This window comes from Pseudophryne corroboree, chromosome 2, assembly GCF_028390025.1.
Source record: "Pseudophryne corroboree isolate aPseCor3 chromosome 2, aPseCor3.hap2, whole genome shotgun sequence".
Classification (NCBI taxonomy): Eukaryota; Metazoa; Chordata; class Amphibia; order Anura; family Myobatrachidae; genus Pseudophryne; species Pseudophryne corroboree.
Genome location: NC_086445.1, coordinates 563,467,547 through 563,539,635, shown reverse-complemented (window position 1 = coordinate 563,539,635; position 72,089 = coordinate 563,467,547).

Genomic DNA, 72,089 nt, shown 5'->3' with positions numbered 1-72,089 from the left:
AATCATTTCAGCGACAGGGTTTGCCACACGACTGTGGCTGAAATGACTGGTTTGTTTGGGCCCCACCAAAAAGGAAGCAATCAATCTCTCCTTGCACAATCTGACTCTACAGATGCAAGATGTTGACCCCATCCTCCAATTCCTCACCCCTTTCAGTGTGTACATCCTTACAGAGTATTAATTCGTCCCCACTGGAATCCACCATCACAGGTCCCTGTTTACTTTCTGGAGGCAATTGCTGGTAAAGGTCTTTCTGGAGGAATTTATAATTAATTTTTATAAACATCATCTTCTCCACATTTTGTGGAAGTAACCTCCTACGCCGATCATTTACAAGGTTACCGGCTGCACTAAACACTCTTTCGGAGTACACACTGGAGGGGGGGCAACTTAGGAAAAATAAAGCAAGTTTTGCAAGGACATCCAAATTGCCTCTTTTTCCTGCCAGTATACATACGGACTGTCTGACATGCCTACTTGGATGCTGTCACTCATATAATCGTCCACCATTCTTTCAATGGTGACAGAATCATATGCAGTGACAGTAGACATGTCAGTAATCATTGGCAGGTCCTTCAGGCCAGACCAGATGTCAGCACTTGCTCCTGACTGCCCTGCATCACCGCCAGGGGGTGGGCTAGGAAATCTTATCCTTTTCCTCACAGTCCCAGTCGCGGGAGAAAATGAAGGAGGAGCTGTTGACGGGTCACGTTCCGCTTGAGTTGACAATTTTCTCACCAGCAGGTCTTTGAACCTATGCAATCTTTTGTCTGCCAGAAAGAGAGATACAATGTTTGCTTTAAACCTAGGATCGAGCACAGTGGCCAAAATGTAGTGCTCTAATTTCAACATATTGACCACCCTTGAATCCTGAGAAACAAATTAAGGGCTCCATCCACAAGTCCAACATACTTTGCGGAATCGCTCCATCTTAGCTCCTCCTTCAATTTATCCAGCTGCTTCTGCAAAAGCTTGATGAGGGGAAAGACCTGACTCAAGCTGGCAGTGTCTGAACTAACTTCACGTGTGGCAAGTTAGAAGGGTAGAAGAACCTTGCACAAGACGGAAATCATTCTGTACTGCGCCTGATTTAGGTGCATTCCCCCTCCTTTGCCTCTATCGTAGGTGGATGTATAGGCTTTAATAGCCTTTTGCTGCTCCTCCATCCTCTGAAGCATATAGAGTGTTGAATTCCACACCGTTACCACTTCATGCTTCAGGTGATGGCGGGGCAGGTTCAGGAGTGTTTGCTGGCACTACAGTCTTCGGCACGTGGTGGCTAAATGTCGAAGTGGCCCCAAATTTTTTTACGGGCCACCGACAGCATTTCCTGTACACCCCTGTCATTTTTTAAGAAATTCTTCACCACCAAATTAATTGTATGTGCAAAACATGGGACATGCTGGAATTTGCCCAGATGTAATGCACACACAATATTGGTGGTGTTGTCCGATATCACAAATCCCCAGGAGAGTCTAAGTGGAGTAAACCATTGTGCGATGATGTCCCTCAGTTTCCGTAAGAGGTTGTCAGTGGTGTGCCTCTTATGGAAAGCGGTGATATATAGCGTAACCTACCTAGGAACGAGTTGGCATTTGCGAGATGCTGCTACTGTTGCCACTGCTGTTGTTGCTGTAGGAGGTAATAGATCTACCCAGTGGGCTGTCACAGTCATATTGTCCTTAGTGTGCCCTGTTCCACTTGTCCACATCTCCGAAGTTAAGTGGACAGTGGGTACAACTGCATTTTTTAGGACACTGAGGACACTTTTCCTGATGTCTCTGTATATTCTCGGTATCGCCTGCTTATTGAAGTGGAATCTAGATGGGATTTGGTACCAGGGACACACTTCCTCCATCAATTCTCTAAGTCCATCTGAACTAATGGCGGATACCAGATGCACGTCTAATACCAACGTAGCTGTCAGGGCCTCAGTAATCCTCTTTGCAACAGAATGATTGCTGCCATACTGTATTTCATCTTCCTCACAGAGGACTGTTGGACTGTCAATTGCTTACTTGAAGCAGTACATGTGATTTTCCGACTTCCCCTCTGGGATGACTATCGACTCCCAGCAGCAACAATAGCAGCGGCAGCAGAAGCTGTAGGCGTACCACTCAAGGATCCTCCAGAGGAATCCCGGTTAGGAGAGGACTCCTCAGTCTTACCAGTGGCATGTCCAGCAGGACTACTGACGTTCCTGACTGAGGAGGAAGTTGACATTGAGGGAGTTGGTGGTGTGGCTTGCAGGAGCTTGGGTACAAGAGGAAGAAGGGATTAAGGTGTCAGTGGACTGCTTACGCTCTTACCCAAAGTTTCACAACTTTACACTGACTTCTGATGAATGCGCAGCAGGTTTATGTATAAGGGAAGATGTTCCTAGGTGGTTAACATCCTTACCCCTACTTATTACAGATTGACAGATGGCTTGACACCTGATGTCCGGATTTGTGGAGAAATAATTCCACACCAAAGAGGTGGCTTTTTTGGTATTTTGTCCAGGCATCACAATGGGCTTATTCATCCCATGGACAACAGGTGTCTCCCCCGGTGCCTGATTTAAACAAACTACATCACCATCAGAATCCTCATTGTCAACTTTCTCCTCAGCACCAGCAACAACCTTATCCTCATCCTGGTGGACTTCAACAGTGACATCTTCAATTTGAATATCAGAAATTGGACTGCAGGTGCTACTTCCAGCACTTGCAGGGGGGCATGCAAATGGTGGAAGGAGCCACCTCTTCCCATCCAGTGTTGGGAAGGTCAGGCATCGCAACCTCCGACACAGTTGGACTCTCCTTGGGGATTTGTGATACCATCTTCGAACGCACAGTTCTTTTCTGTGCTTTTTCCAGCTTAACTCTTTTAATTTTTCTAGTGGGAGAATGAGGGCTTCCGTCGTCATGTGAAGCTGAAACACTAGTCATGAACATAGGCTAGGGCCTTAGCCGTTCCTTGCTACTCCATGTCGTAAATGGCATATAGGCAAATTTACATTTCTCCTCAGGTCATTTAAATTTCTTTTTTTGGATGTTTTTACTGAACTTTGGCTTTTTGGATTTTACATGCCCTCTGTTATCACATTGGGCATCGGCCTTGGCAGACGACGTTGATGGCATTTTATCATCTATGTCATGATCTTGATCTTTCCCTATTTATCCTCCAAATTTTTGTTCTCCACTATTTTTCTGGAGTTATATAACACAATATGACGCATAGGACAGCGTATACCTACACCACACAGGACAAGCCCTGTAAAAATTATTATTATATATATATATATATATATATATATATTATACAGCACAGGGAAGTATCACTGGACTTATATTGCAGTACCACTGGAATTATACGGTAGTATCACTGGAATTATATGCCAGTACCACTGGAATTATATGGCAGTACCACTGGATTTATAAGGCAGTACCACTGTACTGGATTGATACAGCAGTATCACTGGAATTATATGGCAGTATCACTAGAATTATATGGCAGTACCACTGGATTTATACAGCAGTACCACTGGAATTATATGGCAGTATCACTGGATTTATATGGCAGTACCACTGGATTTATACGGCAGTACAAACTGGACTGGATTTATATGGCAGTATCACTGGATTTATATTAAAATACAATGGTACAGGGAAACTCCTCCAGAAGCGCTCTTAACTTTAACCGCAGCTGTGTCTTTTACTGGAATAAACTGATCAGCCAATCAGCCAAAATGAAACAGAGTTAAAACAAGTGTCCGTCAAAGACTCTCAGCGCTGAAAGCTTAACCAAAATCGCTTCAATTTGACACATCAAATGTAACTTCCAACGTGTAAAAAACAAAATCCATTTATTTATAAAAAGTCTCTACCAAACCTTTTACAAGCTCTGGTTCACAGCGTTATCACGGTTTAAACACGGATAGCAGCAATGATGAAAAGAAGTTATCTCACCGGATTCTCTGGATTTAGCTCTATTAAGCGGCTCTGCTTACTCGCCTCAGGTCGTTGTACATGGTGCTGCCGGCTATGCACCTGACCTCCCGGCTGTAATAGCAGACTATTACCTTCTCCCTCCACTTAGCCTGTGTTTATCTGGTGTTCATGCGGGGATCTCTCCGCTGGCCGTCTCTCGTGATTATCTTTTCACTGCTTCTAACGTTATCATTTGACGCTGCTCCTGCTGTTATACCAGCAGCGTGTTGTTCCCCAAATTCCAATAGTGACCACGTCCACCATCAGCCGCCTACGCGTTTCTACCCTCACAGGGTCTTAGTCATGGCATGAGTGGATGTGGTCTGGTCACCTAATTTATATCCCCTGAATCCGGTGTGTTAACTCCTTCTCCTTATACATAATACACATTGACCTTCCGTTACACATATTACTGGGTTCTTTAAAGAGACATAGAACCTCATAAAAAACATTTTCTTTTCTTCTTCTATTCAATATGCAATATCAGAATCAAAAAACAAAATCTTTAATTAAAACATGATTAAAATACTTCACAAATACCTAGAGAAACCATTTGGTTTCAAATTCTCCATTCAAACCACCTGGCTGCAGTGTCTTTAATTCATACATCCAGCGCATTTCTGCCCTAGCTAAGGACGCTACCACATCATCCCTCCTCCAGTTATCTTTCACTTGTTCTATCGCCTTAAAGTTAATTATACTATTTATTGAACATTTATGAGCCTCTTTACAGTGAGCAGAGAGACAATGTGTTTCAAGTCCCTTTCTTATATTGTTCATATGCTCTCTCATTCTCACCTTAAAGGGCCTGCTTGTTCTTCCCACATATTGCCTTTTACAGGCACACTGCACCATGTAAACTACATTCTTGCTTTCACATGTTATAAATTGATTTATTCTATATTGTTTCTTAGTTACATTTGAGGTAAATGTTTCCATTTTGCTTCCTTCATTCCCATTTATGGACCCCTTATCTGCGGGTTTGATGGTGATGGACATGTTTTCCTGTTTTCGCGAACATATTCATGAGCTTGTGGGAGGAGCATCATTTGTGGGGTGAGCTGGGGGCGGGTCTCGCGCTTTATTTTAGGTTCATAGATGATATTATTTTTGTGTGGAGGGGGGGGGGGAGGAATCCCTCAGAGTGTTTCAGGAGAGTTTGAGCAGCAATGATTTCGGGGTGAAACTTACCTTTGCCCAGAGTATACAGGAGGTGAATTTTTTGGATTTGACAATTTATGTTAAAAATTCAATGTTGTGTACAAGGAATTTCACAAAACCTACGGACAGTAACTCCTACATTGGGAAGGAGAGTAATCACCACCCCAACTGGTTCCGGGGGGTTCCGGGTAGTCAATTTCGGCATATAAAGCGAAATTGTAGGAGACAATATATAAGAGACAAGTGCAATCTGTCAAAAATCAATTTATCTTGAAGGGTTATGATGGAGATTCCTTGCATAAAGATTTGGAAAAAATAGATGCAATGGAAAGGGAAACTTTATTACAACACAGAGATAGGGAAGAGGCGGGAGAGCTGCCGATCTCATTTGTGACAACTTATAATCAGAAGTATAAGAACATTGAAGGTATCCTTAAGAAACACTGGGGAATTTTGAAAAGTGATAATATTTTAGAGAAAATGATCCCAGAAAAACCAAGGGTGATGTATAAAAGAGCACCAAACCTGAAGAATCTATTGGTTAAAAGTGCGGTGGCTCCTGTACCGAATATGACCACCAGAATAAAAACCAAAGGATTTTTCAGGTGCGGGGTGTGTATGGCATGTAGGTCCATAAAAGGGAATGAAGAAAGCAAAATGGAAACATTTACCTCAAATGTAACTAAGAAACAATATAGAATAAATCAATTTATAACATGTGAAAGCAAGAATGTAGTTTACATGGTGCAGTGGGCCTGTAAAAGGCAATATGTGGGAAGAACAAGCAGGCCCTTTAAGGTGAGAATGAGAGAGCATATGAACAATATAAGAAAGGGACTTGAAACACATTGGGGTATATGCAATTGCGGTCGAATTCCCGAAAATGTCGAAAAACGGGACATTTTCGCCCAAAAAAAAATTTCGACAATGCAATTCAGTACTTTTCGTCAAAAAAACGGACTTTCCAAATTCGACTTTTTGAAATTCGACATTTGTCAAATTTGACATTTCTGCAATGGTACAAATGCGGCAATTTGACAAAAGTATATTCAATTGAAGTTTGGAAATTCGACAACAGTGCTTTTAGACAGTAAATTCGTCATTTTCAATCCGCCACACTTTGGTGGCGGAATCTAATAAAAAAAAATTAAAACATGTTTTTTTTGGTGTTTTTTTATTGGTAATAGCATATCTATTTATATTAGAAGGAATTAGGTACTTGGTTTGTCTATTTTGGAGGCACAAGTATTATTTATATATTTTTTTAAATATTATTATTTTTTTAATTTTTTTTTTTAAATGGAATGGTAAAAATCAGAAAAAAAATTGCGTGGGGTCCCCCCTCCTAAGAATAACCAGCCTCGGGCTCTTCGAGCCGGTCCTGGTTCTAAAAATCTGGGGAAAAAACTGACAGGGGATCCCCGTATTTTTAAAACCAGCACCGGGCTCTGCGCCTGGTGCTGGTGCAAAAAATACGGGGGACAAAAAGCTTAGGGGTCCCCCGTATTTTTAACACCAGCATCGGGCTCCACTAGCTGGACAGATAATGCCACAGCCGGGGGTCACTTTTATACAGCGCCCTGCGGCCGTGGCATTAAATATCCAACTAGTCACCCCTGGTCGGCATACCCTGGGGGAGTGGGGACCCCTTCAATCAAGTGGGCCCCCCCCAGCCACCCAAGGGCCAGGGGTGAAGCCCGAGGCTGTCCCCCCCATCCAAGGGCTGCGGATGGGGGGCTGATAGCCGTGAGAAAATTGAAAGAATATTGTTTTTTCCAGTAGTACTACAAGTCCCAGCAAGCCTCCCCCGCAAGCTGGTACTTGGAGAACCACAAGTACCAGCATGCGGGAGAAAAACGGGCCCGCTGGTACCTGTAGTTCTACTGGGGAAAAAAATACCCAAATAAAAACAGGACATGCACACCGTGAGAGTAAAACTTTATTTCACACGTCTACACATACATACTTACCTATGTTCACACGCCGACCTCTGTCCTCTTGTCCATGTAGAATCCACGGTGTACCTGTGAAAAAAATTATACTCACCTGATTCAGTGTCCAGATTCTAATCCACGTACTTGGCAAAAAAAAAAAAAAAATGAACACCCGGACCAGGCGGACTGAAAGGCGTCCCATGTTTACACATAGGACCCCTTTCCCCGAATGCAGAGACCCCCCCGTGACTCACAGAAAGGTCTCCTCAGCCAATCAGGAAGCGCCACTTCGTGGCACTCTCCTGATTGGCTGTATGCGTGTCTGAGCTCAGACAGCGCATCGCACTGCTCCGTCCATTAGTTTCAATGGTGGGATCTTTGCGGTCAGCGGTGGGGTTACCCGCGGTCAGCGGCTGACCGCGGGTGACTCCACCGCTGACCGCAAAGTTCCCACCATTGAAAGTAATGGAGGGAGCTGTGCGATGCGCTGTCTGAGCTCAGACGCGCAGAGCCAATCAGGTGAGTGCCACGAAGTTGCGCTTCCTGATTGGCTGAAGAGACCTTTCTGTGACAGCTGTCACGGGGGGGTCTCTGCATTGTGTAAACATGGGACCCCTTTCAGTTCGCTTGGTCCGGGTGTTCGTTTTTTTTTTTGCCAAGTACGTGGATTATAATCTGGACACTGGATCAGGTGAGTATAATTTTTTTCACAGGTACCCCGGATTCTTCAGTGACAAGGGGGGCGTGGCAGTCGGCGGGTCAACATTGGTAAGTATGTGTGTGTCGGCAGGTGTGAAATAAAGTTTTACTTTCACGGTGTGTGTCTCCTGTTTTTATTTGGGTATTTTTTTACCAGTAGAACTACAGGTACCAGCGGGCCTGTTTTTCTCCCGCATGCTGGTACTTGTGGTTCTCCAAGTACCAGCTTGCGGGGGAGGCTTGCTGGGACTTGTAGTACTACTGGAAAAAACAATATTCTTTCAATTTTCTCAAAACTATCAGCCCCCCATCCGAAGCCCTTGGATGGGGGGACAGCCTTGGGCTTCACCCCAGGATACCCCGGCAAGGGGTGACTAGTTGGATATTTAATGCCACGGCCGCAGGGCGCTGTGTAAAAGTGACCCCCGGCTGTGGCATTATCTGTCCAGCTAGTGGAGCCCGTTGCTGGTGTCAAAAATATGGGGGACCCCTACTCTTTTTGTCCCCCGTATTTTTTGCACCAGCACCAGGCGCAGAGCCCGGTGCTGGTTTTAAAAATACGGGGATCCCCTGTCAGTTTTTTCCCCAGATTTTTTGAACCAGGACCGGCTCAAAGAGCCCGAGGCTGGTTATGCTTTGGAGGGGGGATCCCACACAATTTTTTTAGGGTTTTTTACCGTTTTTTCCCGTTGTTTAAAAATCGGATCAAAATCCGTCAAATCGGCCGTTTTTCGAAAGCGGGACTGTCGAATCCGTTTTTTATTGAATATGTTGAATTCCGGCACCCACTTGCCGGAATTTGACGGTCGAATTGTGTTGAATTAAAAAACGGGCGAAAAATTGCCACGAATCGCCGGCAATTGCATATACCCCATTGTCTCTCTGCTCACTGTAAAGAGGCTCATAAATGTTCAATAAATAGTATAATTAACTTTAAGGTGATAGAACAAGTGAAAGATAACTGGAGGAGGAATGATGTGGTAGCGTCCTTAGCTAGGGCAGAAATGCGCTGGATGTATGAATTAAAGACACTGCAGCCAGGTGGTTTGAATGGAGAATTTTAAACCAAATGGTTTCTCTAGGTATTTGTGAAGTATTTTAATCATGTTTTAATTAAAGGTTTTGTTTTTTGATTCTGATATTGCATATTGAATAGAAGAAGAAAAGAAAATGTTTTTATGAGGTTCTATGTCTCTTTAAAGAACCCAGTAATATGTGTAACGGAAGGTCAATGTGTATTATGTATAAGGAGAAGGAGTTAACACACCGGATTCAGGGGATATAAATTAGGTGACCAGACCACATCCACTCATGCCATGACTAAGACCCTGTGAGGGTAGAAACGCGTAGGCGGCTGATGGTGGACGTGGTCACTGTTGGAATTTGGGGAACAACACGCGGCTGGTATAACAGCAGGAGCAGCGTCAAAGGATAATGTTAGAAGCAGTGAAAAGATAATCACCGAGAGACGGCCAGCGGAGATATCCCCGCACGAACACCTGATAAACACAGGCTAAGTGGAGGGAGAAGGTAATAGTCTGCCATTACAGCCGGGAGGTCAGGTGCATAGCCGACAGCACCAAGTACAACGACCTGAGGCGAGTAAGCAGAGCCGCTTAATAGAGCTAAATCCAGAGAATCCGGTGAGATAACTTCTTTTCATCATTGCTGCTATCCGTGTTTGACCGTGATAACGCTGTGAACCAGAGCTTGTAAAAAGTTTGGGAGAGACTTTTTATAAATAAATGGATTTTGGTTTTTACACGTTGGAAGTTACATTTGATGTGTCAAATTGAAGCGATTTTGGTTAAGCTTTCTGCGCTGAGAGTCTTTGACGGACACTTGTTTTAACTGGATTTATATGCCAGTACCACTGTAATTATATGGCAGTACCACTAGACTTATACGGCAGTACCACTGGATTGGATTTATACGGCATTATCACTGGAAATATACAGCAGTATCACTGGAATTATACGGCAGTGCTACTGGACATATATGGCAGTATCACTGGTCTTATATGGCAGTAACACTGGACTAGATTTATAGAGCAGTATCACTGGAATTATATGGCAGTACCACTAAACTGGATTTATATGGCAGTATCACTGGATTTACTGTATATGCCAGAACCACTGGAATTATACAGCAGTATCACTGGAATTAAACGTCAATATCACTGGAATTATATGGCAGTACCACTTGATTTATACGGCAGCACCAGTGGAATTATGCTTCAGTATCACTTGAATTATACGGAAGTACCACTGGACTAATAAGGCAGTAACACTGGACTGGATTTATATGGCAGTATCACCAGTGGCGTAACTTCGCCCCAGTCGCGCAGAGGCATGATAAATGTTTGTGCCCTCCCTACATACTGTATATACACACACACCCTTCATATGTAGCTATCTGGCACTCATGTTGAACAGTAGTAGCGTGCTCAGGTGCCTTTCCAAATAGTAATATAGATACACATACAAAGTGGACGGCACTCCAAGTCAGTCATCACAATAAAATAGACACCAGCATACCTTTATAGCACACCTACAGTGCTCCCTCACCCACCAGCGTGTCACAATGTAGATGCTTTGGCGCAGTGGTGTGCCGATATACAGTATATATATATATATATATATATATATATATATATAAAAAAACACACAAACACCACTTTCACTTAAACACACACACAAATGCCACTTTCACTTAAACACACACACAAACGCCAGTTTCACTTAAACACACACACGCCTCTCACTTACACTCACGCCTCTTACTTACACACGCCTCCTTAGCTTAAAAACACACATGCCTCCTTCGCTTAAACACACACAATCCTCACACACACGCCTCTCACTTACACACACCTCTCACTTACACAAATGCCTCTCACTTCCACATGCTTCCTTCACTTAAACTCACACACGCCTCTTTCATTTAAACTCACACACACACGCTTCCTTCACTTAAACACACAAACATGCCTCTTTCACTTACACACACACATATGCCTCTCTCACACATACACACACACATCTTCCTTACACACACACACACACACACACACACACCTCTTTCACTTAAAAACACACACACACAAACAAAAACAAACACATGCTTCCTTCACACACACACACACACACACACACACACACACTAACACACCTCACTTAAACATGCACACATAACACAGTGCTGCCAACATTTATTAAAGACCCCCCAGCACCCCTCCCCTTTCCAACTACACCCCCCCCCCCCACAGTGCAACTGGAGGCATGTGCTGCCAGTCCCTACCTGCTGCTATCAGCCCAACGGAAGAACAGAGAGCTTCACTTGGCCAGCTCATCTGGAAGGGCCTGGCAGGAGCTGCGTTCTGGAGCTCCCCCTAGCTGTAGCCAAAGCCGGCTCTCTGTATATACTAGGAGGCAGCTTCCGTGTCAATGACACGAAAGCTCCTCGCAGCGAACGATCTTCAGGGTCAGGCACAGGCAGTGTGGAGGAGATGTGCCCCCTTGAGGTCAGGAGCCCGGCGGCAGCTGACTCCACTGCCTCCCAGAGTTCTGCCCCTGAGTATCACTGGAATTATATGGCAGCATCACTGTAATTATACAGCAGTACCACTGGAATTGTACGGCAGTATCATTGAATTTATACTGCAGTACCACTGGACTGCATTTATATGGCAATATCACTGGAATTATTCGGCAGTATCACTGGATTATCACCACTGGAGTTATATGCCAGTACCACTGGATTTATACGGCAGTACCACTGGACATATATGGCAGTATCAATGGAATCATATGGCAGTACCACTGGACATAAATGGCAGTATTACTGGATTTATATTGCAGTACCATTGGACATATACGGCAGTATCAATGGAATTATATAGCAATACCACTGGACATATACAGCAGTATCATTGGACTGAATTTATACTGCAGTATCACTGCACATACATGGCAGTACCACTGGACATATATGGCAGTATCACTAAACTGGATTTATACACCAGTACCACTGGATTTATATGGCAGTACCGGTGGACAGATACGGCAGTATCACTGGAATTATATGGCAATACCACTCGACATATACACCAGTATCACTGGAATTATACGACAGTACCACTGGATTTATAATGCAGTACCACTGAAATTATACGGCAGTATCACTGGAATTATTTGGAAGAACCACTGGACTTATACGGCAGTACCACTGGACTTGATTTATACGGCAATATCACTGGATTATATGGCAGTACCACTGGATTTATATGGCAGTACCACTGGACTGCAGTATCACTGCCATTATGCGGCAGTATCACTGGAATTATACGCCAGTACCACTGGATTTATACGTCAGTACCGCTTGACAAATACGGCAGTATCACTGGAATTATATGGCAGTACCACTGGACACATACGGCAGTATCACTGGATTTATATGGCAGTACCACTGGACATATACATCAGTATCACTGGACTTATACGGCAGTATCAATGGACTGGATTTATACGCCAGTACCACTGGACATATATGGCAGAACTACTGGACATATATGGCAGTATCACTGGATTTATATGGTAGTACCACTGGACAAATATGGCAGTATTACTAGAATTTTATGGCAGTACCACTGGACATATATATACGGCAGTATCATTGAACTGGATTTAAACACCAGTACCACTGTATTTATACAGCATTACCACTGGACATATACGGCAATATCACTGGAATTAAATGGCAGTATCACTCGACATATACAGCAGTATCACTAGAATTATACGGCAGTACCACTTGATTTATATCGCAGTACTACTGGAATTATACGGCAGTATCACTGGAATAATTCAGCAGAACAACTGGACTTATATGGCAGTACCACTGGACTGGATTTATACGGCAGTATTAATGGAATTATATGGCAGTACCACTGGAATTATTTAGCAGAACAACTGGATTTATACGGCAGTAGCACTGGACTAAATCTATACGGCAGAATCACATGAATTATACGGCAGTATCGCTGAAATTATTCAGCAGAACAACTGGACATATACGGCAGTACCACTGGACTGGATTTGTACGGCAGTATCACTGGAATTATAAGGCAGTATCACTGGAATTAAATGGCAGCACCACTGTATTTATACAGCAGTACCACTGGACTGGATTTATACGGCAGTATCATTTGAATTATACTTCAGTATGACTGGAACTTTATGACAGTACCACTGGATTTATACACCAGTACCACTGGAATTATATGGCAGTATCACTGGACTTGTACGCCAGTACCACTGCACTGGATTTATACGGCAGTATCACTGGAATTATACGGCAGTACCAATGGATTTATATGCCGGTACCATTGGATTTATATGGCAGTACCACTGGACAAATACGACAGTATCACTGGAATGATATGGCAGTACCACCGGACTTATACATAAGTACCACTGGACTGGATTTATACGGCAGTTCCATTGGAATTATACGGCAGTATCACTGGAATTATACTTCAGTATCACTGGAATTATACGGCAGTTCAACTGGAGTTATACGGCAGTACCACTGGTCTGGATTTATTCGGCATTATCCTTGGAATTATACTGCAGTATCACTGGAATTATACGGCAATACCACTGGATTTATACTCCACTACCACTGGAATTATATGACAGTATCACTGGAATTATATGGCAGTACCATTGGACATATATGGCAATATCACTGGATTTATACGGCAGTACCATTGGACATATACAGCAGTATCACTGGACTTATACGGCAGTATCACTGGACTGGCTTTATACGGCAGTACGACTGCACATACATGGCAGTACTATTGGACATATATGTCAGTGTCACTGGACATATACGGCAGTATCACTAAACTGGATTTATACACCAGTACCACTGGATTTTTATGGCAGTACCACTGGACATATACAGCAGTATCACTGGAATAATATGGCAGTACCACTCGACAAATACACCAGTTTCCCTGGAATTATATGGCAGTACCACTGGATTTATATGGCAATACCACTGGAATTATATGGCAGTACCACTGGACTGGGTCTATACAACAGTAACATGGGAAGTATACGGCAGTATCACTGGAATTATACAGCAGTACCTCTGTACTTATACGCCAGTACTACTGGAATAATACGGCAGTATCACTTGAATTATATGCCAGTACCACTGGATTTATACGACAGTACCATTGGACTTGATTTATATGGCAGTATCACTGGAATTATACAGCAGTATTACTGAAATTATATGACAGTACCACTGGACTGGAATTATACTGCGGTACCAAGGGAATTATACGGCAGTATCACTGGAATTATACTGCTGTACCACTGTAATAATAATACGGCAGTATCACTTTAATTATACGGCAGTACCACTGAACTTATACGGCAGTACCACTGGACTGGATTTATACGGCAGTATCACTGGAATTGTATGGCAGTATCACTGGAATTATATGGCAGTACCACTGGAATTGTAAGTCACTATCACTGGATTTATACGGCAGTACCACCGGACATATACGGCAGTACCACTGGGCATATACGGCAGTATCACTGGAATTATACGGCAGTACCACTGGACATATACGGCAGTATCACTGGATTTATATGGCAGTACCACTGGACATATACGGCAGTATCATTGGACTTATACGGCAATATCACTGGACTGGATTTATACAGAAGTACCACTGGACATATACAGCAGTACCACTGGACATATATGGCAGTATCACTGGACTGGATTTATACGGCAGTACCACTGGACATATACGGCAGTATCACTGGACATATACGGCAGCACTGCAATGGACTGGACTTATACAGCAGCACTGGACATATGACAGCAGAGGACACCATCATTTTGACTGGACTGATGCAGCACAATACACCCCCACTGGACTGATGCAGCACATCACAGCACCAATGGACTGGACTTATGCAGCAGCACTTGACATATGGCAGCAGAGGACACCACCACTGCGACTGGACTGATGCAGCACAAGACACTACTACTGTACTGATGCAGGACAACACAGAACTACTGCACTGGACTTATACAGCTACACTGGACATATGGCAGCAGAGGACACCACCACTGTGACTGGACTAATGCAGCATAAGACACTACATTGGACTGAGCAGCACAAGACAGCACTGGAATTGCAACCCCACTATCCCTCCCACACAGACACTGAGGATGGAGACACGTCCTCTCGTTACACTCTCAGGGACTAGAGTGAAAATGGCAGCGACGCGCGGCTCCTTATATGGAATTCAAATCCCATGAGAATCCGACAGCGGGATGATGACATTTTGCCTCGTTCTGGATTCTGAGTCAGGCGGAAAAATCCGAGCCGGGCTCGGATCCAGGCTCGGGTAGTGAAATTCGGGGGAGTTCGGTTCTCAGGGAACCGAACCGGCTCATCTCTAATTTTCTGTGAGCCTCACATTGTCAAAGTCATTCAGATCCCATACCATAGACTGCTATCTATTGACATTGTTACATAGCAGGCACAAACTCTGGAAAGATACACTTAGCTTGCTGCATGCGGGCTCATCTACAATATATCTTCGGCATACCTTTTTAATACATATTGGTTCCATATGTATTGTGGTAAACAGGACTGGCTCCAGGTTTACTAGCACACTGTGCAAGACATTTTGCAGTGCCCTCTCCACCCCTTCATACACCTATATCAATAATTAATAATGTTGTTGTTGTAAAAGTAAACATAGTAAAAAGCACACACATTGGCCATGGGTGTGGTATAATAGATAGACAGTGTTTAGTTAGACTGTCAATAGATAGACACCACATGTTAGACAGTCAAAAGGTTGACAGGGTCAAAAGGTCGACCACGTGCCAGAAGGTCATCCATGCTCCACATGTTCGGCCATACACCACAAGGTTTATAACCAACTCTTTGCCGACATGGATGGAGAAGGTATGAAATACTCTAAAAACATGTAAAAAAAATGTAAAATCTGTCTACATTTTTGATGTTGACCATTTTCATGTCGACCTTTTGACCCTGTCTTGTCGACCTTTTGACCCTTTTGACCTACTGTCTGTCTAACATATGGTGTCTATCTATTGACTGTCTAACTAGACACTGTCTATCATCTGGATACCATTGGCCACCACAGGAAAAAAACACACATTCAGTACAGTGGATCCCAGAGGAAACAAATACACATTCATTGGCCCAGATAGTAAAAAAAAACACACACAGCGGCCCTCACAGAAAAAGAAAACGTACTTTGGCCACCACACTCACTGGAGCCCTTAGAAAAACAATACACACACTGGCTCCACAGTGATAAATACACACATTGGCCCCCACCTGGAAAAAACACACTCATTGACCTCTACAGGAAAAAAAACACACATACATTGGCCCTGATAGGAAAAAAAACACACATATTGTCTTCCACAAGTAAAAGACACACATTTTGGCTTCCACAGGAAAAAGACACACGCATTGGTCCTAACAGGAAACCACACACACACATTGTCTCCCACAGGGGAAAAAAAACTCATATTGGCCTAATAGGAAAACACACACACACACACACACACACACACACACACACACACACACACACACACACACACCCACTGCCCACCACAGGAAATAAAAATACCACCTTGGGCCCCACACAACAAATAAAACACAATTTAATTGACCCAATCCCCCACATAAGACTGAGAAAAGAGATCTACATGAGCAGACCAGTGCTTGGTGTACAGGGTTGGGGAGTAGGTGTAGGCTGCCGCAGAAGGTTTAGGGTTAGGCCGTGGGGGGAGGAGGGTATTGGTTTAGGCTGCAGAAAGGGTGAGTTAGGTTTCGGTACCACTATGGAGGGTTAGGGATAGGCTGCGGGGGGAGTACATGTAGGTTTAGGCTGTAGGAAGTGAAGGTTAGGGTATACTTACCTTGCCCCTTTCTGGACTCTCACCATTGGGATGCTGCTGACATTACTCTGACCACCAGCATCCCGATTGCCAGCATATCAGACCCAACTCCTTTTTCCCCTATACCTAAAAAGAGAGGAAGCTCAGGGCACTCCACCCAGTAAGCTGGAATCCTCTACTGCCCCTCAACAAGCAGAGAAGCTGGGAGTGGGACTCTGAGTCTAGATGCTCCCATCCTCCTGCCTCCCCAGCAAGGTCACAGTGACAGCTGTCAGTTTACCTTGCACGTTGCAGTCAGCAGTGGCGCCGAGAGAGGGGGGAGAGGGTACAGATTACCTGGGCCTAGGCATGCCAGGGGGCCCTGACCAGAGCACACCAGCAGCCATTTTTTTTCTTTATTAAAAATCAGCAGGCGGACAAGCGGCGGATTGGGCCCCTCATGTGCATATGTGTGTCACCTGGCTGCTACTTCCAGCATGCTAAGGTCTTTCTGTGTGTGTAAGATTCCATAAATCAATCTATCTATCTATCTATCTACCTATCTATCGCTATATATAGAGAGATTTATACTGAGTGATAGATATATATATACATATATATATATACACACACACACACACACACACACACACACACACACAAATATCTATATGCATACATCTCTCTCTCTCTCTATATATATATATATATATAAGAAACCACTGAGAAAAACCACACACATTTCAGATCTCTTTTCCATTAGGGTGCTGTAATTTCATATAAATAAAATATCATGGTATACTCCAAGCACAGGAATTCCTTCCCAGCCAGAAGAGAGAAATCAGCACACCACCAGTAGCAGATTTATGAAAGGCTATAATTCAGCATGGCAACAGTCACATGTATGACCATATTATATTCCAGTCAGGATTAGCATGATACTTTACATGTCCTTCCGGATAACAGACCAGAGAATCCAAGTCTCCTTTTGCCCAACAGCCGTTTCGGTGTTACCACCTTTCTCAAGGGAATTCAAACTAATACTGTGCCAGACAATATTTAAACCCAAACCAGGATGCCTGTCATCAGCCCAACACGCCTCCTCCCCCGTTAAAAATGAATGTTACTCACCTGTGCATGGGCACGTCCGCATTACTCGTGGCATATAGTTCCACTCGTGGAACGCACTCGACTCGCGGTGGAACGCACTTCCGGTTCCAGCATGCACCATGGGCGTACATCACTTCCGCATGATGCAGCCGGACCTCATTCACCAACCAATCAAGTGACAGTGCGCAGCTTTACCAAGGCAATTTAAGAACGCTCGGTCTCCCTCTGTGTATATAATCCGCATATGATACAGCAATTGCTGTACACTTATCATATTAACAGCCATGAGAAGGAGTTAAGTGTGCCTGACAGGCGTCCCGTTTTGGTACAATCACAAAACAAATCTCAACCTGACCTAAGTAGAACACCAAAACAAAAATTACATGACAACACATACATTACATTTAACATATATACCAGTGCATTAAATCTAAGCAGCCACCGGAGCCTAATAATCTAAATCCAGTATGGACTAAAAAGGCAAGCGAGAACATTCAACATACTAAACTGATCACAGGAAGCAACTGAGTGTTAACTCTTCATTTAACCCATATGGCGCCATAGTGTTAAAATTATATATCATTTCACACTCTCTTTGCAGTAGTCTCTTGTGTCGATCCCCACCTCTTTTCCATGGTTTAATCTGGTCCAACGGCATACATTTAAAGTCACGCATACTATGGCCCATGGCAGCAAAATGTCTCGCTACTGGTGGTGTGTTTTGTTCCATTTTAGAAATCGCTTTTTTAATGGCAGAACAATGCATTGATAAAGCCTAATATTTATCTTATTTAAAACACTCTAAAAGGTTAAAGAACACAGTACGCAATTGGCGCACGAGGTACCGTAAGGGTACGCTCTTAGCGTAGCGGACGCTGTATCGGGAGCGAGCCGCTCGAGCGACACAAACGCTCGCAAGAATACGCTGTTGGTATCGGGCACACTATAGGTGAGCGACTACCGTAATGCTACGCTATCAGCGTAGCGGACGCTCGAGACCACGAGGAGATCACGAGCGGCGCAGACGCTCACAAGATAACAATCAGTAGACCTTGAATGTAACACACAGAAAGGATATTCTTATACTGTAGACCTTGTACTGAAACACTGTAGCGATATAACGCTGCTTAACCTTGTTTACACTAAAGCTGTTTGAGCGATAGAGACGCTCCTATTACCCTCTGTAATATAATGAACACTCAAATACCGGTCTAAGGGTCTAACGCCTTTTAAGGAAATGAATGAACGTTCAATCGCAAAAGAATAATACAGTACAAGTTATACACTACCAAAATAACATAGAATATCTAACCAAGTAACTACACATAAAATACAATAAAGATACAATTACTTTTAAAGGGGGAAGGAGAGAGAGAGAGAGAAAGTGAGAGAGAACGAGAGAGAATGGCTTATAACAATAAAGACAATATAATTGCAGAGAAACGTACGCACAAAGGGAAACAATCGCATGCGCCTTCTGGATATCTAGCTCCCGATTATCAGTGATGAGAACCGTTGAAGAGAATAGAGAGCTGGCCCAGATCGGCTTGTCTTTATATACACTTACACACAGTACAGTACAATGGTCCCTACATTCTTATTGTTCATTGGACACAGGAATTCGTCTCTGCATTATAACAAAAGGTCATAGGTTGGTTCATACAGGTGGGCTGTGACTATTTCAAACTGCTCAGGTGGGAGGGAAACTGGGTTTCCCGCCGCATGGGTAATAAAGTGCAAATACAGTAAATGTTCATAAACTTCTTATGTCCATAACTATTCGCACGAGCGATTAATCCGCTTCAAACCAACACCGGAATATTGCTAATTAAATACTCTTCCGATGGATACTAAACACCACTGTATAACCCCTGTCTGACCCTTCGTATCAAATAAAGAGGGATCTCTTTGTCTATGAACATGCTACATTAACTAAACTTTCAGATTCTATCAACGGGACCATAATCTACAAAATACATTATATGGTTAAAATATGTTACGATTGAGTCGCACGCTAGACGTATACAAACTCTACCGTAAATGCGCATACCGTGTGCCCGCGGGTGCACGCAACAGCGAGTATGCGCACGCACGGGAGAGCTCATGCACGCGCAGCGGGGACACGCATGAGGTGCAAATATGGCAATGTGTAGCGTGATATTTTTCTGACTTTGACAGTCCACCCTTTGGCAGTCACCAATAACTGCCACTTTCTAAAACATTTCAAAAAGAGAAAAATATATGTCATGTGTAAATTCATTTCTATGGTTGGGTAGGGGAGGAGAGGAGAAGGTAGGAAAAGGGTATGACCTAGTGAGATAGCAGAAGCATGTGTGTATGAATCCATGTTTGGGGGGTCATGTATCATCGTGCCGTACGTGTTTTAAAATCAAGCTTCGAGGTATTGCGAAGTATACATTTGAATTCCTTCTTATCCCGTATTAAGGGTCTGTGGATGGGCTGTCAAACTTTACCGAGCTCTTTTCGGCTTTTGGTTGCAACAAAATGGGGGAGCACATTTTAGTTGATGATACATGAATGGGGGAATATGTGAGTGCTGATATCTGTGCCTGTATTCCCAATGTGTCATTACCTGAAGGTTGTAGAGATGAAGATAAAGAACAATTATGGTAAATGCAGTGATAAACTATGTGAGTTTAATATACATTTGCCGATTGAGGTCTTGTCTTGTCTTGTCTTGTCTCGATGTACATCTTGACTGTAGTCTCTTTGTGCTTTTGCCAATAAACGCAAGCAAAGCTTTATCAATGTCCATAGACTTACAAAAAGTGTTGGGCTAGCGTAAAATTAAAAGTACTAGGGATATGGGGGTCTATGGCATAGTCCATCAGTTGTCTGTGTAAAAGGTTGTCAAATTCTTCTTCCAGGCGGATGTCTTTTTACCTTGGAGGAAAACAAAGGAGAAACGGGTGAAAGAAACGGACCGTGGAATCACATTTTCATCACAACATTGTCTCTACCGTTGGGTCATAAATCAAATCAATTGGGATTACAATGTCCTCACTCCTCAGACTCATCACCCTGGTACTTCGTTTACACTTCGTTAAAGCCCGAACGCATCTAAATACCAAACCAATCAATATGACGATACCCAAGATACACAGAAGAAATTTCCCTACATCCATTATAACTCCTTGAGCCCATTCTCCTAAACCAGAGAACCAATTTCGCAGGTTCAACCATGACACCCAACCGGTCAGCTCATTACCCACAGCAGCAAGGGTGAGATTGTGTCTCCTGCGGAACTCCCACTTTAATTGGAGAATATCGTCCATCTTTTGGTCTATGACCTCGACCGGGTCCTCGGTGCTGTTCGTAATATACGTGCAGCATTTTACGCCGTACTGCGTTGCCAGTGTGACACAATATCCGCCTGTCACTGCTGTGAGATAATTAAGAACCATCCTATGCTGAACCAGTTCTGTTTTATAAGCTTGGAGCTCCCTTCCAGTATACCTAAAAGTGTCGTCATACATTTCAGTGATATTGTCTAATAAATTTGCAAGCGCGGATATGTATCTATAGTGATATCTAATGCGATTAGGAATTGAATCCCGGTGGATTCATTGATCAGGTCAGAGGCCGGATGCTCTGTTCTTTCTATTAGGTGCCGTTTAACGATGTGCTCGTAATGAGTGTGAGTATAAGGAGCTTGGGCACTGCGGTGAATATCCTTCATTTTAGTATGTGATACCGTCATTACCTCAGGCAGTACTTTTCCAATATAACATAATCCTTTTGAGTTTGGGGCAAGCCACTTATACGCCTTCCTCCCGCATATTAAATATGCATCATCGGGGAGAACATTTGGGACGGAGTAGGACATAACCATATTACACATTTTCCATATGAAATCTCCTAACCCTAATTCTCCCATCTGTTTAGTACACGTATCTTGTTTGTACGACATGTGCACAGTATCCTGGTGATACCTCTCCAACTCTCATGGTCCTACTTCCTAGGGTATACCTATATCGGAAATATCTTCCACTACAGGCTAAGTGGCGTATAATTTCTGTATCTGTAGGCATTCTATCGGCTCTATATGAAAAGGTCATGGTTTGGTTATTCCATGACACTTCCCAATTTCCCGGCTTTTGGGGATTGGAAATGTTAAAACATACTAGGGATCTATCCACATGATATTGGTGGAGCTTCAAACTAGGAGGACTGGAGATATTAAACCTCCTGTCCACCGGCCTCCCACCACTTAGCTCAAGTACCTCCCCTATAGTTAAAGGGAAGGGCACTAATCCTGATTTGCTATGGCCTTGAGGTACTTGAGAGCATACCCAACAATCTGTCTGATTTAACACTTTACCCACTAAGGAGTGATAATCACTCAATGGATGCCGGTCCATGTTAATGTTAAAACTGGACTGACATTTCTTGATACACCCATCCTTAACTATCACAGTGTCTACAGATACAGTTCTTTTCAGTTAACATTCCTTCACAATGTTTACAAATAACATGGCTGCTAGGTCGTTTCCGGTACTCGCCTTTGCTCGGTGATTGTGTTGCTATTGGAAATTTACACCTCCGTCTTAGTCATCAGAAACCCTTCTGGATCCTTTCTCGACCTCACTGGTACTCTCACCGAAACAGACTGCTCTGGTCAACATCAGGGTCAACATGAAAACACGGATCACAGTCTCTTGAGGCGAGTCCATCTTACAGGAGGAGAAAGGAGAAATTTGTAATGGGGGTACAGGAAAACAGTTTGAGGGGGAGAGAAACTTGTTACGATAATTAGTTATCTAGTCTTGTTGTCCTTCTTGTTCTGCTGTCATCTCAAAGGTGCTGTCTCTCAGTCTTCTAAACGAACACTCCGGTGATACAATATTCCTTCCAAACCAGCGATCTTTCTGTAAGGAGCAAAAATCTTGCATCACCATTTGTCTAACTGATGTGTGACATACCATCTTTAAAACATGAAAACATGAGTGAGAAGAGAGAAAACAGAAAAAAAAACAAAAGAGAGAGAGAACAATTCATATACATATATATTACATAAACCAACAATAAACAACAACAGGAAAAAAAACATTTTTCAAACATTTTAAAACATTGTCAGATCTGCCGTTCATCATCAGGCTGTCATATCTACATGTCCAATGGTATCCTTGCTCAGTCCCTCCCACCAGCACCTCCATACTCCACCCTTTGTATCTGGCCAGGATACATTGATGCGGGTAGGTCATGCTGGGGTTTGGTAGACTTCTGCAAAGACCAAGTAGCTATGCAATGTTTGAGTCCTGCCGATAACCGTCAGAGATGGGGAAAAAGAAAACATTTCACAGATACATTACAAATTTTACCCGGTCATTCCTGTGTCCTCAAGGAATGACCTCCCAATTTGTTAACAATAACCTCAGGCTTACCATCAGTCCTAATGATCACCTTTCCTGACTACATGTCATGGGTGTGGCCCAAAATTCTTCCTATGTGATCCCTGATTACAATCTGGTGTGTCATAACTTTGCTCATATCTTTGTCCAGGGGGTTTATATGAATTTGGTCTACCTCTTGATCTACAATCTCTTGCAAAATGACCTTCCTTCTGGCAATTGTAACAGACTTCCACATTTGAATTTCTCGCAGGGGTTTGGGGCTTATGCTGGAGTGGTCTTGTGGTTAGGGCCTGTATACTTACGGCCATTAACTTATCACTTTGTGACTCCCGGTGTCTGGTGATATTCCGATCATGATCAATAGCGGCCTCTCTTAATGCGGCCACCGAGATATTTCTCCAGTTTGGGTTGGTGGTCTGTACCCTTGTTCTCAATACCTCCTTTAAACCATTCATTAACACAGATACTGCTACTTCTCTATGATTTACATTTGTCTTGATGTCCGTGATCCCAGTGTTTCTAGCCATTACTTGCAGTGCTCGATTGAAATAATTAGAAATACTTTCCCCTTCGTTTTGTCTTATGGGGAAAATTTCGTTCCACTTGACAACGGCAGGGAAATATACTCCCAACTGTCGGTTGATCTGCTTAATACATTCCTGATTGTGTTCCTCCATTTGAGGTACTTCTGTGTCTAATTGACAATCAGTAATAAATTTTGCAGAGTCAACACTGGAGGGCAAACATGCCCTCAGCACTATCCGCCAATCTTTGTTGGTGGGTTCTGTGGAGTTTCCTAGTTCTTTAATAAACCTTTGACATGCGACTAGATTTTTCCTAGGATCAGGAAATTCAGACATAATTGATCTCAATTCGGTCCGGGACCAGGGACGGCGCATTGCACTGTCCTTGACGGGAATGATTCCCTGATCGTCAGTCTTCCAATTGGGGACTGTGATCACCCTGACAGGACTAAACTCAATTACATCATCTTGTGTTGGTCTTACAATATGAGGTACATTTGTTTGTGCGTGATATATAACACCGTACATACCTGTGGACAGAACCTCACCTGACCCTCCGTTAGGGGGTTTGATTACTGCCTTTACCGATTTGGTCGCGTCCACCTGGATGTCTTGTGTGATGGCTGCTGGAAAAGGTGCCGACATCGTGCTGGGCTCACTTTCTTTCTTGTAGTCCTGAGGGAAGTTTAACATGGGGTGCAACTTGCATGGGTTAATAGTTGTACATTTAACAGTATTACAATTATCATCGTTAAGTTTATTACAATTATTCTTATCATCTATAATACAGTTGCTTAGTGCATTTTTATCATACACCAATGTGCCATTCTCTGTAACAATCCTCTCCTTTGTTGCCATTTTTCTCTTACCAAAGTGAGAGTCAGCTTTATAAGCTAATTCTCCTTGTATTTCACCTTCCTGTTGCCATAACTTTAAACAATCATAATGTTTGATCCGTCTCTTTGCTGATTTAATGAGACATATCCTTCTCCTTAGATTTTGTAACACATCTGGGCTAAAACTACCTACCCGGGGAAACTTTTCCCCGTCATGCACAGTCATTCTTTCCCATTCATCACATAAAACCTCTGTGTGTGAACCATATTTCTCACACATTACATACCTTGCCGACCCGATTGGTCGGTTCACTAAATCAACCCGAACCAAGGTTGATCGCCCCCTACCTGAACAACTGGCCTCCATACTTGCAGGTGTTGCTTTCACTACCTCTGACCTTCAAATCAGGGTCTTCAGCGAACCCTTACAAAAACCAAGATGTCCGGGGCAGGCCGGCGGCAAAGTTTACCGAGTACTCCACTCACTCCTCGCCCACGTTGGCCAGTACTGCAATCACTGATTCAGAGCTGCTGTACCCAACTTAGGGCCCCTATGAACCTTTACTCACTGGGGCGTGTTGGACCTACCAGTCCCCAGCAAGTATCGGTTGTTGGATAGTTCCCAAGTGACTAGCGAACCTCCCTTAAAATAAAAAAATTACACAAATCACGTTAGAATGTACAAATAGCGTTTATGACCCCTTTTGTACGCAAATGGTACTGGGTCAGGTTACTAACTAATGCACACAATTACGTGCGGTACAATCATTCAGCACATAAGCAACTAATCTTATGTGCGGAGCGACCAACGGAATCGAAAATTATGGCTGCGAATTCCTTCAGCCTGAGCTTCAATGGCCTATATGGGTTTTGCACCAACCCCCTGGGTTGTGCTACTTTTCTCTATAGCGGACTTCTTAGTCTGCTGTACCTAGACCTCCTGGTCTGTTCCGGACCTCCTGGTCTGTGCTACAGTAGACCTCCTGGTCTGCTATACTCTAATGCTCTTTTTTTAATGTTTAACAAGGGATGCCTCCCAAGCCACCATGCACGTCACTTACATGTATGTACCTCACGAGAACTCGACTTCTTGTGGTTCAACCCAAAAATTGTAAAAACTTATATATACAAACACTCACCACATGTACCCTTTAATTTTTATTTCTGCGCAGAAATTCCTTTCATTCAGTAAACAGTCTAGACCAGATGAGTCGCAAATTGGAGAAGGATCTATTAGCTTAAAATTTTGGACACTAAAATTGACTTGCGCTATTTATCGCGTTGCCTCCTTTTCGCCTGTTAAAAATAATACTATCGTGTGATTTAAATTATGTGGGCGTACCCGGACGCTCCGTTGCGTAATATACGCTACGTGCATCGGCCTTTGTGTTGCGTACACTAGTCTCACCCTTTTGTTAGAAACACATGTATGCCAGCCAGATATGTCCACAGAAATACAGTTAACACGTTTATCAATGTAGATGATCTTTAATTGTAATCATCTACCGAGCACCACACAGGTCTTTCCTTGTATCTTAGGCAAAGCTGTGTGCGTGCTTTACAAATTACCCCTTAATGTATTACTTTTACTCTTTCACTACTAACAGCAACAAATCTTTCTTAGCACGTTATCAATTGTGAAATGGCAAACAGGAGAGTGATATGTGAAAATACACGAATGAAAAGAAATGCAGATATATGCGTGCGTGCGTACGCACGCAAGACAGAACAGAAAAAAAAAACAGTTTTAAAAGACACTAGCGTATTGTTCTTACCTCCGGTTCCGGATTCCTTCAGCACCCTTTACTAAGCGAAGCAGACGCTTATCTGGTCAGCACTACGAGGAATATTACCTCCCGCCCTTTGCTGACCGATAATGTCTGCTGAAATTACCTAGTGCAGATATGTGAAGGACGGACGAGCCGCCAATTGATAAAGCCTAATATTTATCTTATTTAAAACACTCTAAAAGGTTAAAGAACACAGTACGCAATTGGCGCACGAGGTACCGTAAGGGTACGCTCTTAGCGTAGCGGACGCTGTATCGGGAGCGAGCCGCTCAAGCGACACAAACGCTCGCGAGAATACGCTGTTGGTATCGGCACACTATAGGTGAGCGACTACCGTAATGCTACGCTATCAGCGTAGCGGACGCTCGAGACCACGAGGAGATCACGAGCGGCGCAGACGCTCACAAGATAACAATCAGTAGACCTTGAATGTAACACACAGAAAGGATATACTTATACTGTAGACCTTGTACTGAAACACTGTAGCGATATAACGCTGCTTAACCTTGTTTACACTAAAGCTGTTTGAGCGATAGAGACGCTCCTGTTACCCTCTGTAATATAATGAACACTCAAATACCGGTCTAAGGGTCTAACGCCTTTTAAGGAAATGAATGAACGTTCAATCGCAAAAGAATAATACAGTACAAGTTATACACTACCAAAATAACATAGAATATCTAACCAAGTAACTACACATAAAATACAATAAAGATACAATTACTTTTAAAGGGGGAAGGAGAGAGAGAGAGAGAGAGAAAGTGAGAGAGAACGAGAGAGAATGGCTTATAACAATAAAGACAATATGATTGCAGAGAAACTTACGCACAAAGGGAAACAATCGCATGCGCCTTCTGGATATCCAGCTCCCGATTATCAGTGATGAGAACCGTTGAAGAGAATAGAGAGCTGGCCCAGATCGGCTTGTCTTTATATACACTTACACACAGTACAGTACAATGGTCCCTACATTCTTATTGTTCATTGGACACAGGAATTCGTCTCTGCATTATAACAAAAGGTCATAGGTTGGTTCATACAGGTGGGCTGTGACTATTTCAAACTGCTCAGGTGGGAGGGAAACTGGGTTTCCCGCCGCATGGGTAATAAAGTGCAAATACAGTAAATGTTCATAAACTTCTTATGTCCATAACTATTCGCACGAGCGATTAATCCGCTTCAAACCAACACCGGAATATTGCTAATTAAATACTCTTCCGATGGATACTAAACACCACTGTATAACCCCTGTCTGACCCTTCGTATCAAATAAAGAGGGATCTCTTTGTCTATGAACATGCTACATTAACTAAACTTTCAGATTCTATCAAAGGGACCATAATCTACAAAATACATTATATGGTTAAAATATGTTAAGATTGAGTCGCACGCTAGACGTATACAAACTCTACCGTAAATGCGCATACCGTGTGCCCGCGGGTGCACGCAACAGCGAGTATGCGCACGCACGGGAGAGCTCATGCACGCGCAGCGGGGACACGCATGAGGTGCAAATATGGCAATGTGTAGCGTGATATTTTTCTGACTTTGACAGCATACAGTAGCTATACGTTCCTTCAATCTCCTAATAGTCTTGCCAATATAGATGGATTTACATGGGCAAAGAATAAGGTAAGCCACAAATTTGCTCTCACACGTCATGTGATGTCTGAGGACATATTTCCTCCCAGATTGTGGGTGAACAAAACTGTAGCCAGCAATCATGTGTTGGCAATTCACACAGCCACTGCACCCATAGGCTCCATTTTTCAATGAGAACCAATTTGCTCTAGGGATCCCAGGGCTGATATCAGACAATGTAATGATGTCCTTCAAATTAGAGCTTCGCTTATATGCAAATAATGGTCTGTTACGACAAAGGGAACCAATGGTCTGATCGGACTGTAAGGTATGCCAATGTCGGTGGATCGACTTTCTCAGATACTGTGATGAAATAGAGAATGTGTTAGGGAACACCATCCGGTCTGTCGCTTTCTTCTCCTTAGATTTATTAAGCAAAGAATTCCGATCCAGTGTGAGGCATTTCTGAATAGTCTTCTCAATCTCCACTTTTGGATATCCACGTTCAATTAAATCATTTCCCATTTTTCTTAAAGCACCCATCTGCAACTCCCTGTCTGATGTTATTCTCACAATACAAAGTAGTTGGGAAAATGGAAGTCCTTTCTTAAGTGGTCTCGGGTGAAAGCTGTCACATAGTAATTCTGTGTTTTAGCAGTGGACTTCTTAAAGATTGCTGTCTCAAACTAGCCATTTTTAATAGAAACTGTTACATCTAAGAAATCTATGCTCTCGGGGCTGCTATTGTAGGTCAATCTAATGGTGCCCGTTAATGAATTCAAGCTCTCAATAAAATTGGTCAGTGTAGACCCATCACCTGTCCAAACAAAGAAGATGTCATCGATAAAACTAGAGATGAGCGGATTCGGTTTTACTCGGATTTACTCGGTTCTCAAAACGGCATTTTATTGGCTCACGGATGTCACGTGTTTTGAGTAGCCAATAAGATGCCGTTTTGAGAACCGAGTAAATCCAAGTAAAACCGAATCCGCTCATCTCTAGATAAAACATGCATAAAAGGCTATATATTGTGAGTAAAACATTAAAAAGGAGCGCTTGATTGTTTTAAATAATGTGTTGAACGCACATACCTGTAAAATAAAATATTTTCGTTAATAGCAATGTCTAAGCTCTATTTATAAAAGGTGGTGGAACGGAGATATTAAATAGTATTTGTATTCCAATTGACATTATGCTGCACAGTCCTTCTCCACGGGTAACTCTCTCCCTGCTATCCCTATTAGTACCTTTCGCGGCTCGATGTTAACAGCATCAGCGTCAGCGTGCACCGTGGATGTAGCTGGTCCCGTCTCTCCCGTTGCTGCAGCCGCTCCGTCTCTGTGTTTCTCGCGCGGCGTGCTTGCTTGGGGGCGTGTCAGCGTTGGCATATACTGATAGAATATCCTCCGTTTCTGCACCATAAAGTTTCCAACGCGTTTCGGGTTCCAAAACCCTTTAACTAGGATATTGTTTGTCTGTTTAAACTTCCTATATATACTTAAAAAACTTTATTAATTTAACTTAAAAACAGGAAATGTTCAAAAAGGAAGTTATGAATAAAAAGCGGTAACCATGTGCCCTTATAGTATCTATAGGGTAAAAAAGAGAATTCTTTCATTAGTTTTTGGTATGGCGTTCAATAAAATTAATATAAATATCAATTCTACTTTTAATAATGATTTAATCAGATAAGGTGTTAAAATTAATTGTCTAATAAAAAGGCATTAACATCTATTTCCACATTTAATCCTTCTGGTTGTAAGGTCCTCATATAGTATATCCATTTGATTTCTCTCTTTCTCAATTCAAGACTTATGTCTCCTCCTCTCCAGTTTCTGAATATTTTTTGGATTCCTATGAATTTTGTGAGTTCATGGTGATACCCAAAATATACTGTTTTTCATACTCGTACATGAACAGGTTAGCGTACGATGGGGCCACATTGGACCCCATCGCCGTCCCCTGTAGTTGAAGAAAAAAGAAATTTTCAAATATTAAATAATTTTTATGCAAAATCATATCCAATAGTAACAACAGGTATTCACATGGAGGACCCTTATATGCAACATTTTCAAAGATAGACTTGCGAATCGCATCGATGCCTGCTTCATGTCCAATATTGGTGTACAGGCTTGTGATGTCACAAGTAACCAATATGCATTTCTCCAGGGGAGAACCAAAACTGATTAATCTATTCAGAAAATCAGTTGTATCCAGGGGCGGATCCAGAAGAAAATGATAGGGGGGCACCATGGAAGGGGCAAGTACATTTGCGTGCGGCTTCGGTGCATGTGAGGTGGCGCTTCTTATACAATGCCCACAGTTGTAGCGCTCATTATGCAATGTCCACTGTACTGGTAGTGCCCCTTATATAGACCCCATAATAGTGGTGCCCCTTTTGCAATGCCCGTATTGCCCCCAGTAGTAATGTTGCCTGTAGTAATTCCTCTAGTCATTATGCCCCCAGTGGTAATGCCCCTGCAGTTATGACCCCAGTAGTTTACCCCCCCTTTAGTTTAGCCTCCCAGTGGTAATGCCCCCAGTAGTTCAGCCACCAGTAGTAATGCCCCCCTGTAGTTTGCCCCATTGTAGTTTAGCCCCTGTAGTTATGCCCCCTTGTAGCTTAGCCTTCAGTAGTAATGCCCCCAGTAGTTTGGCCCCTGTAGTTAAGCCCCCAGTACTTTGGCCCCCCTGTAGTTTAGCCCCCAAGTAGTAATGCCCCTGTAGTTAAGCCGCCAGTAGTAATGCCCCTGTAGTTACGCCGCCAGTAGTTAGCACCTTTGTAGTTGGCCCCCAGTAATAGTCCCTCAGTAGTTTGCCCCCAGTAGATGCCACCCAGTAATAATGTCCCCCAGCAGTTTGCCCCCAGTAGATGCCCCCCAGTAATAATGTTCCCCAGCAGTTTGCCCCCAGTAGATGCATGCCCCCCAGTAATAATGTCCCCCAGCAGTTTGCCCCTGTAGATGCCCCCCAGTAATAATGTCCTCCAGTAGTTTGCCCCCAGTAGTAATGCCCCCTAGGAGTTTTCCCCCAATAGATGACCCCCCAGTAGTAATGCCACCAGTAGATGCCCCCCAGTAATAATGCCCCCAATAGATGTCCCCCAGTAAAAATGTCCCCCAGTAGCTGCCCCCAATAGATGACCCCCCAGTAGTAATGCCTCCAGTAGATTCCCCCCAGTAATAATGCCCCCAGTAGATGCCCCCAATAGATGACCCCCAGTAATAATGACCCCTACGAGTTTGCCCCAATAGATGACCCCCCTGTAGTAATGCCCCCAGTAGATGGCCCCCAGTAAAAATGTCCCCCAGTAGCTGCCCCCAATAGATGACCCCCCTGTAGTAATGCCTCCAGTAGATTCCCCCCAGTAATAATGCCCCCAGTAGCTGCCCCCAATAGATGACCCCCAGTAATAATGACCCCTACGAGTTTGCCCCAATAGATGACCCCCCTGTAGTAATGCCCCCAGTAGATGGCCCCCAGTAAAAATGTCCCCCAGTAGCTGCCCCCAATAGATGACCCCTCAGTAGTGATGCCTCCCAGTTATAATGCCCCTTGTTGATGCCACCCCCCAGTAGTAATGTCAGGGGCAAACGCAGGATTTATTTAGGGGGGTTTCCGTGGGTGTGTATCTGTGAATGTGTGTGTATGTGTGTGTGTGTGTGTGTGTGTGTGTGTGTATATATATATATATATATATATATATATATACACACACACACAGACACACACACACAGACACACACATATATATATATATATATATACACACACAGTATATGTATCTATATATACCGTATATATAGACACACATCTATATATATATATATATATATACACACACACACATACCACACACATTCATACATACACAAATACACATACAGAACAAATACAGTAAATACATACATATGTAGGGATCATATTATACACACATTTCATATACAGTATTGGTGGTATACTGTACATACCACCAGCGGCTGGGAGCAGTGGGAGGCGGGAGAAGACTGGCGGCCAGTGGCGGGTCAGTGAGGTGGGAGAGAGCTGCTGCAGCTGAGCATGCGCAGCCAGCAGCTCTCCCCGGACTTTGTCTATACAGAGAGCTACTATACGTAGCTCTCTGCTGCAGTAGCTCCATGGTAGCGGTCGCGATCGCGGATTTTGCTGAGACGGAGACACTGCTGTCTCCGTCTTACAAATAAGGCCACAAATGACAGGGGGGGCACGGGCCCGAGTGCCCCCCCCCCTGGATCCGCCATTGGTTGTATCCTTCAAAATTGTGAATGTTGAGGACACCGCTGCTTGAAGAAAGTAATCAACAAATTGAGAGAGACTCTGGCATAATGACCACCTTGAAGAGATAATCGGTCTCCCCGGGGGTTTGGTTAAGGATTTGTGGACCTTTGACAATATATACAAAATAGGGATAACCGGATGTTCCTGGGTAGGAAATTTTGCCGTTGGTTCATCAATCTGACCATTACCAAGCCCCAGGGAGATAGCAGCATCGATCTCTTTTTTATATCCAAAGGTAGGGTCATATTGTAACCTTTTATAACAAATCTGATCATCAAGTTGTCTAGAAACTTCAGAAATGTAGTCATTTTTATTCAAAACTACAACCCCTCCCCCTTTATCTGCAGCACGCACTACAATAGAGGCATTAGATTTTAAACTCTCAATGGCCAGTTGTTCATCATTATTGACATTGGAGAAGGAGCGTTTCTGTTTTTTCATGAAGGGGATTATATCCTGTCTAACCAATCTCATAAAAATATCTATGGATGTATTATTGGAGGGAGGTTCAAAAGTGCTTTTGCTTGGAAATGGAGTCCTCGGGTTATTACTAACCCCTTGTTTATTAAAGTAATCCTTCAATTTAAGTTGTCTTTGAAATTTATATAGCTCCAGTTCGCAGTCAAAGGCACTTTGCCTAAATGTCTGTACAAAGGATAAACCTTTCGTTAACACCCGCTGTTCAATATCAGTAAGTGCGTAATCTGAAAGGTAATAAACCTTCACTTCCTGCCCTTCCAGGAATTCTCCTTTTGGGCATTTGCTTTTCCGGTTTCCCCTCCTACAGCGCCCTGTTCTTTTTTGTTTCTGGTGCGCGCAAGGCCCACTTCCCGTAAAAAAAGGGCCACTCTGTGTTGTAGACTGATCAGAATCAGAGGTATGGGACTCAATGTTCGTATAGGACCTCTCAAAGCGTTTTCTACCTATCTGCTTGGGATGCCATTGTCGCACCCCTCCTTGAAAGAATACCCAAGGGTATACTCTCAGTTCTTTATAGTCATCTCTCACCTTTTTATATTTATTTTTTTTGAAGGTAAGTTTCATTTGTGAAGAGCACAGGGCGCCAGTGGCGAATTTGCCAATCTTGGTGTTCTCTGGCAAATGGCAAACGTCCTGCACGGTGTTGGGCTGTAAGCACAAACCCGACCAGTGGCAAATGCATAATTTGCATGGGGGGGTTTCCAGAACTGGGCGGAGCCAATCACGGGGGTGGGGACTGAGGTGACCCAGTATATGCTGGGTCCGTAAAACTAGTGTGTCTGTGTGTGTGTGTGTGTGTATATATATATATATATATACTGTACATATATCTACACATATATAAATATATATATATGTATATATATATATATATATATATACATACACACACATATACACATATACATAGCATATTAAACATGCATACCAGTTTTAGAAGCTTTAGTAAATTTACCCCAGTGTGAGATCTGCACATACTGTAGGGCCTGTTTCAGGTTGGATTGCAAATTCTGCTAAGTCGCAGAATTTACAATCCTTTCAAACGCATGCTGGGGGCCAGCCAGCGTGCTGTACGCCGCCCCCCCTCCCCCCTCGATCAAGTAGAAATTGCGATTGCACGGCAATCTCTGATTGATCGCTAAAAATAAGGTTGCCTCCTGCCAGCGGGTATAGGCTCATTAACGTCAAACCTATCAGAATATTTATATATTTTTTTTAAAGAATTCGTCAAAGAACTCCCGTCATACCTGAAGGACACCACATCTGTACATAATCTTTTAAGGATGATAGAATGGAAGGACACATAGATATGGGCAACGGTAGATGTGCAATCCCTCTATACATGCATTGAACATTCCAAGGGTATAGCGGCATGTAGGGATTATCTGGATAATGACCCATCTTTAACCATTAACCATAGAGATTTTATATGTGATGTGTTTTATCCTCAGCCACAATTATTTTACATTTTTAAATCAATTGTATTTGTAATGCTGTGGGACAGCGATGGGAACTGTCTTCGCACCAAGTTTTGCTAATCTTTTTATGGGATATTGGGAGAAAACATATGTCTTATAGTTCAAGTGATTTTAAAGATAAGATCGTGTTTTACAAAAGATATATCGATGATATATTAATCATTTTAGTATTAAGTGTATGCTACAGGCCACCTGGCATTAATGTATCTGATGAGGAATTGTTGCTGAAGCAAATTGAAAGAGCAGCAGGAGTAGGTGACATAGTAGTGATGGGGGATTTTAACTATCCAGAGATAAACTGGAAAAATGATTCATGTGACACTGCTAGAGGTAGTATGTTTTTAAACACACTTAATGATAACTTAGTTCAACTAATTGAGGAACCAACCAGGTATAATGCAATCTTAGACCTGGTATTAACAAACAATAGGGAATTGGTATCAGGTATTATAGTAGGGGAGCCCATAGGAAACAGCAACCACAATATGGGCCCTCATTCCGAGTTGATCGCTCGGTATTTTTCATCGCATCGCAGTGAAATTCCGCTTAGTACGCATGCGCAATATTCGCACTGCGACTGCGCCAAGTAATTTTACAATGGAGATAGTATTTTTACTCACGGCTTTTTCATCGCTCCGGCGATCGTAATGTGATTGACAGGAAATGGGTGTTACTGGGCGGAAACAGGCCGTTTTATGGGCGTGCGGGAAAAAACGCTACCGTTTCCGGAAAAAACGCAGGAGTGGCCGGGGAAACGGGGGAGTGTCTGGGCGAACGCTGGGTGTGTTTGTGACGTCAAAACAGGAACGACAAGCACTGAACTGATCGCAGATGCCGAGTAAGTCTGAAGCTACTCTGAAACTGCTAAGTAGTTAGTAATCGCAATATTGCGAATACATCGGTCGCAATTTTAAGAAGCTAAGATTCACTCCCAGTAGGCGGCGGCTTAGCGTGTGTAACTCTGCTAAAATCGCCTTGCGAGCGATCAACTCGGAATGAGGGCCATGGTGACATTCAATATAAGTTTTCATAAGAAGTCCTATACTGGCTCAACTTGGAATCTAAACTTTAGCAAAGCCAACTTTGAAATGATGATGGAAACTTTAGGGGATATTGAATGGGAAGGTTTGTTCCTAGGATAAAATACTACGGAGAAATGGAATATATTAAAATCACTGCTACCTAAAAATACTCTCAAATTTATTCCTACAAGCAGCAAAAAAAGGAATAAAAATCATAAACCTATTAGAGATGAGCGGGTTCGGTTCTCCGAGATACGAACCCCCCCCCCCCCCCCCGAACTTCACCTATTTTACACGTTTCCGAGGCAGCCTCGGATCTTTCCGCCTTGCTCGGTTAACCCGAACGCGCCCGAACGTCATCATCCCGCTGTCGGATTCTCGCGAGATTCGTATTCTATATAAAGAGCCGCATGTCGCAGCCATTTTTACTCGTGCATTGGAGAGGACGTGGCTGTGTGGCTGTGTTCTCTCCCTGAAAAGCTCCGTAATCTGTGCTCAGTGTGCTGCAAATATCTGTGCTCAGTGTGCTGCAAATATCTGTGCTCAGTGTGCTGAAAATATCTACGTTCTCTGCCTGAAAACGCTCCATATCTGTGCTCAGTGTGCTGCAAATATCTGTGCTCAGTGTGCTTTATTGTGGGGACTGGGGACCACCAGTATAATAGTAGTACAGTACAGTAGGCCATTGCTATATCTTGCAGCTCTGTGTCACTGCAGGTATTCATTCCATATCTGTGCTGCATTTTTGTGAGCAGTATATATAGTATTACAGTGCAGCATTTTGGTGACCAACAGTATATAGTTGTACAGTAGGCCATTGCTGTATCTTGCAGCTCTTTTTCACTGCAAGTATCCATTCCATATCTGTGCTGCATTATTGTGAGCAGTATATATAGTATTACAGTGCAGCATTTTGGTGACCAACAGTATATAGTTGTACAGTAGGCCATTAATGTATCTTGCAGCTCTGTTTCACTGCAAGTATCCATTCCATATATGTGCTGCATTATTGTTAGCAGTATATATAGTATTACAGTGCAGCATTTTGGTGACCAACAGTATACATATATAGTACAGTACAGTAGGCCATTGCTATTGATATATTACTGGCATATAATTCCACACATTAAAACATGGAGACAAAAATGTGGAGGGTAAAATAGGGAAAGATCAAGATCCACTTCCACCTCGTGCTGAAGCTGCTGCCACTAGTCATGGCCGAGATGATGAAATGCCATCAACGTCATCTGCCAAGGCCGATGCCCAACGTCATAGTAGAGAGCATGTAAAATCCAAAAAACTAAAGTTCAGTAAAATGACCCAAAAATCTAAATTTAAAGCATCTGAGGAGAAGCGTAAACTTGCATATATGCCATTTACGACACGGAGTGGCAAGGAACGGCTGAGGCCCTGGCCTATGTTCATGGCTAGTGGTTCAGCTTCACATGAGGATGGAAGCACTCACCCTCTTGCTAGAAAACTGAAAAGAGTTAAGATGTCAAAAGCACAGCAAAGAACTGTGCGTACTTCTAAATCACAAATCCCCAAGGAGAGTCCAATTGTGTCAGTTGCGATGCCTGACCTTCTCAACACTGGATGGGAAGAGGTGGCGATTTCAACCATTTGCATGCCCCCTGCAAGTGCTGGAAGGAGCACCAACAGTCCAGTTCCTGATAGTCAAATTGAAGATGTCACTGTTGAAGTACACCAGGATGAGGATATAGGTGTTGCTAGCGCTGAGGAGGAAATTGACTAGGAGGATTCTGATGGTGAGGTGGTTTGTTTAAGTCAGGCACCCGGGGAGACACCTGTTGTCCATGGGACGAATATGGCCATTGACATGCCTTGTCAAATTACAAAAAAATCACCTCTTCGGTGTTGAATTATTTTAACAGAAATGCGGACAACAGGTGTCAAGTCGTATGTTGCCTTTGTCAAGCTGTAATAAGTAGGGGTAAGGATGTTAACCACCTAGGAACATCCTCCCTTATACATCACCAGGAGCGCATTCATCAGAAGTCATTGACAAGTTCAAAAACTTTGGGTGACAGCGGAAGCAGTCCACTGACAACTAAATCCCTTCCTCTTGTACCCAAGCTCCCGCAAACCACACCACCAACTCCCTCAGTGTAAATTTTTTCCTTAGACAGGAACGCAAATCCTGCAGGCCATGTCACTGGCAAGTCTGACGAGTCCTCTCCTAACTGGGATTCCTCCGATGGATCCTTGATTGTAACGCCTACTGCTGCTGGTGCTGCTGTTGTTGCTGCTGGGAGTCAGTTGTCATCCCAGAAGGGAAGTCGGAAGACCACTTGTACTACTTCCAGTAAGCAATTGACTGTCCAACAGTCCTTTGCGAGGAAGATGAAATATCACAGCAGTCATCCTGCTGCAAAGCAGATAACTCAGGCCTTGGCAGCTGTGGTGGTGTTAAACGTGTGTCCGGTATCCACCGTTAATTCACAGGGAATTAGACAATTTATTAAGTTAGTGTGTCCCCAGTACCAAATACCATCTAGGTTCCACTTTTCTAGGCAGGCGATACCAAGAATGTACACAGACGTCAGAAAAAGAGTCACAAGTGTCCTAAAAAATGCAGTTGTACCCAATGTCCACTTAACCACGGACATGTGGACAAGTGGAGTAGGGCAGACTAAGCTTTGTATCACCACTTTCCATAAGAGGCACACAGCTGACAACCTCTTACGGAAACTGAGAAACATCATCGCAGAATGGCTTACCCCAATTGGACTCTCCTGGGGATTTGTGACATCGGACAACGCCACCAATATTGTGCGTGCATTACATGTGGGCAAATTCCAGCACGTCCCATGTTTTGCACATACATTGAATTTGGTGGTGCAGACCTTTTTAAAAAATGACATGGGCGTGCAAGAGATGCTGTCGGTGGCCCGAAGAATTGCGGGCCACTTTCGGCATTCAGCCACCGCGTGCAGAAGACTGGAGCACCAGCAAACACTCCTGAACCTGCCCCGCCATCATCTGAAGCAAGAGGTGGTAACGAGGTGGAATTCAACCCTCTATATGCTTCAGAGGATGGAGGAGCAGCAAAAAACCATTCAAGCCTACACATCTGCCTACGATATATGCAAAGGAGGGGGAATGCACCTGACTCAAGCGCAGTGGAGAATGATTTCAACGCTGTGCAAGGTTCTGCAACCCTTTGAACTTGCCACATGTGAAGTCAGTTCAGACACTGCCAGCCTGAGTCAGGTCATTCCCCTCATCAAGCTTTTGCAGAAGCAGCTGGAGAGATTGAAGGAGTAGCTAAAACAGAGAGATTCCGCTAGGCATGTGGGACCTGTGGATGGAGCCCTTAATTCGCTTAACCAGGATTCACGGGTGGTCAATCTATTGAAATCAGAGCACTACATTTTGGCCACCGTGCTCGAACTTAAGTTTAAAGCCTACGTTAAATCTCTCTTTCCAGAAGACACAAGTGTGCAGAGGTGCAAAGACCTGCTGGTGAGACACTTGTCAAGTCAAGTGGAACGTGACCCATCAACAGCTCCTCCTTCACATTCTCCCGCAACTGAGGCTGCGAGGAAAAGGCTAAGAATTCCGAGCCCACCCACTGGTGGTGATGCAGGGCACTCTGGAGCGAGTGCTGACATCTGGTCCGGACTGAAGGACCTGCCAACGATTACTGACATGTTGTCTACTGTCACTGCATATGATTCTGTCACCATTGAAAGAATGGTGGAGTATTATATGAGTTACCGCATCCAAGTAGGCACGTCAGACAGTCCATACGTATACTGGCAGGAAAAAGAGGCAATTTGGAGGCCCTTGCACAAACTGGCTTTATTTTACCTAAGTTGCCCCCCCTCCAGTGCGTACTCCGAAAGAGTGTTTAGTGCAGCCGGTAACCTTGTCAGCAATTGGCGTACCAGGTTACTTCCACAAAATGTGGAGAAGATGATGTTCATCAAAATGAATTATAATCAATTCCTCCGTGGAGACATTCACCAGCAATTGCCTCCAGAAAGTACACAGGGACCTGAGATGGTGGATTCCAGTGGGGACAAATTAATACTCTGTGAGGAGTATGTACACAGTGAAAGGGGTGAGGAATCGGACGATCAGGAGGAGGTGGACATCTTGCCTCTGTAGAGCCAGTTTGTGCAAGGAGAGATTGATTGCTTCTTTTTTGGTGGGGGCCCAAACCAACCAGTCATTTCAGCCACAGTCGTGTGGCAGACCCTGTGGCTGAAATGATGGGTTTGTTAAAGTGTGCATGTCCTGGGTCGCTTAGCTTAGTCATCCAGCGACCTCGGTGCAAATTTTAGGACTAAAAATAATATTGTGAGGTGTGAGGTGTTCAGAATAGACTAGAAATGAGTGGAAATTGTGGTTATTGAGGTTAATAATACTATAGGATCAAAATGACCACCAAATTCTATGATTTAAGCTGTTTTTGAGGGTTTTTTGGAAAAAAACACCCGAATCCAAAACACACCCGAATCTGACAAAAAATTTTCAGGGAGGTTTTGCCAAAACGCGTCCGAATCCAAAACACAGCCGTGGAACCGAATCCAAAACCAAAACACAAAACCAGAAAAATTTCTGGTGCACATCTCTAAAACCTATGTGGCTTAATAAAAAGATAAAGGACCTTATGGGTAAGAAAAGGTGAGCATTTAAAAAATACATATCTAACGGGAATGCAGAATAATTTAAGCACTATAAGGACTGCAACAAACTATGCAAAAAAGAAATAAGAGCGGCTAAAGTAAAAACTGAAAAACTAGTAGCAAAGCGAATCCCAAAAACAAGACAAAAACAAAGCGAATCCCCAAAAAATCTTTAAATACATTAACAGCAAGAGATTAAAAAAGGAGAGTATAGGCCCTTTAAAAGCCAAGTTGGGAGTCTTAATCAAAAATGATAATGACATAGCGGACACACTAAATGAGTTTTTTTCAACAGTATTTACTAGAGAGGACCCAATTCAGGGACTAACACATATATAGGGAAGATGGAATACAGCACCACTTGTGAGAATTAATTCCAGTAATAAAAAGATCTAGATAAAAGATCTATGAAAATAGTCTGTAGGACTAGAATACCATATATACACCCCCCAAAAAAAACATACAGGTGTCAGCCAACCCCTAAATATACAGTACAGGTATAATACAGTGGTATGTGTAGGAAACAAGGGATAGGGGTATCAGCGACTAGTGTTGATAAAAAACAAAATTATACACTATAGTATTGGAAAACCTTTCATAAAAGCCAAAAACAATATAAGAGTAAAAATAGAACAATTTTAATATAAATACTGGATAAAAAAATATGCTATAAAAATAGCAGTAGATAGTATATAATAAAAAAAATGAGTGAAGGAAAGACTTATTATAAAATCAACGCAGGTATAGTATTGGACTTAGCTTAGTGTCAAAATGGAGGTCAAATCCATGTTGATTCCTATTAATGACTTTTTGGTCTTCAAGGAACTTTTGAATGTTATCCCTTAGAATACCTTCTAATACTTTCCCCACTATAGATGTAAGACTAACAGGTCTATAATTACCCGGTTCAGCTTTACTTCCCTTTTTGAATATAGGCACTACTTCCGCTATACGCCAGTCTTTGGGAACCATACCTGATATAATTGAATCCTTAACGATCAAAAATAGCAGTTTTGCAAGTTCAGAGTGAAGCTCCATAAGAACCTTTGGATGAATTCCATCGGGACCCAGTGACTTATTAATCTTTAAATGTTTTAATCGGTCAAAGACTACCTCCTCACTTAAATAAGTACCTATCAGTGGGATATTCTCATTATTGAAATTGTGTGTTAGTCCATGAATTGGGTCCTCTTGTTATGCACACCAGTGCCAGCAGGAAAGTACTGGTGTCAGAACTGTTATGCACTCCAGTGTCTGCAGGAATGTACTGGTGTTTGAACTGTTATGCAAAACAGATGGACTCACAGACAAACTGGGGGATATGACATAACGTACACAGAAGGTGATAGGGTAACAAAATACACACAAAGTGAACAGAGAAGCCCAGAGGCTAAGGAACTGGGTATCTCCCTTGTATTAGAACTGCTAAGATGGAAAAAGCAAGATGTTGTGTTTTAATACGTAGAGTACCCGAAATGCTGTTGCTAAGGGCAACAGCAAAACCCTAAAGGGTTACCAACGGGTGTGGCAGTAAACTCCTTGGTCAGAGATGGAATGATAGACACAAGGAGAATCTCCACAATCCAAATTCTCACTTGCAGTGCACAGGTTTTAGCTTACTGCCACTAAACTGACCCCTGACACCTAGCACAGTGAGATAGGATTAGACAGGCAAGTCTTAGAATACAGCCGCAAACTTGCTAAGTTCACAGAGTAGTAACAGAACCCCAGCAAGCTAAACGACTGACTCCAGTCTTACTGCTAGGTCTGGATTGGCAGAGTGTAATACCAAATTCCCAGGCCTATTTGCAGTAAGCAACAAACAAATACAAAGCTACACAGTACTGGCTAACGTTCATGAACTGACTAACCAACAAAGATTCAGCAGCATCTGCTTACCCTGAAAAGAGGCCTTATAAAGCAGGTGCTGTCCACGCCCCACTCAGACCTCACAGACTGTGAGCACAAAAACCAGCACCGGATCCCCTGCCGTGCACAGAGCCTATAACCACTGCACAGCAAAAGACCCGAACCGGAGTATCAGCTGCGCTCAGGTTACTCCACTAGCACTTGTCTCCCGGTTGCCATGACGACGTGGCAGCACAGGGCAGGAGACCCTAACAGTACCCCCCCTCTGACGAGGGGTCAAAGAACCCCTACCACCGGGTTTATCGGGGAACTGCGAGAAGAAAGAGCGTATCAGTCTGGGGGCATGAAGATCACAACTGCGCACCCACGACCGCTCCTCCGGGCCATACCCCTTCCAGTGCACCAAAAATGACAGCCGACCCCGAACCACCTTGGAGTCAAGAATCCTTTCAACAACAAACTCCCTCTGGCCACGTATCAGAAGAGGGGAAGGTCTTCCACTGGTAGAAGGATTACTAATCGCCCGTTTTAAAAGGGAACAATGAAATGTTTTATTGATACCCAAAGAACGGGGCAGATCTAACTGAAATGCCACCGGATTGATAACCCTGGTGATCTTATAAGGGCCTATGAACCGGGGCCCTAACTTATGAGATGGCTGTCTCAACTTCAAATTCTTGGTAGACAACCAGACGAAGTCTCCTAATTTGAAGCTGCAGGGTCTTTTCCGCTTATCAAAAACCCTTTTGGTCACTAATGACACAGACACAAGGGCTTTCTTCACTTTCCGCCAAATACCTCTAAGGATCGAAACCACAGAGGAACCACCAGGCGTGGAGTCCACGGGGTCAAAAGAATTGGCCTTAGGATGATGCCCATACACACAAAGGAAGGGAGAGATCCCTGTAGCAGAGTGAGCCGCGTTGTTATAGGCAAACTCCGCCATGGACAGATGAGCAACCCAGTCAGTCTGACACTTGGAGACATAACACCTGAGGAACTGCTCCAAGGACTGGTTCACCCTTTCAGTCTGCCCATTAGACTGCGGATGGTAGCCTGACGACAAGCTGACAGAAATCTGGAGATCGGAACAAAATGCCCTCCAGAATTTGGCCACAAACTGGGATCCGCGGTCAGAGACCACATCAAGTGGCAACCCGTGGAGACGCACAACATGCAGCATAAATAATTCAGACAGGCGTCTGGCTGATGGCAGCCCAACCAGTGGAACGAAGTGCGCCATCTTCGAAAACCTGTCAACGACAACCCAGATGGCTGTCATCCCCGAGGATTTGGGCAAGTCCACCACAAAATCCATTGAAATGTGGGTCCATGGCTTAGATGGGATAGAGAGTGGATGTAATGGGCCAACAGGAACCCCTCTAGGAGTCTTATTTCGGGCACAGATGTCACATGCCCGAACCCACTGATCCACATCCTTAGCCACCGAGGGCCACCACACCGCCCTAGATAGCAACTCCCGAGTTCTGGCAATACCCGGGTGACCTGCCGACTTCTTGGCATGGAATTCCAGGAACACTCGCTGTCTTAACCTAGGAGGCACAAACAAAAGACCTACCGGAAGGTCTGGAGGAGCCGGCTCCTGTGCTCTAAGGACTAATGATAAGAGGTCCTGGGTAATGCCCACTTTAATACATGATGGGGAAACAATGGGCAACGGCTCCTCGGTGGTCTCCTGGATTGGAGCAAAACTCCGCGAGAGCGCATCAGCCTTGATGTTTTTTGACCCAGGGCGATATGTTATCAAAAAATTAAAGCGAGCAAAAAACAAAGCCCATCGTGCCTGCCTGGCATTGAGACGCTTCGCTGACTCTAAATATGCCAGATTCTTATGGTCAGTGAGAATTGAGACCACAAACTTAGCCCCCTCAAGCCAGTGTCTCCACTCCTCAAGTGCATCCTTAATAGCCAACAATTCCCGGTTACCCACGTCATAATTCATCTCGGCAGGCGAAAATTTACGGGAAAAGTAAGCACAGGGATGAAGGCGATTATCAGACACTCCCATCTGAGAAAGCACTGCCCCAATACCCATCTCAGAGGCATCCACCTCCACCACAAAAGGACGCTCTGGATCTGGGTGTCGCAGCACCTTGGCCGAAACAAATGCCCTTTTGAGACGGGCAAAAGCCGCTTTAGCCTCACAAGACCAGTGAGCAACATCCGCCCCTTTCTTAGTGAGTGCCACCAAGGGCGCCACTATAGACGAAAATCCAGCGATAAATCGTCTATAAAAATTTGCAAAGCCCAGGAAACGCTGAAGCGCCTTCAAACTAGTGGGCTGCACCCAATCCAGGACTGCCAGTACCTTGGAACCCTCCATTTGGAAACCTTCTGGGGAGATAATATATCCTAGAAATGCGATTTGCTGAACTTCAAATTCGCACTTCTCCAGCTTTGCCCCAAGCCGGTGGTCTCTGAGTTTCTGGAGGACTAAGCGTACATGCTTCCGATGTTCCTCCAGGGAATGGGAGAAGATTAGGATGTCATCTAAGTATACAACTAAGAATCTATCCAAATATTCCCTGAGCACATCATTCATGAAATCCTGGAAGACTGCCGGGGCATTACAGAGCCCAAAAGGCATCACCAAATATTCATAATGCCCTGAGTGGGTATTAAAGGCAGTCTTCCATTCATCCCCCTCTCTTATTCGGATTAGATTGTACGCACCGCGTAGGTCAATCTTAGAAAAAATGGTGGCAGTACGAAGCTGGTCAAACAAGACCGAAATGAGAGGCAGTGGGTATGAGTTTTTAATCGTGATACGGTTCAATTCCCTGAAGTCGATGCAGGGTCGCAACGAACCGTCCTTTTTACCCACGAAGAAGAACCCCGACCCAACTGGAGACTGTGAAGGTCTGATAAATCCCTTAGCCAAGTTCTCCTGAATGTACTCTGCCATAGCCTGAGTCTCAGGACGTGACAGGGAGTACAACCTGCTCTTGGGAAGCTTAGCATTTGGCAACAAATCAATGGCACAGTCATAGGGGCGATGGGGAGGTAGTACCTCTGCAACTTTTTTGGAGAACACGTCCGCAAAATCTGCATAACACCCTGGCAATCCTGGCAAACTTAGCTGCGAGAGCCTGACTGGAAGGCTCAAGCAACTCCTGAAACAATCAGTACCCCAACTAAGAATCTCCCCAGAGACCCAGTCAAATTGAGGATTGTGGGCCCTTAACCAGGGTAACCCCAACACCAATGGGGCAAAAGTACAGACAGTCACATAAAAGGACAATTTTTCAGAGTGTGTAGCTCCAATAAACAAAGAAATCTGGCTAGTGCAAGAGGTAATTTTACCTTGGGATAATGGTTCCCCGTTTAACCCACAAATCTCAATTTCCGATGCCAAGGGTACTAAGGGAACAGAGTGTTTCAGGGCGAATTGGCGGTCCATAAAAACCCCGTCGGCCCCACTGTCCACAAAGGCCTCAGTCTTGACAGTTTGACCGAGGATCTTCAAGGTCACCGGAATGATAAAAGTCTTCTTGGGAAATTCTGACTTCTGGCCTGACAGGATATTTCCCATCACCCTCAGGCCCTGAAGTTTTCCGGCTTTTCTGGGCATGATACTACCACATGACCTTTATTCCCACAGTACAAACACAACCCCTGCTGTCTCCTCCGCGTCTTCTCACGCGAGGAGAGGCGGGTAGCCCCAATCTGCATAGGCTCCTCAGAAAATTCCTCAGAGTCTGAGGTTCCCTTGGGAAGGAAGGAAATCTCAGTCTCCCTTTCAAGCCTACGCTCTCTCAGCCGTCTATCCACCCGGATGGATAACTGCATGAGCTGATCCAAGCTATCAGGCAAGGGATATTGTACCAGTTGGTCCTTTATCTGGTTAGAAAGACCTCTTCGGTACTGGTGTCTCAGGGCTGGGTCATTCCACTGGGTATCATGGGCCAACCTCCGAAACTCCGTACAGTAAACCTCAACTGGCCTGCGCCCTTGCTTAAGGATCGAAATCTGAGCCTCGGCTGAGGCCGTCTTGTCAGGGTCATCATACAACATGCCCAGTGCCGTAAAAAAAGCATCAACACTTTTAAGCGACGGACAGTCAGGCTGCAACCCATATGCCCAGACCTGTGGGTCTCCTTGTAGCAAGGAAATCACTATGCCCACCCGCTGAATCTCCGACCCAGAAGACTGAGGCCTAAGCCGGAAGTATAGCTTGCAGCTCTCCTTGAAACAAAAGAACTGCGAGCGATCTCCAGAAAAACGATCCGGGAGATTTACTTTCGGCTCCTTAACCCCTGCAGGTGCTGCTGCTGCGGGAGCTCCGCCAGCAGCCTGGGAGGTGTGCATTTTAATGGACAAATCATTAAATTGTCGAGTCAGGACCTGCACCTGATCGACCACCTGTTGCAACGTATTTTGAGGGGTATGCTCCATATTCCCACAAAATTTCAACAGGAGTATTAGGCTGCTGAATATGTTATGCACACCAGTGCCAGCAGGAAAGTACTGGTGTCAGAACTGTTATGCACTCCAGTGTCTGCAGGAATGTACTGGTGTTTGAACTGTTATGCAAAACAGATGGACTCACAGACAAACTGGGGGATATGACATAACGTACACAGAAGGTGATAGGGTAACAAAATACACACAAAGTGAACAGAGAAGCCCAGAGGCTAAGGAACTGGGTATCTCCCTTGTATTAGAACTGCTAAGATGGAAAAAGCAAGATGTTGTGTTTTAATACGTAGAGTACCCGAAATGCTGTTGCTAAGGGCAACAGCAAAACCCTAAAGGGTTACCAACGGGTGTGGCAGTAAACTCCTTGGTCAGAGATGGAATGATAGACACAAGGAGAATCTCCACAATCCAAATTCTCACTTGCAGTGCACAGGTTTTAGCTTACTGCCACTAAACTGACCCCTGACACCTAGCACAGTGAGACAGGATTAGACAGGCAAGTCTTAGAATACAGCCGCAAACTTGCTAAGTTCACAGAGTAGTAACAGAACCCCAGCAAGCTAAACGACTGACTCCAGTCTTACTGCTAGGTCTGGATTGGCAGAGTGTAATACCAAATTCCCAGGCCTATTTGCAGTAAGCAACAAACAAATACAAAGCTACACAGTACTGGCTAACGTTCATGAACTGACTAACCAACAAAGATTCAGCAGCATCTGCTTACCCTGAAAAGAGGCCTTATAAAGCAGGTGCTGTCCACGCCCCACTCAGACCTCACAGACTGTGAGCACAAAAACCAGCACCGGATCCCCTGCCGTGCACAGAGCCTATAACCACTGCACAGCAAAAGACCCGAACCGGAGTATCAGCTGCGCTCAGGTTACTCCACTAGCACTTGTCTCCCGGTTGCCATGACGACGTGGCAGCACAGGGCAGGAGACCCTAACACCTCTCTAGTAAATACTGTTGAAAAAAACTCATTTAGTGTGTCCGCTATGTCATTATCATTTTTGATTAAGACTCCCAACTTGGCTTTTAAAGGGCCTATACTGTCCTTTTTTAATCTCTCGCTGTTAATGTATTTAAAGATTTTTTGGGGATTCGCTTTGCTTTCCTTTGCTACTAGTTTTTCAGTTTTTACTTTAGCCGCTCTTATTTCTTTTTTGCATAGTTTGTTGCAGTCCTTATAGTGCTTAAATTATTCTGCATTCCCATTAGATTTGTATTTTTTAAATGCTCACCTTTTCTTACCCATAAGGTCCTTTATCTTTTTATTAAGCCACATAGGTTTTAGAGATGTGCACCGGAAATTTTTCTGGTTTTGTGTTTTGGTTTTGGATTCGGTTCCACGGCCGTGTTTTGGATTCGGACGCGTTTTGGCAAAACCTCCCTGAAATTTTTTTGTCGGATTCGGGTGTGTTTTGGATTCGTTTTTTTTTTTCCAAAAACCCCTCAAAAACAGCTTAAATCATAGAGAAAATAAACTAGAGAATCCCACAGGAACCAAGCTCAGGATAGACCAGCACACTATTCAATCATGAGAAAATCTTTTTATATTTTATATCAGTAAAATGCAAAAAATCCAATGCAAACATGCAGCACAAGTAATTCAGCAGCAAAGTATGATATGCAATAGTATACTCAACATCCCAACAGCCGTTTCGTATGCCTTCATCAGGGAAATAGTAAGCTCAGCATATTTGCCAAAGCACTGCTTGTCCAGCAGTGCAACAGAATAAAGTGCCAAGTGCCCAAAAGCTGCATTGCACCCGCAGCCTATTTAAACCCAGTGCATAATTACCTGATTGCCAGCTGTACCCGCCGGCCACACGTGGGGAACAGACAGACGTCACATGGATGCGCCGCTGTAAGCCGCGCTCCGGTAATGATGTCAGAGGACTGGCGTGCCCGCACCTCCCTGCACATATATATATATATATATATATATATATATATGTTTGTGTGTGTATGTAAAGAGAGATAGGTATCTATGTGTGTATGTAGATAGATAGATAGATAGATAGATAGATAGATAGATAGATAGATAGATAGATAGATAGATAGATAGATAGATAGATATCCTTATATTTTTATGGCACTCCCAATCATGCTGTCATCCACCTGGGTGCCCTCCTCCAAATGATATAAAACTGCAGGGGGTACCTTCAATTGTTGTACATAAAGAAGGAAACCAGGCGGCACTCCAAGGATTTGTTGCAGGCAAAATACTTTATATTAAAGTGACAGTGCAAAATAAGTTAGTACAGCATAGTGCGAGCCACCGACGTTTCAACGCCCCTCCGGCGTTTTCTTCAAGGTGCTATGCTTACAAAGTGCAACGTGATAAACAGCAATAACAAACATACCTGATTAAACTTTCCATAGGGGTATAAATACCTGAATACTTGTGAGGTCCTCCCCGTGCGCTCCCGCCAGCCGGCGTCCCGAGGCCGGAAGCCGCGGCTGCTCTGAGTTCCGGTCACGTGGGCCACAGCTGTGACGTGAGCTCGAGCCCCTTGCATCTTTGCCTAGTAACCACGGAGACTCCGTAACCAAGGAGACCGGACCTGCCGGACGGAGCCAACACAGGGGTGACTTCTGTGCAAAACATAGCTGCAAAACATACAGTGCAGAATATAAAGTGCATAAAGTGACAAAGGGTTGCTCCTAGTGTGCGCAAACATTAATGATTGCAAACAACATTAAAATTTAAAAAGATAGAAGAATCTAAGAATTAAAATACTGAGACAACTACTGTGCTATCATAGCTTTGTGACTTACAGTTTTATACATATTATATTAGGGATGGAGCACGGTTACATACTCACAGAAGCACAGGCTTAATGTGCTGTATATTAGAGAATGGACTTACTATTATAGATGGATAGATAGATAGCTGCTACAAGACGGTTACCTAGTACAGGGCTATAAAAGGACTAACTAAATATTAGGAGAAGAACAAAGTAAAGATCATGATCACAAGAAGGCATTCCACATTGCTTGTTCATTTAGTCCACCAGGGGCCAAGGAGTCCAGCATATGGATCCACTTGGCTTCCTTCTGTGACAACATCCTAGCTCTGTTGCCACCCCTGACCGGTTTCGGCACATGATCCAGTATCATATGTTTCAACTGTGATAGCGTATGATTCGCTGCTTTAAAATGCCGTGCTACCTGTTGGTCATTGCCTCTTCCCTCCAGTGCTGCTCTAATAGCGGACCTATGTAGCGCCATGCGCTCTCGGAATGTCCTTATGGTTTGGCCCACATAGATATTTCCACAAGGGCATACAATTGCATAAATGACAAACTGGGATGTGCAGGAGAGATGGTGTCTAATATCATATTCCTTATTGGTTTTAGGATGTCTGAAGTTACTCCCGGTCAGCATGTAATTGCACGTCTCACATTTTGGGCACTTGAAACAGCCTCTGCGGCTCGGGCCCATGGCTCTCTTAGTGACATCTAATTTCACCACTCTGTCCTTCAGGTTGCGGCCCCTCTTGTAGCTAGGCATGATAGTGCTACCCTTAAAACATGGTACTGCTGGATCGGAAGACACCAGGGGCCACAGAGCCCTCGTTGCCCTGGGGAGTACTGAACTGGCCGTTGTGAATTCCGTTATAAGTGGAATCCTCTTCTCCTCATTCTTTCTAGGTGTCGGCCTGAGTAACTTCTCTCTAGGCATGTTCAATACCTCTTCTTTCAAGGACAGGAGCGGGCCCTTGTGATAACCTCTGGCTTGGAACTTATTAACTACGGCGTCCAACGCTGGTTCAAGTTTGTGTCTTTCACTCGTTATTCTAGCCGCCCTCATGAGTTGCGACTTGGGTAGTCCATTCTTAAGGGCCGGTGGATGGAAGCTACTGTGCAAAAGCAGGGTATTCCGGTCCGTAGGTTTATTAAAGACCTCTGTGGTTATTGTACCCCCCGAGACACTGATACTAACGTCCAGAAAGTTAATGGCCTGGCTGCTACAGGTCAGGGACAATTTGACTGGTGAGTCACTCTTATTGTTACCCTCCACCAACTCGTCCAAGGTTGCTTGTTCCCCTCGCCAGAGTAATAAAAGATCATCTATGTAGCGCTTGTACAGCAGGATATTACTGCTAATAGATGTATGGGACAGAAACAGGTCTCTTTCTATATCGAACATGTACACGTTGGCATACATTGGCGCTACATTAGATCCTATAGCGCAACCGGTCAGCTGGAGATAATACCCTCCGTTGTGGATAAAGTAGTTATGTGTGAGGGTAAAGTGCAGCAACTGTAGAAACAGCTGTATATCCAAGGAATCAAATTTATTCTGGACCAAGAATCTCTCCATAGCCTCCATCCCCCTGGCATGCGGGATGATAGTATAGAGGCTTTTGACATCCAGTGTGGCCAAAATTATATCAGGAGGTAGATGCCCCAGATCTTTCAAGTTGTTTAGTAGATGTGTCGTATCCTTGAGGTACGTGGGCTGGGTTGTTACCAAAGGTTGTAGGAGCGCGTCCAGGTATTGCGATACTGGTTGAGTCAGGGAGCCTCTTGCGGAGATTATTGGCCTACCCGGTGGGTTTTCTTTATCTTTATGGACCTTGGGGACCGTATAGAATATCGGAGTAATCGGGAAAGGTTGTGTAAGAGCCTTCACCGCTTTCTGGTCTAAGAGGTTCTTCATGGCTGCTTCCTTCAAGAGGGCATCTAATTTCTTTTTGTAGACGTTAGTCGGGTCTCCGGGCAATCTTTTATATGTACATTGGTCCTTTAATTGATTGTCTATCTCCTCTATATACTGGATCTTATCCAAGATCACTATAGCCCCGCCCTTATCTGCGGGGCGTATAACTATATCCGTATATGCTGACAGGTCTTTGATCGCTTTGTCCTCTTCCCTAGAAATGTTCCTATAGACTACAGGTTGAGCTTCTGCGTACTTCTTAATAGAACTATCTAGGAGACGTGAAAAGGTTTTTACTGAATCGGTGGAGGACGGAGGGTCAAATGAGGATGTGTTGTTGGCTCCTGAGGGGAGAAAGGGGTCTTTACTGGTAGATGGCTGTTTGGAAAAATGTTCTTTTAATCGTAGAGATCTACCGAATCGGTATTCTTCCACCTTCCATTTGAAGGGATCATGGAGATTGGTGGGTATAAACGATAGACCTTTGCTTAAAATTCTTGTTTCTGCCTCCGTCAGCTGGCGTTTTGAGAGATTGAAGATCAGTTCTTCCTTCTGGATGCCCTTGCTGGTGGCTTTGCGGATCCTTTCCCCTTGTCTCCCTCGCCTGGTTTGGTGGGATTTTTTCCTGTTATCTGGTCCCGTGCCGCCCCTCCTAAAGGGCCACGACCTGGGGTAGTAGTAGCTTCGTCCGATTCCACCATATTAAAATCGCTATCACTGTTAGAGGAATTGGGGTTTCTGAAATTTCTTCCTCGTTTGTCTCTCCAACTGCTTCTGCCTCCGCCTCTACCCGGTTGCTGATACTCCCTTTCCAAACCATACATCCAACGGTACACCCTATTCTCCTCATAGTCTAAATTGACTGTATGTAATTTGCTCTTCTTAAAATTAATCAAGTCATATTTATATTTTTTTATTTGTTGCTCCAACTTCTCCCATCTGGCCTGGTGTGTACTGTCCTCCAGGATGGTACGGTACTCAGTAGTGCATTCTGGGATTTTCTCTCTATATTTCTTTAATTCCTTCCCAGCTTCTTCTATAACAAGGAGCATGAGGTCCATGCTGCACTTGTTAAGGATGGCTATCCATTTATAACAGAAGTCTGGACTGCTTCGGCCTATTGTCGGGGTATTCCTAACCCTGAACCCACGCGGGATCCTTTTGGCTCGATAGTAGTCTGAGAGGGACGTCCCATGCTGGAGATAGTCTACCTCTTTTTTTCTCAGACGCAGTAGTGTGTGACTAATCTCCTCTGCTGTAGTATTGTCATGGTTAGACAGGAAATCTTCCTTAAATAATATGCCTGCTGCTTGTTCTTCTGTGTATGCCAGCGTTTTCTCAAGGGCTGCTGGTATATCCATTCTGTAACTGGGTAGAAAATTCAGTACTCCTGGTGCCCAGTAGTGTCTCAGTAACACGGAAAGTTCTTGCAGACTGTTGGTAATTGCTTCTTAATACTGGTACAACAAAGGCAATCCAATTCAATGTAATCGAAGATAGAGGGGTGCCAATAATCTTTAGGGCCTAGCACAGCCCAATAAATATCCTTATATTTTTATGGCACTCCCAATCATGCTGTCATCCACCTGGGTGCCCTCCTCCAAATGATATAAAACTGCAGGGGGTACCTTCAATTGTTGTACATAAAGAAGGAAACCAGGCGGCACTCCAAGGATTTGTTGCAGGCAAAATACTTTATATTAAAGTGACAGTGCAAAATAAGTTAGTACAGCATAGTGCGAGCCACTAAAGAAATAAATAAGAATTAAAGAAATATAGAGAGAAAATCCAAGAATGCACTACTGAGTACCGTACCATCCTGGAGGACAGTACACACCAGGCCAGATGGGAGAAGTTGGAGCAACAAATAAAAAAATATAAATATGACTTGATTAATTTTAAGAAGAGCAAATTACATACAGTCAATTTAGACTATGAGGAGAATAGGGTGTACCGTTGGATGTATGGTTTGGAAAGGGAGTATCAGCAACCGGGTAGAGGCGGAGGCAGAAGCAGTTGGAGAGACAAACGAGGAAGAAATTTCAGAAACCCCAATTCCTCTAACAGTGATAGCGATTTTAATATGGTGGAATCGGACGAAGCTACTACTACCCCAGGTCGTGGCCCTTTAGGAGGGGTGGCACGGGACCAGATAACAGGAAAAAATCCCACCAAACCAGGCGAGGGAGACAAGGGGAAAGGATCCGCAAAGCCACCAGCAAGGGCATCCAGAAGGAAGAACTGATCTTCAATCTCTCAAAACGCCAGCTGACGGAGGCAGAAACAAGAATTTTAAGCAAAGGTCTATCGTTTATACCCACCAATCTCCATGATCCCTTCAAATGGAAGGTGGAAGAATACCGATTCGGTAGATCTCTACGATTAAAAGAACATTTTTCCAAACAGCCATCTACCAGTAAAGACCCCTTTCTCCCCTCAGGAGCCAACAACACATCCTCATTTGACCCTCCGTCCTCCACCGATTCAGTAAAAACCTTTTCACGTCTCCTAGATAGTTCTATTAAGAAGTACGCAGAAGCTCAACCTGTAGTCTATAGGAACATTTCTAGGGAAGAGGACAAAGCGATCAAAGACCTGTCAGCATATACGGATATAGTTATACGCCCCGCAGATAAGGGCGGGGCTATAGTGATCTTGGATAAGATCCAGTATATAGAGGAGATAGACAATCAATTAAAGGACCAATGTACATATAAAAGATTGCCCGGAGACCCGACTAACGTCTACAAAAAGAAATTAGATGCCCTCTTGAAGGAAGCAGCCATGAAGAACCTCTTAGACCAGAAAGCGGTGAAGGCTCTTACACAACCTTTCCCGATTACTCCGATATTCTATACGGTCCCCAAGGTCCATAAAGATAAAGAAAACCCACCGGGTAGGCCAATAATCTCCGCAAGAGGCTCCCTGACTCAACCAGTATCGCAATACCTGGACGCGCTCCTACAACCTTTGGTAACAACCCAGCCCACGTACCTCAAGGATACGACACATCTACTAAACAACTTGAAAGATCTGGGGCATCTACCTCCTGATATAATTTTGGCCACACTGGATGTCAAAAGCCTCTATACTATCATCCCGCATGCCAGGGGGATGGAGGCTATGGAGAGATTCTTGGTCCAGAATAAATTTGATTCCTTGGATATACAGCTGTTTCTACAGTTGCTGCACTTTACCCTCACACATAACTACTTTATCCACAACGGAGGGTATTATCTCCAGCTGACCGGTTGCGCTATAGGATCTAATGTAGCGCCAATGTATGCCAACGTGTACATGTTCGATATAGAAAGAGACCTGTTTCTGTCCCATACATCTATTAGCAGTAATATCCTGCTGTACAAGCGCTACATAGATGATCTTTTATTACTCTGGCGAGGGGAACAAGCAACCTTGGACGAGTTGGTGGAGGGTAACAATAAGAGTGACTCACCAGTCAAATTGTCCCTGACCTGTAGCAGCCAGGCCATTAACTTTCTGGACGTTAGTATCAGTGTCTCGGGGGGTACAATAACCACAGAGGTCTTTAATAAACCTACGGACCGGAATACCCTGCTTTTGCACAGTAGCTTCCATCCACCGGCCCTTAAGAATGGACTACCCAAGTCGCAACTCATGAGGGCGGCTAGAATAACGAGTGAAAGACACAAACTTGAACCAGCGTTGGACGCCGTAGTTAATAAGTTCCAAGCCAGAGGTTATCACAAGGGCCCGCTCCTGTCCTTGAAAGAAGAGGTATTGAACATGCCTAGAGAGAAGTTACTCAGGCCGACACCTAGAAAGAATGAGGAGAAGAGGATTCCACTTATAACGGAATTCACAACGGCCAGTTCAGTACTCCCCAGGGCAACGAGGGCTCTGTGGCCCCTGGTGTCTTCCGATCCAGCAGTACCATGTTTTAAGGGTAGCACTATCATGCCTAGCTACAAGAGGGGCCGCAACCTGAAGGACAGAGTGGTGAAATTAGATGTCACTAAGAGAGCCATGGGCCCGAGCCGCAGAGGCTGTTTCAAGTGCCCAAAATGTGAGACGTGCAATTACATGCTGACCGGGAGTAACTTCAGACATCCTAAAACCAATAAGGAATATGATATTAGACACCATCTCTCCTGCACATCCCAGTTTGTCATTTATGCAATTGTATGCCCTTGTGGAAATATCTATGTGGGCCAAACCATAAGGACATTCCGAGAGCGCATGGCGCTACATAGGTCCGCTATTAGAGCAGCACTGGAGGGAAGAGGCAATGACCAACCGGTAGCACGGCATTTTAAAGCAGCGAATCATACGCTATCACAGTTGAAACATATGATACTGGATCATGTGCCGAAACCGGTCAGGGGTGGCAACAGAGCTAGGATGTTGTCACAGAAGGAAGCCAAGTGGATCCATATGCTGGACTCCTTGGCCCCTGGTGGACTAAATGAACAAGCAATGTGGAATGCCTTCTTGTGATCATGATCTTTACTTTGTTCTTCTCCTAATATTTAGTTAGTCCTTTTATAGCCCTGTACTAGGTAACCGTCTTGTAGCAGCTATCTATCTATCCATCTATAATAGTAAGTCCATTCTCTAATATACAGCACATTAAGCCTGTGCTTCTGTGAGTATGTAACCGTGCTCCATCCCTAATATAATATGTATAAAACTGTAAGTCACAAAGCTATGATAGCACAGTAGTTGTCTCAGTATTTTAATTCTTAGATTCTTCTATCTTTTTAAATTTTAATGTTGTTTGCAATCATTAATGTTTGCGCACACTAGGAGCAACCCTTTGTCACTTTATGCACTTTATATTCTGCACTGTATGTTTTGCAGCTATGTTTTGCACAGAAGTCACCCCTGTGTTGGCTCCGTCCGGCAGGTCCGGTCTCCTTGGTTACGGAGTCTCCGTGGTTACTAGGCAACGATGCAAGGGGCTCGAGCTCACGTCACAGCTGTGGCCCACGTGACCGGAACTCAGAGCAGCCGCGGCTTCCGGCCTCGGGACGCCGGCTGGCGGGAGCGCATGGGGAGGACCTCACAAGTATTCAGGTATTTATACCCCTATGGAAAGTTTAATCAGGTATGTTTGTTATTGCTGTTTATCACGTTGCACTTTGTAAGCATAGCACCTTGAAGAAAACGCCGGAGGGGCGTTGAAACGTCGGTGGCTCGCACTATGCAGTACTAACTTATTTTGCACTGTCACTTTAATATAAAGTATTTTGCCTGCAACAAATCCTTGGAGTGCCGCCTGGTTTCCTTCTTTATGTACAACAATTGAAGGTACCCCCTGCAGTTTTAGATAGATAGATAGATAGATAGAAGTTTTGGCTATATAGATGAGATGGTATCAGGATCTTGGGATGGCAGTCGTGATAATAATGGCAGCAGCTTCCCGACACACAGAATCTTGACACCTGTTATGTGAGTATTTTAACCCTACCCCCGACCCTATCTCTCTCTATTTGCAGCATGACCCTACCGCCTCCCTTCCCCCCTTCCCCGACCCTGCACTCTAACCCTAACCCTTCCCGGGGGTAGTTATATGTTATTTACATAATAAATTTATAAAATAAAGTTTTTACACTTTCATTTTTGTCTGTTTAAGTATAACATTTAAAGACATCCAGCTAACAATGCAGCTTTTATGGGGCTGTCCTGCCATCCTAATAGTGAATACGTTTGTCCCAGCTGCTGGGAGGCATGCCATGCTCCTGTGAGTAGGTGCTTGTCATGTGCTAGACACGACCCCAAAGAGGTGTGGCCATGGCCCCAGTATGCTGTGATCACATCCCCTCCGGGAAGGGGGGCTCAGGAAGTTGTTGTACCGGGTCCCAGGATTTCTCTTGGCAGCCCTGGCAGTCAGATCAGGTGATGGACATGGGGGAGGGCGCTCACACCTAAAGATGCTGCAGTCATGATAAGTCTGGGGTGTCAGCATCCATTCAGCCGCTTGCTAGAACGGCCCTCAAGCTGACCCTCATGGTAAACCTCTGAAAAAGGCAGTTTTCTGAGGTTTTACTGCATTTTAAACAGTTGATACAATCTGCATAAATGGGGTACGTCTCTAAAGTGCAAGTTTACTAGCACATGAATGTCCTTACTGTACGGCACTACAGTTGGGGCTGCAAGATCCACGTAACTATGGACAAGGGTTCGGTGCATGCACATGGTGTCAAAAGGAATTTTTTGTTTAGTGCAAAAAAACTTTTGCCCAACTCTAAGTTAGGTCTCCAGTGTTCAAACAGAACAAATACTAATATAATGCAATACTAAAACATTTTTTATTTATTACAGTATGTAGGTAAGTGATGTACATTAATAAATAGAAAACTTCCACAACACGTGGTATAAAGTATGCTAAAATTTTAGGAATAGTACAAAGTTTTTTTAATTCATATCCAATAAATACATTTATTTACAATTAAAAAAATGTTTTTAAGATTTATTATAACCATTTTTGATGGTGTTAAGAGGGTCATTGTTTGTACACAATTACATTCGCAATTTTTAGCCTTCAGAACTGCAAACCTTAGCAAGTGAAGCTGACGCCCAGAAAAGATGATAGATGCCCTTTGGAACTAACACAAACTCTTGTGCAACTGAGTACACATATGCAGACTATGCAAGAAAAAAGAATATTGACAGCTAGGGTTGTCGTATGGTCAAGCAGACTGGCTGCGGCAGTAATAACACTGGCACCATCAGGTAAATATATTATAACGGCACAGATGCTCCCGCTGTAACACCTCCTGCTTCGCCTCATTACCGAGGTGAACCAGGAAGGGACATCAACAAGATGTATTTACAGCTTGTCTGCTGAAGTGGAGGAGCAAAATCTTCCCCCTCCGGCATTGCTGCCCTGAGCACACAGCGCGTCAGCTTAGTGCCGATGTGCTGTATCTCCTCCCCGGCCGACTCCTATTACAATGTGTGGAATCTCGCTACTCACGCGAGATCCCCAGCGCAGTCCAGAGCAGGCACCCGCCACAGCCAGGGACAGCTCTGTCCCTGCTGTGTGTATGGGCATCGACACCATGCAGCTGTCCAAATCGATAGCTGCAGGTGTCGGAACGGTCAGTGATGCTTATAATTCTTAGCACACTGTGGTATTTACTTTCTATGATCAGTTCTGGCATTACTGTCGATTCATTCTGCTGTGTGGTGTAAAAATAGGAACACATAACGCAAAATTTTGAAGGTGAAAACATTTCTGTCAAAATGATGTGCAAGGTCAGGATTACAGTTTTAGAAATGTCATCTCTAATGATCATCCATCTCTCATAGAAAGATTACAGTTTAAAAATAACCAGGCACATATCAATTAAACTTTTAAATTAGCTACTGACCTAGTAGATTAAATAAATAGAAATTCTCTCCCCCTGAAACTAGCATCCACATGTAAAACCTTGGGATAACTGTAGCGATGGGAACACTGCTGTTTTTAAATGAGTGCAATCTCTCTATTTTGAGGATATTGCAAGGTCACGCTCATGTACAGTCAGATTGATATAGAATCCAAGTCTCACAAGAATCCGATGCCGGGAGGATGACGTTTGGCCTTGAAGTTGGATCCGAGACTGGTGGGAACACTCGAGCTGCAATTCCTCGGAATCTGGACTGCTCATCTCTAACTGTAACATGCTTGTTGTACATCTGAGAATCTGAAGTGGACTATATATAAAGTTCTGCACTCCAATCCAAATAAAGACACTAAAGGCCCATACACACTTGACGATGCACACGTCGTTAACGACTTCCCTTGAACTTCCCTTGAACAGCTAAGCAAACGACATGAGCATACACACTACCAACGACCAAAGACCAAAGACCATTCATCGTTGAAGCATCCAAGCTGAACAGTTTATTAAAATAATGAGCTGGGAACAGGGCTGGTGAACAGTGGCTTGGTCGTTGGTCGTTCACACCATACACATTCAACGACGTCTCTGGTCGGTAACGACCATAGTGGAAATTGAGCATACATGCTCCACAGATAAGCGAGGGTCGTTAACGTCCCGCGGGGCCGCGCATCGGTGGTCGTCGGATGCATACACACTTGACGATATAATGAGCGACGTCGTTGATGAGGGCTGAAATGAACAACGTCGCTCATTTTATCGTAAAGTGTGTATGGGCCTTAAGGTGCGCTTAAGTGTATCAACATTTCAGCCACAAAGATTTTCGTCAGGATTTCTATCCTGGTGTATACTGTATGTGTTGCTGCTATATTGCTGCTGTGAGGGCAGGCATCCAAGCAAGCTATCGGTTTTAGAGTAAGTACCAGACCCTTGGAATTTCTTATACAGTATATGTATATACCAATCTTGGTCACCACTCCATACCTCCAAACTGTACTTGCTCAGGTTCTCTCAGAAAATATGACAATATAGAGAGAGGCAGCCATGGCACTCATGGGGTGTTAATAACTTACAGTACAAGAACTGGCAACACAACACCTATTTACAAATCTGTCATCTACATTTCAGTATTAACATAGATAAACTATTATCAGGACGTTTATATTAAAACTGACGTTTAAATTAAGCTGAAACATAGATGGCACATTTGTAACTGGTTGGTGTGTCAACAGTTCTTGTACTGTAAGTTGTGAAAGACCCATGAATGCCATAAGTGCCATGACTGCCTCTCTCACTCTCTTTATATATATATATATATATATATATATATATATATTTATTTATTTAGGGTTGGTATGTTCACTGCATATATATATATATATATATATATAGTATCCAAATGATCCGGCACTCCTGCTATTTATCCAGCCGCCTGTGTGCCTTTGTCCAAGCAATGGTATGTAGTAGCATCAGAACAACTGAATGTTCAGAAGGACACGGCACTCCAGGACTTATAAATAAATGCTTATAGTTTAATTGAAAAGATAAACCATAATCTGCATCAATGCATTGTCTGGGTGAGCACAACCACAGACAGATATGGTGCAGAATACATCTTACATGGCACAGGCATACATGACACGATGCAGCATTTCGGGACACATCAGGTCCCTTCCTCAGGTGATGCTAGTGACCAACAAATAAAGAAAAACAAACATAAACCATTGAACTTACCTATATAGCAACCCCCTGCAAGCACGCCAGATCCAGGAGACGCGTGGAGCTTCCGGTCCGGCCAGGACGCCTGGATGGTGACGTCATCGGGGAGCGGCGGTTGCCGTGGAAACCCGATGTCCGGAAAATCACACGCTGTCCCTGGTTGGTAAGCCTGACAGGGGGAGCCATATACCTAATACAAAAAACATCTGCTGAGCAGTGAAATACACATATATAGTGGAGATAAAAACACAATATCTAATAAAGGTCGTCTGACCCAGATTGGCAACAATAATGCATAACACATTATATGCAAATCTAGTCACATACATTAAAAATACAATCTGAATTGATAGCTGGCATGGAAGCAAAAAAGGAACGTGGTTACCAATGCTGATATCATTATAATACGGGTCCCAGTAAATTTCGAAAGATATAATGCTATCTATATGAACAAAGCAGCATCTAAGAGAACAATATTTATATCAGAATACCCCTGTAATGCATCCCAACAGAAGCTTAATTGTATACCTTATTAATAACGTAAGTAATTCCAATTAATTTTTTCGTTCAAACCTGCAGGGTGCAGTGTATTAAGCCTAACTATCCATTTGGCTTCCAATCTATGAAGTGCCAGAACCCTATCACCTCCTCTCAATGATTGTGGAACGTGATCAATCATTTGATAACGTAAATCTGATAACGTATGTGCTTTAGCACAGCAATGTCTGGACACAGGTTGGTCATTAGATTTGCCCGTTAGAGCCTGATTGATATTAGACCTATGTAGTGCCATCCGTTCCCGCAACGTGCGGGTAGTCAGGCCAACATACATTAATTGACAAGGACAAATAATGTAATAAATGATAAATTTAGTGGTGCAATTTAACACATGTCTAATGGAAAATTTTTGTTTAGTGGCGGGATGGGTAAAGTAGGATCCTGTGATCAAAGAGGAACATGTGATACATGAAGGGCATTTATAACAACCTGCCTTTTTAACTGATCCAAATAACCCTGGTTGGTGGGTATAATCAGTGATGTCAGTTTTCACCAGATGGTCACGTAGGTTACGACCACGTTTGTAGCTGGTCATAACTTGAGTGTTCTGAAAACCCGGCAAAGACTTATCTGTTTTAATAATGGGCAACAAAGCCTTACTGGCACGGGGTATGATGGGGCTAGAGGTAGAGTATCTGGTGGACCAAATGAATTTATCCTCCACACGTTTTTGGGTAGGGGTGTCTTGGAGCATCCTTGTCCGATCTTGGCACATCACCCTATTTTTAGTCAACTCTAGTTCTCTAAGGTTATACCCCCGCTTTTTGAATTTATCAACTACTATTTGTAGTGCGTCCTCTAATTGATTCGGGTCACTGGTAATGCGAGCTACTCTTAACATCTGAGAGTAGGGAAGGCCCTTCTTTAATGCCACTGGGTGGTGACTACTGGCATCTAACAAAGAATTGCGATCAGTATTTTTATAAAACACTGATGAAACTAGTCAGCCCCCTTTCAAATGGATAGTCACATCTAAGTAATCAATCTGATCTGACTTGCAAACAAAAGTAAATTTGATTGGTCCTGGTGTATAATTGATATTCTGCATCATTTCCTCAAAAGCTACTCTACTCCCTTTCCATAACATAAATAAATCATCTATATAACGGATAAACCATACGATATTTTGACTGTAATGTAAATTATCAAAAAATAATTTCTGTTCTTGGTCGAACATAAAAACATTGGCATATGCCGGTGCCACACTACTGCCCATGGCACACCCGGCTCGCTGTAAATAAAATGTACCATTAAACAAAAAATAATTCCTAGTAAGTACTAATTCTAATAACTTCAGAAACAACGTATAGTCCAGACCCAATTCGTCATCAAGATTATTGATAAATCTACTCATTGCCTCTAAACCATCTCTATGCGGTATTGACGTATAGAGAGAGGAGACATCCATCGTGCATAGTAGAGTATCATCTGATAGTCCATCAAATTCCATTATTCTTCTAAGGAATGTTGTAGTGTCCTTTAAATAGGTACGTCGTTTAATGACATGTGGTTGGAGGAGAGAGTCCAAAAATTCGGCAATTGGTTGGTATAAAGAACCCCTGGCAGATACGATCGGCCTGCCAGGGGGGTTCACTAAATCTTTGTGAACCTTGGGTAACGTATATAGACAAGGAACAATCGGATGCTTAGGAAGAAGAGCTTCTTTCAATTTAGGATCTATAAGCTTGTTCTGCACCGCCTGTTCCAATATCATATTAAGTTCCTTATGGAATCGCATTGTCGGGTCATTCTCTAGTTTAGTGTAAGTTTCTGAACATGCCAGTTGCCTCATAATTTCTTGGATACACTGGGCCCGATCCTGTAGCACAATACCAACCAATTGTTAAGAGTAGCTCGCATTACCAGTGACCCGAATCAATTAGAGGACGCACTACAAATAGTAGTTGATAAATTCAAAAAGCGGGGGGAGAACTAGAGTTGACTAAAAATAGGGTGATGTGCCAAGATCGGACAAGGATGCTCCAAGACACCCCTACCCAAAAACGTGTGGAGGATAAATTCATTTGGTCCACCAGATACTCTACCTCTAGCCCCATCATACCCCGTGCCAGTAAGGCTTTGTGGCCCATTATTAAAACAGATAAGTCTTTGCCGGGTTTTCAGAACACTCAAGTTATGACCAGCTACAAACGTGGTCGTAACCTACGTGACCATCTGGTGAAAACTGACATCACTGATTATACCCACCAACCAGGGTTATTTGGATCAGTTAAAAAGGCAGGTTGTTATAAATGCCCTTCATGTATCACATGTTCCTCTTTGATCACAGGATCCTACTTTACCCATCCCGCCACTAAACAAAAATTTTCCATTAGACATGTGTTAAATTGCACCACTAAATTTATCATTTATTACATTATTTGTCCTTGTCAATTAATGTATGTTGGCCTGACTACCCGCACGTTGCGGGAACGGATGGCACTACATAGGTCTAATATCAATCAGGCTCTAACGGGCGAATCTAATGACCAACCTGTGTCCAGACATTGCTGTGCTAAAGCACATACGTTATCAGATTTACGTTATCAAATGATTGATCACGTTCCACAATCATTGAGAGGAGGTGATAGGGTTCTGGCACTTCATAGATTGGAAGCCAAATGGATAGTTAGGCTTAATACACTGCACCCTGCAGGTTTGAACGAAAAAATTAATTGGAATTACTTACGTTATTAATAAGGTATACAATTAAGCTTCTGTTGGGATGCATTACAGGGGTATTCTGATATAAATATTGTTCTCTTAGATGCTGCTTTGTTCATATAGATAGCATTATATCTTTCGAAATTTACTGGGACCCGTATTATAATGATATCAGCATTGGTAACCACGTTCCTTTTTTGCTTCCATGCCAGCTATCAATTCAGATTGTATTTTTAATGTATGTGACTAGATTTGCATATAATGTGTTATGCATTATTGTTGCCAATCTGGGTCAGACGACCTTTATTAGATATTGTGTTTTTATCTCCACTATATATGTGTATTTCACTGCTCACCAGATGTTTTTTGTATTAGGTATATGGCTCCCCCTGTCAGGCTTACCAACCAGGGACAGCGTGTGATTTTCCGGACATCGGGTTTCCACGGCAACCGCCGCTCCCCGATGACGTCACCATCCAGGCGTCCTGGCCGGACCGGAAGCTCCACGCGTCTCCTGGATCTGGCGTGCTTGCAGGGAGTTGCTATATAGGTAAGTTCAATGGTTTATGTTTGTTTTTCTTTATTTGTTGGTCACTAGCATCACCTGAGGAAGGGACCTGATGTGTCCCGAAATGCTGCATCGTGTCATGTATGCCTGTGCCATGTAAGATGTATTCTGCACCATATCTGTCTGTGGTTGTGCTCACCCAGACAATGCATTGATGCAGATTATGGTTTATCTTTTCAATTAAACTATAAGCATTTATTTATAAGTCCTGGAGTGCCGTGTCCTTCTGAACATTCAGTTGTTCTGATGCTACTATATATATATATATATATATTATATACCTATATACCTGAGTGGCATATTACTCAGTGCAGTCTGATGACTGTCTCAAAGTCAAAGCTATATAGATGCAAGGATGCTCTGGTTAAGATCCTTTTTTCCCCCTATCTCTGAGGTTTACAGCCGAATGACTGTGAATACATCAGCTGTGTGTATTTGTCAGCCGTTTTCATATTTCAATTCGGTTATGAGCAAATGTGTTCAAATTACCATTAGCTGCAATCGCATCTCCTGGTTCACTGGGCAGGGAGGCAATAAAAGAATCTAGCTTTTAAAGCCCCCTGTCCCGGTTACTAATGTATATTGAATTTGCAATAAATTGAAAGCCGTCAGGCATGCAACATGGGGGCTAATACTTTTAATGCTTGTTTTGTAGTTTGATATATGATTAATAGCTTTTTGAGCAAAGCGACAGCTTTAGGTATGCAAGAAGTATTAACTACAAGAGACATAATTAGTTTTTTTACAATACTATTATATCATATTCTCATTTAAATCATATTAACAGTCTTTGTAGATGCATTGTCTCCATTATATGGACCTGCTTGGCTAATATAATAATGAAAGTATTTTAAGCAATTTGGCAAATGTAGTTTTCCCCAAACTAATTGTTATAGACAAATGGGGTAATGGACAAAGAGCAGGCTAAACAAAGTTTATTTCAGTGTTATTACAATATATACTATATGATACGTATCAATTGCTTAAGTAATTACTGTTTTTCATCTAAAGGTTTCTGTGTAAACATGTCTTTACAACGGAATAGTTGCTTTTTGCAATATCTACATGAAATTAAAAAGTCTTATGCATTTAATAACTATAAATATATTATTTCTGAGCATTTGCATTTAATGTTGTAAGCAGCTTGCTAGTGATAACACATACCTATACATAAATACCATATCCAGATGGGCCAAAAAAACCTAACAGATGGGGGTGGAGGGTTTCATCTTAGCCCACCGACTGTTCATGAGTTGGGAGCAGCACAGAATTTTACTGGATTAGCTAAGGTCACCCCTGTGGGGGAGCACAACAGCAAACTCAAATAAGACATAATCCTTTGCCTGTTCATTCTCTCACCCAGGGAGAGGATCAGTGGGATGGAAAGAAGATGCACAAAAAATAAAAAGCATGCAGACATAAAATATATTCTTGCTGGAGCCTGAAATCCTCGTTTGCAGCTTTTCCAAGCAGAGCAGGTTTTGCAGGACAGCTCCCGTGAATTATGTTACCCTCTTTTACAAATGACTTTGCTTTCTTCAGTCTACAGCCAAAATGTTCTAGCAATCTAAGGGAAACATTAGTGTGAAATAATCTTGGGGGACTGAAATAATTGGTACACTTGTGAATTTCTACATTCCATTTATGGTTAAAACTGGATTTTAGTGAAATATTTAAAATCACCTTTTCAAATCATTATTAAGGTTGTTTTTTATTCTTCTTGCCAGTCAGGATGGAGGCTAGCTGTTTACATAGGGAAAATAGGTTTATAAACACAAAATTACAATTGTAAAGAAATCCACTATTTCTTCATCACTCTGTGGCCAAATTACTTTCCTTTTTAAAATCATAAAGAAGCCTGAGAGAAATCCACTCAGACTGAATAATGGTTAACCACTGATGTAGAGCCTAGGCTTTTAAGGTGTGTACACACGGTGAGATCCTTGCAATGCCCGATTTTGACTATGCGATTTCCCTTGAACTTCCTCAGAGCCCAGATAGCACAGTTACATTTCGACTACAGTATCTGTACTTAAAATTTTGTCTATGTACAATGTTGACTATACTTTGTAGTTTGTACTAGATCAGTGATGGCTAACCTTGACACTCCAGCTCTTGTTGAACTACACATCCCAGCATGCCCTGCATCAGTTTTAGCAAGGCCAAATAGCAAAACTGTAGCATGCTGGGATATGTAGCATGCTGGGATATATAGTTCAACAACAGCTGGAGTGTCAAGGTTAGCCATCATTGTACTAGATAGTACACTAGATAGTCAAGATTGACTTACCAGCACAGTCTATCTAGCCTTGTGATACCGACCCTGCGGGACCGCGCATCGGGATCGAATCTGTATCGCAAGCTGTCTAACACCTTGAGGTGTGCACTAACTTTCCTTAAGATTTTGACTATATAGTCAAAATCTTACAGATTTATCTCACAGTGTGTACACACATTTAGGCTGGAATAAAACACCTTGTTATGACACTGTTATGATCATTGTGGCTAGCCAATCAGTCGACTAGGGGGAGGTAGAGCTGACCTATATAAGTCTTTATGTGTCTGCTGTGCATGGTCTCAGGCCTCTTTGTTAACAGACAACAGGACAGGGAAGTACACATAGGACCCTATTCAGCAGCAGACACTGCTACTATGCTATCACATATCCCCGTGTCCAACCGTAGTGCGCAAGTGCAAGACCCGCACTGCATGTGCGCAGGCTGGTAAGATGCAATTGTATCTCACTATGCAAACGCTTCTGCCTTGACAGGCAGAGGTGTTCACAGGGCGGTGACGTGGCGTTGCTGGGGCATCGACTTGGTGTTTGCAGGCATGTCGTCGGAAATGGGCGTGGGTTCAGGATGGCCACTTGACATCACGCACGGCCGCTTCAACCCTGAAAAATGTCTGCCCTGTGCCTGCCTTCGCAGCTTGGCTGGGGGCTTCCACAAATCAGCGATGCATCATTGCAGGATGTTTGCAGGCTGGGTGGCCTTGCCCTGTGCTGGGCAGTCCCCTGCATGCGATCGCAGCCAGTTGCAGTTTTGCTAAAACACTGCAACAAAAGCTGAATAAGGTCCATTACTCACTGTTTACCTGTCTCTCCATTGCTTGCTGTGAATATTATTTCCTCTCTTTTCTGGAGCTCTTTTTTCCTTCTTATCCTTTCTTTGTGTCTCTCCCTGCCTTTTTCCTCCTTCCTTACTTAAATTCTCTTGTTATCTTTTCTTATCTATGTTGCACTCCCTCTCCTCCCTATATTTGATTTACCTGCTGCCCTCACTTCCCTCTTAGTTAGCCTGGGACCCCCGGTCCACTTTGTGAATGTCAGCACTCTGGACATACAGATTGCTGCCCCCCTTGTGCCCTTGTGCATCCTCTGAAGTTGCGCTGGGCCTGACTGCTTCAACCATTTCTACTGGCCGAGGCTGGCTGGGCTTCTTGGAGTAGTGGTGCTGCCATGGCCTTCCTTGATTGGCACCACCCGGTGGCCTTCTCCCACTCTCCTCAGGGGTCTGGTCGGATGATGACATCACACCAAGATCCCCATGGCATGGTCTGGCACCTCACTCTGTGGCTTGCCAGGGGTGCGTCCCCACTGCCGATCTTGTGAAACCCACCCCCTGCCCCTGAGTTTGATGTACACAGAGCTGGATAAGGAGGGGGGCACAGGTTACACTGTACCCTGGGCCCCCTTAGTCACGGGGCCCCTGGCTGGAGGACACTTACATCACCAGCTCTCTCTCTTGTGCAGCAGCAGACAAAAGAACCAGTCTGCCAGAATGCAAGCAGGACATTGTGCAGTGCAAGCAGAGACACAGGAGTACCAGGTTTCAAGAGCTGCCAATGGAGCTTTCCGAACACTGGAAAGATAGCAGAGAGGTGAATACTGAGATTGACAAAGGGATCACCCCCCCCCCCCACCACCACCACCACCACCACCACCATATACAGCAAGGTAGATTTAGGTGACTGGGATTATTTGGGACTAGGGATAGAGACACACAGAGTCCTCCTGTGTCAGTGTGTAAGTAGTTCAGAGGCTTCTAATATTCTTGCATATTTTTCTATATGTATTTTAATTTTATTTTTTTCACTGCAAGAAAACTTCATATACTATTAATATACACCATTGGTTTAAACTTAATATACACATTCTAATAAAGTATACACCCCCTCACCAAGCACACTGCTGCACTTGCACTATGCATTTCCATAGTGAGGGGGGGGGGGGGGGAGGGGCTGAATACCAAGTGCGGGAAGTACTTATAAGAAGTGGAGGGCCGGAAGAATGGTGATGACCCCCCCCAGTTTTAGGTGCTCCTGCGCCCCCCCCCAATCTGGCCTTGAATGCACAGGTTCCATTGTAGTGACCCCTATTGGTGCCTGTGTCAGGGGCTTCAATTACCCTCTTTGGAGCCCCTGTCTTGTACACTGCAGATGCTTCCCTGGCACACAATTCAAAAAAGTAAACTTAACTAAATTAATTAATACATAAATTATTACTTACACTATCTTATACTCAATACTCTCTTTGATGGCACCTAACCCCGGGTTTTCTATACCTGTCCTATATTGTCTTGTACTTTAAGTACTGTTTTCTTGTTTGCTCATTTGATTATGTACTGTGTAATGGGCGCTGCGGATCCCTTGTGGCGCCATATAAATAAAGGATAATAATAATAATAAATAATAATAATAATACTGACTAAATAAATAAATGAAAATGCCCTGTAGCCAATGGCTAACCCTGGTGGGCAGCTTGCAGTTGATACAAACACTGTGCCACTTGATACTTTGGAGATTATCCCTGATTCCCTTCTTGAAGTTTCTGGGACCACCCTGTCTCTCCACCAGCATTGGTGCACTTCTCCTTTGCTCATCCACATGCTACTGTTCTACTAGTGGCAGATACCTTGCTTTCATATTGGCCCCTATGTCTTGTTACATGTAGCAGAGTCTAGAGCCCTTTTGACCCTTGCAACAGTTGCTCACATTCCTGCTGTGTTCCAGTAGCAGACCACATTAATGCCCTTCACATGTCACCTGCTTCTGTCCCTTGGTCTTCTCCATGTCCTTTTTTACACCTCTTTATTTTTTGAGCCTGCCACCATGGGACCTCCTTTGCTTCCACTGTTCAGCTATCACTGGCCCCTCTTATTTCTGTCTGCCTGCCCTTCGTCTATCCCATTATCTCCTGTGGCCACTGTGTTGCTGCTGTGATGAATGTTCTGTGGGCTCCTTTTTATACGCTATTGTTCCACTAGACAGGTGCCCTCCTCTCTTTGGTGGGCATATTGGCCCCTGTTCTTCATTGTTCAGTCTCTCAGTAAGCCACTGTGGCAAATTTGTAGCCTACAGTATAACCGTCTTTTTAATATTTTAATAATCCCATTCAGATGTGATGTCTGAAGATTGGTATTTATTATTTAGTAAAGGAAATTGCATGTGTAAATAAGCATTTGAGATATGAGTTTGCAATATGATTGTGGTAAAACTGTAAGTGAAAAACAATAAGATACAATTACAACGTGCATGTGGAAAAGAGCAAGCAGACGTATACAGTACATGTAACATGGGAATGCAAACATAACAGACATTACATGTACAAAAAAGTAAGTTACAGTGCTATTAATATAGCTAGCATGCATAGCTGACTAAACAAGTCTATGATGGCAAAATTAAAGTCATTAACTCACCACCGAATGTGAGACCGGGCTGGACCATGTAAAGTACTGTAGGTCTGTCTACATCCATGTGAGAATAGAAAATTGCTACTCACAGCTCCTGCCCAGAATGCATTGCTAACTAGCTACAACAAGTTAGGAGGGTCAAAAGGATAGATAACTTTGAGCACGTTCTGTGTTGACCACTGGAGGGAGTTCATTACACAGACTACTGTGACACAAATAAAATGAGTTTACACAAACTATGCTGGAAGGCATGACACTCCCCATCAAACTCTAAGAAGGTAACAGTAAGAACAGTTCAGATACTGGTCTGTGGAATTAGTTAGTCTCCTTGCTTATACATCTTGACCTCCACCTTATGGACTTTCCCATACTTGCTTGGGAATGCATTGATGACAAGACTTAAAGGTCACTCATTGAGCTGTGACTGACAATCTCTAACAAGCACAATGTCACCTGGTTTTACAGTAGGTTGGACTTGACAACTTGCCACTTGCTCCTTGGCTGCAAGGTAGAGACATACTGTCTTTTCCACCTGTCACAAAAGGTGTTTGCAAGACTTTGATCTTGTCTCCACTGATGTTTAAAAAAAGTCTTTGGTGTTGAATTCTCCAGAAGGAGCATATATAGTCCCAGTCTCTTGAGTAAAAAGAGTTGCAGTTCCTACTTGCAGAAATATGGAATCAAGTATTCTGCATGTAATGCCAATCATCCTTTCCCTGGCTCCTCCCATATGAAAAAAATGAGGAGGTTTGAAAGTCCACATACAGCCTTGTACTCAAAGATATTTCTCTACATTTTTTCTGTCAATGTTAGAGATTATTTGTAATTCCTTGGCTGCTCCAATGAAGTTGGCGCCCCTGTCAGAGTGGATGTGTTAAACAGAGCTGCAGTTGACAATGAAGCATCTAAGGGCATTGATGAAGCTCACCTCAATGTAAACAGCTCTGATGCTCATACAGGTGAATACACCTGCCCAACACTTGCTGTTTGCATTCACTCCTCTAGTATGTTGAGTGATGACAATCCATATACCAAATAAGTCAAGACCAATGTTAGAAAAGGGAGGGTCTGTACTAAGCCTGTCTGCTGGAAGATTAGCCATCTACTGAGTTTGAGAAGTTACACAAAGTCTGCGACAAGTAATACATTTGAAGATTGTGTTGCTTATACACCTTTTTGCTCCAATAATCCAGAACCAAGCTAACCACAGAGCTCCTTCTGTAAACAATCGTCCCTGGTGTTTGACATCATTGTGATAGTGCTGCACAATTAAAGAAGTTATGTTGTGACTTACAGGAATGATTAAAGGATTTTTCTCATTTGATCCTAAGTTAACTTCTTGGAGGTGACTACCTACTCTCAATAATTCATATTCGTCAAGAAATGGGTCTAGGTTTTTCAAGACGAAGTTTCTGGGAATAAAATTTCAAGTGGGAATGATTTGACTTTCTCTAGCATAGGTTTGCGGCTGAACAACATGGATAATGAGCTTCCTAGATTGTTGCATTTCTTGTACTGTGTAAGTATTTTGACAGTATGCTAACCTTTACATTTGTCACATTTGTGTAGTGCGTTTAAAAAAACAAGCTATGTGGGTTACACAGGTAATAGCTCTAACAAGTGACTTCCAAGTTGAGAATATTTGGAATCTGTGAGGTTCAAATCTGAAATCAAGGTATGGATTGTAGTTACTTGTGGACATATTTTAACATATTTTAACATCTGCGTCTACTAACTCAAATGTGTCACTTCCAGAATTGTTGCAATCTGTCTTGTACAGAAATGTAGGTCCCCTGAACGGTGTCGTGTCTTTGAGGAACTGGCTGAGATAGTTTTTGTAGCATGTTCTGCAGGATTATGAGCATTAGATACATAGGCTACTGTTTTGGATTTGTGGATCTCCTGATCCTTAGCACATTATTGCTTTCATAAACATGGAATCATGTAGTCTCTTTGCAAAAGTAGCCTAATGCTATTTTACTGTCTGTGTAGAATTTTGTTTCTGAGAGTTCAATGGGTAACTCTGATGAAATGAGCTTAGCTAGTTCTATGGCTAGTACTGCAGCACAAAGTTCTAGTCTGGGTATTGTGTGCTCTGGAAGTGGTGCTAGCTTCACCCTGCCCATGACAAATCCAATATGACATTCACCTTTGTTGTATATGATTTTAAGATATGCAACACCAGCAATTGCTTGGAATTATGCATCAGAGAATACACACAGTCCCTGGTTTTGTAAAGAGACTTTTGTAAAAGGCACAGGAGCATATGAATGTGTAATATAAAGGTTGGATAAGGTGGACAGAGTACTTTTCCACTCTTTCTACAATTCCCTTTTTTGTGGAAGTAGTGGGGTGTCCCAGTCAGGTAACTCACAGGTTAGGTCTCTAAATAGGACTCTACCTTAATAGTGACAGGAGATGCAAATTTTCAGACTTCACGTCCCATAAAAGTACAAGGCTACGTTGGGCTGGTGTAGAATAGGTTACCAAATCATAGTGCCTAATTCAGATCTGATCGCTGGACTGCATTTTTTGCTGCACTGTGATCAGATAATCGCCGCCTACAGGGGAAGGGTAAAATCGCTGTGCAAGTATATGTTCCTATGTGTTGCAGAGCTGCTCAAAAATCAGTTTGTGCAGTCTCTGCAGAGCCCAGGGCTTACTTATCCA